Raw genomic sequence first — 72089 nt, 5'->3', positions numbered from 1 at the left:
AAGTTCTTCACCAAATAACACTAACTGTAGCTCTTCAAGTGTTGGAATTTTCCATTGAATGGTTATACTTTGGACTAGATTCTCCAGTAGCAAGCATGGATTCCATATGGTTCTTGATATCACTAGTGACACTCAATAGATGGAATGTGTACCACCTAGATGTCAAGAATGCTTTTCTCAATGGTTACTCAAATAAGGAAGTCTACATGAAACAACCAACAGGTTATGTTGAACCAAGAAAAGAGAATCAGGTTTGCTGTCTCAAGGAAAGTCTCTATGGCTTAAAGCAAGCACCCAGAAGTTAGTACAGTAGAATCGACAAGTATTTTGCTGATCTGGGATACATGAAGTCCAATGTAGATCATACTCCTCTCTACTATAGAGTTCAAGGGGAAGATGTCCATTACTATTGCACTTTTGTATGTAGATAATCTAATTGTGACCGGAACCAAGGATAGCTTCATAATTAGAAAGCTAAAACAAGACTTGTCTGCAGAGTTTGATATGAAAGATCTTGGACTTATGCAGTATTGTCTTGGTATTCAGTTCTGGAGAGACTCAAACAACACCTTAATGAGCCAGCTAAAATATGTTGATAGTCTCTTGAAAAAGTTTCATATGGCAGATTGCAACATTGCATCCACTCCCATGGAACAGAGTTTGAAACTTACAAAAGATTCAAACTCTAGTTGTGCCCTCTCTCCTCATCTCCACTCTTCTCCTCTCCCCTCTTCATATTTTGTCATGGTATCAGAGCTCCCTTGCCTTCCACTGAGGCATTGCAATCTGCTTGTGAGAGATTGAAAGATTGAGTGTTCTCTTTCCTTGAGAGAACACTCAATCTCTTCCAAGTGGACGGAAATTTCCATCCACTTGGAAGAATTTCTATCATTTATTTCCGTTCTATCATTGAGAGACTGTGGGAGTTCTTGTGAGAAGGAGATAAGAAAGATAGATTTCAGTTTGAGAGAGAACGAGAGAGATTTATTTCCTTGAGAGCTTCAACAGAGAGAGATTTCAAGAGTTTGTAAGGTCTGAGTAAGTTTGCTCTCGGAGTTCTGTGGTTCTTTGTGAGAGGTTCGGGTTCTTGTATGGCATAGCTTCTCCAACAAAGTCTACTAATTCTTCAAGTAGTAGCTGTGACTCTCTACTATAGTAGGGACTTCTTGCCTAAGGCGCCTACATGTCCTAGCAATTGGGTAGCCAGTCATCTCTCCAAAGCAACGGTTCTCTTCCAAACTACTACAACACATGATAGTTTCTTACAAAAGGACCTAGCCTCCAACGCACTATGCAACGACCTCAAGAGCTCTCCATGGCCACCATACTCTACACGGCTGTAGCTCCAACTAAGGCTAAAAAACCATAGCCTTCTTCAAAGGCTGCAATGGCCATGATGCCATCTTCTACTACAATGCCCTCGTCTGCAAGCCTTGATGGTGCTTCAACACATAACCAACTCGAGGCTAAGGGGCAAAACTACAATGTCTCACTACCACAGCAACAAGTGGCTGCTCTTGACCTACAAATGCCAACAGCTGCAGTGCATGACCTACATGCAACGTTGAGCCTAAGGCTCCATCTACCATCATTGCATAAGCTAACGTAAATAGTGCGCTTCCTCTCCAACAAGGTCGCCTCCAACCTCAGCAAAACAAAAAGCCCATGCTTTGCATCAAACCACGACCAACCTCCTTTGCCTCCTACACAAATGCTCCACCACAGCCAACAACAAGCGGCTCACCCCACAAGCCACAGATGGCCTTTGCACACAAACGGCCTCTAGTGCCTTCTCTAATGTGGGCTTCTCACATAGCAAGGCAGCCATGGGGAAGATGACATAATCTTCAAGATTCTGTCGAATAAAAAAGATTTCGGTTGCCCATGCTGTGACACATGGCAAATCACATCTTATCCTCACCCAAGGTCCACCCAACTCTAGACTTGGTCACCAAAGTGCCACGAGGCACCTTATCATGCCACATCAGCATCTGGCACCCTACATGCCATGTCATCATTAACTAAGGACCAGCCATGTCACTAATGATTGACACGCCTACCATGTCAGCAATCTAGTTAGCACTGCGACATTATCTACATGATGGTAGCCACATCATTTGATTTGCCACATCAGCATCCATGTGGCACATGCCACATCACCAACCTACCACCTCATTAGTCTACTTAGTAGTCCAGTCAGCTTTGCCACATCATCACTACCACAGTCCCATGATAGGCACTCTGACTCGCTGCTTGGCACACTTGGCATTTTGCATGTGATCACTCCTACCACCTCAGCATAGGGCTCCACAGGCACAGTCCCTACTAGGCACAATCATTGCATAGGACCCCCTGACTACCACATCATCATTGAGCACATTTGCACTCCTTTTGCCCCTCCACCTAGATCAAGTTGTATCTCTTGATCTAGGAAGAATTTGAGGGCGCTCCAAAAAGCAAAATCGATCAATTTTTTGTGCTCTATATGCTCATCACATCATGCGCACATTTTCGGGCAAGTATCACTAACTTTTGAGCCTCATTGAAAAATCCACTTCCTACATGCACATTAGCCTCTACATCGATGCATCTAACCTAGCACATAAAAGGAACCATAGAAAAGAAATTATTTGCTATTCTTTCATCAATCTATGGTTGGTATAGATCTAGATCAGAGTAGACTAGATGACCATAGAGGGGATGCTTTGAATCTCCCCAAGTTGTCAATCTAAGCCATGCCTGAAATTCCTGACTAGTTCCTTAGTCCCTACACTCACATACGGTTTCACACCATCACATTACCTAAAACCTGACATTCATCAGTTTAGTGAGCAGCCTTTAGAGTGTCCAGAGGCATAAGTGGGTAGATAGCACATGATTTGATTTCACACACATGCCATCATTGTAAAGCCTATTCGGCTATTTCACGGCATTTTGCACATCATTTTAGCCTTGTAAAGCCTCTTGGCTATTCCCGACATCATTTGCCACAAGCTTTGTAATTCAGATCAGATTATCAGATTATATATATTGCAACTCTACCTTCATTGATAGTTCACATTTCACTTGCTACAGTAAGTGTTTTGCAGTTGATTCAGACAGTGATCTTCATGACACTTTGAGTATTTCTTGCACCATGTCTTATGACTAGCAACATCAATCTGGAGGCATTTGCTAAGATAGTAGACAACTCCAATTACGACACATGGAAATAGCGAATGGAGACCATTCTTGTACTTCAGGACAATGGGAGTATGCCGATGGATCTACACCTAGACCATTGGACAATCCAGCCAGTAGTAGCTCTACTCCACCTGTTATCACATCACCAGCAGCGGGATCTGCAGCTACACAAACAGTCTCTATACTTGTAGCAGATCTCGCCATTGCCCAAGCATAGGCAAAATGGGATAAGAAAGATAAGTATGCATATCATCTAATCAAGCAAAATGTGCAAGATGTCATGCTAGGATAGCTCAACACCATTAAGACATCAAAAGAAGCATGGGATATGTTCGCACCTCTCTACAAGTCCAAGAACACTTCTAGGATTCTCACACTGAGAAACCAAATCAACCAAAGTTTCTACAACAACAGTAAAATGCTTATGTATTGAGGATCAAAGACTACAACAATCAACTCACAGTAGCAATAGGAGAGACTATGAATCTAATAGAAATGGTTCAAGTCATCCTGAATGGACTAGGAGAGGGATATGAGAATCTAGTCCAGAGTATTGCCATTCAACGGCAAATACCGACACTGGGAGAACTTCATTTAGTCTTACTTGGTGAAGAACTCATGACTCAAGCCATTCATGCATGCAAAGGTCATTCTAATGATTAGGCATTCACAGCTTCAACAAGAAGCAGAGGCAGAGGCAAAGGTAGATCATTCTAGAGAAGTGGTCATCATTAGTAACAAAGTCATCAGCAAAGTCAGCATCAGCATCATCCTCAGCACAGCAACATCAGGATCAGCAAAGAAGAATTCATTCCAATCGAGGAAGATTCCAAGGACGAGGGAATGCATCCACCGTGTCAAACATTCAGTGCAAAAACTATCATAAGTTTGGACACAATGAAAGAGATTGCTGCAAGAAGTAGTATGACCAAGGTGGTCAATCCAACAGTAAATTGAGGGAATTTCTACGGTAGAGGAAATCATCGTGGTGGACATTCTAGTCACAGTCATTTTGCAAATGAACATGGGAATATGTTCCTTGCAAACAAGGAAATGCAAAAATTTGATACAGTGTATCTAGACACTGATTGCAATCCAAAAGAGGATTTTAGCTATCAAGTCGACCAAGCATAATATGATCCTTGGTATATCGATAGAGGTGCATCATCTAACAGCTGCTCAAATCCATCAAACTCATCATGTGAGCTTACAAACGACAAAAAATAGAAGGGCTCAGGGAAAACCTTTTGTGCACTCTCTAATTCATGGATAACACCCACAAACCTTCTATGCCAAAATCGAGTTCCTTGAGATTCACCATCTGTGTCATTGTAAAAAATGATAGCAATACATACTGTGATGGAGTGGCAACAATCTCCATCAAATCATAGAGCAATTTGTTGAAGGCAACCTTATCCCAACACATGCCTTTGGCAGATCCCTCATGTCAAGCACACACAAGCTAATTGGAAGCCGTCCCTTGGAGTGATGTGTTAGAAAGTTCGCCCCCTCCATCTCCATGTTCACTTGAATAACTCTCCAAGGAAAACAAGAGTACGATGTAGACTTGTTACCCTCTATTGAAGTAATCACCCAATCAACATAGATTGATGTGGTTTCTGGGAAATCAGGTGTGGACTTGCCAACTTGCAGCTTCTCTCTGACCCATGACTCACATGAACCCTTGCTCTGATAAACAATTGAATCAATTTTGAAGTAAGTTGCAAGGGCGTCCCATGTTTGATGTTGGGGAGAAGGGTGTCATGAGTTGAACTCCTGGATGAGCATTTCTTTTAGGTCCCTATCATGCTTAATCTCCATTGCTTGTTGAGACATTTCAATGGAGTCTCTATCTTTGCTTGACTTGACCAAGACAATTTCTTGAAACTCAATCTCTTCTTGGAGTGCACGTACATCATCGTCTTCCAATCCTAGTAGACACCTCATATATGTTATTGTGGGATTTCGACCCTCAAGATCACCCTGCTTCACCAATTTCAAAATCCGAATCCATTGTTCATAGATGTCATCATTGTATGTGACCATGTGTGTGTCCTTGGTAGTAGCAAAGCTCGCGCCCATCGACACGCTTGCGATTCCTACAAAATTCTAAAAAAAAACCAAAATCATCTTAGACATTCTTCTAATCCAAATCATGTAATAGAGGTAAGAATGACACTAGCACCATTATCCCATTACCATGTCAAAAGCATGACTTGGTAACAAGAAAAATGACACTGGTGTCATTCTCACATCAAGGAATTGACACTACTATCAATTCTTTTACAAAGCCATAAACATTCTTGAAATAAATAATGCATAGAAAACAAAGTTTATCACTCACATCCAACTTTGTCGATCTTTATGCCCTTTGAAAAGGCCTTGGGTTGGTTTCTTTGGTCGTCCAAATGCAACCCACTATGCCCTTAGGTGTTGCAAGATATCAATATATGGCTGATTTTTCAAAATGGTATGTGCCTCCATGTTGGCCATTGATGATATCTTACAACTTGCTTCAACTGGCACATTGACAACAATTCTCGCCTTCCTCCGTGTATCGAAACCTTTTTGTTGATTGAAGGCTTCTCCATGTGCTTTAGTTATAAACATCCTTGTAGCATTTATCGAATGTTGCCCTGTGAGAATCCAAGAATTTTACTCCTTTAACACATTACATGCATGTGCAAATGCTTGGTTTTTGAAACTCTATTCACTCTTGGAAAAAAACCCATGTTTTTTTGTTTGCCCAAAAATCCTCCCTAATGAATCACTCTTTCATCCCACTAATCCAACAAAATCTAAAGAGTAAGTACATCCCTTTCTTTAAAATGAGTCAAATTCCAAAACAAATCAATCTTTGCTTATAGAAATCATTGGTAGAAGCCAAAATAGACAACATATTGACATGGTCCCTATTAGTAGTAAACTTTCCTTAAGAAATCAGCTAATTGTTTATTAAATTCACATGTTGATGCATGAAGTTTTACTAAATGGTGCAAAAGGTCATGATTATCATCTAAATCATGCCTTGCCATTTGATTTAATATGTAACATAACCCCATTTGGATTTGTAAATCTAAAGATACAAGATGTTGAAATTCTCATCTTTTGGCCAAAAGAGCGAGCGCGTTAACAAGCTGCCTGTTTTGGCCCAAAAGATGAGAATTTAGATGCCAAAATTCTCATCTTTTGGGCCAAAACAGGCAGCGCATTAATGCGCTCCCTCTTTTGGCCCAAAAGATGGAAATTTTGACATCTTGTATCTTTTGATTTACAAATCCAAATGGGGTCATGTTACATATCAAAATGAATGGCAAGGCATGATTTAGATGATTATCATGACCTTTCCACCCTTTAGTAAAACATCATGCATCAAAAATATGAATTTAATGGAATTTTTGCCAGTTTCTTGCACTAGATTCAGAGCAAGGCCGCTCGTAATAGGAGCATATTAGAACTCTATTTATATATTGGTACAAAAAAATCAAATGTTTACTATGAAAGTTCTTCTAATGAAAATATATAGAATAATTTTATTAAGGTAGAATTTCAATAACATGTTATGATCATGTTCGATGTTGAAGTTTTTATTGAATGATACACTTCAACTATATTTTACATGTTGGTAGCTAAAGCATTTCTATGCAAGCTCATCTTGTGAGAATAAATAACACTATCACTAATGTATACTTGCAAGCTTATGTTATAATCATCTTCAAAATTATGGTGATACTATAAAGCTTTATTAATGATCAGTACATACATATCGTGAGGTCATGTTTTTCTCAAGTGATGCAGTTCAACTATATAGTACCTGTTGTTGGTAGCCAAAGTATTTCTATTGAATCTAATATAGAACACTATTACTAATGTGCACTTGCAATATTATGTTATAATCATGTTCAATGTTGAGAAAGCACTATAAATCTTTATTAATGATTACATACATACAATGAGATTATGTGTTGGTAGCCCAACCATTTCTCCTTTGCTCACTTTTATGTGCTCGCTTATTTAGTCTTGCTTGCTTGACATCGCTCACTTGATCAACTGCCTCATGGTGGTGGGAACCCAGTAGTACCGGGAAAGTCTTTATCCCAAGGGTTGGGATTCCTTGTTGATAGAATAGCATCAACAAGGCACTCTCAATCCTAAGAGTTAGGATGAGTTTCATGTAAGAAAACAATACAACGTCTGTGCTCAATAGATAATAGGATCTCGCATGCAAGAAAGAAAAGCAGATAGTATGGAGAATCAAAAATTTTATTATTGTAAAACTGATACAATAGATGGCGCTGCCTCCCAGCCGTGCGCTCCTGTGTGAGAAGCTTCGATGGCGTGCTGGAAACAATAGAAGATGGAGGCTGGATGCTAAGGAATCAGGGTTGCTATAGCCAGTGATGATAATGGGCTTTAGGGGCTTGCTCTTATATAGCCACCAGTCGTAGTCGATTAGACCCAATTGGGAGACCGACTCCATCGGCCCAAAATGGTCGACTGGAGGTCGGTCTAGAAATAGGCCACCGACCACACGTTAGAACTGTGGCACAGAATAGAGCAACTATCCTACGGTCTCTGTTCGGCCCAAGACATCCGGGATCATCTGGGGCTCCAAACGGGCCCCGCATCCCGAGAGTGGGCTACCCCAGGAAATGCTCCATCTACCCTCAGTGCGGTCAGTCATGGGATGCCTTTTTGCACTTGCATGTAGCCTAGTTTGCAATGTGCCAACTCTATCTGAAGTCATCCAGCCATTAGGCCACGCATGGCCCCCATCTAGTGTCCAATGTGCCTTTAAGGAAGAACAACTAGTGAGCATACTATCCAATGCCCATCAATACATGACAATACTCAAACCGCTGACTAGGTAGACTCTTCGTCAACATATCTGCAGGGTTATCATCTGTATGAACCTTAACAAGCTCTATGCGCTTGTCCTCAAGTACCTCCCTGATGAAATGGTACCTGACCTCGATGTGTTTGGTCTTTGCATGAAACACCAGATTCTGTGCTAGCTGAATAGCACTCATGGAATCACTATGCAATGTCGGTACACCTGTATGAATCCCCAAATCTCCCACTAGCCGATCAAGCCATATAGCCTCCTTGCAACCCTCTGTGGCAGCAACATACTCAGCCTTTATCTCATCCAAGAGAGCATAGCACTATCAGTGCATCACCTGCAATGTGTCAAAGCTGTCCCTCAGCATAAAATAGCATCTGTGTGCAAAGCGTCCATAAAAATAGCATCCCACAAGGCAATTTGGGCTATCAGTGCATCTAATAAGGACTGCAATGCATCTGAATGGCCTATAAATCATCCATTGCAACCCAATACACACCACGAATGAGTGCACACTGCTCAAATTGCAACCAGAGTGATCTGCATAAGGTATGCTCAAGAAATCATAGTCCCACGGTAATGACCGCTACTGAAAATAGAACATTTGATGCCTCAAAACATGGGCACCATTGCATAATAGGACTTAGTAAGAAAATCTACAAATATCTCTCTTCTGTCGGAACTCCAAAATCCCAACCGATGAGTGAGAAATGGGAGTCAACACTTATCCACTACCATGTGGCATAAATCTAAGGTTTCAAAACATTAGAATGAAAAATGCATAACAGAGAGATGAAATCGAATACATAGAGATCTATAACTCTGAAAATCCTCCACCGAATTGCACAAGAACTAATAGGTAGGGGTTTTTGGGCATCCGAAACACAATGGGACAGACGGTTTTGGAAGCCGTGGTCTCAATCACTGGGTCCGACACACGGATTGAAAAACGTTTTTGGAAACAGAGCTGTTTGTAAACTCCACCGGAGTGTGAATGATGAGCAACATAGAAGTTTTAGGACCTTCTAAGTCCATCGGAATTGACAGATCTGCAAATGGTTGCTCCAAACTTAAGTTCCAACACCCGGGTAGAAAAACGCAGAAACTAACATAGTGAGTCAGAAATCCAATGAAGTGATCCCAGATTCAAGAATGCTGGTGTTTCCAAGCTCCTAAAGTGAAGTGGACACCAAAAGCAAGAAATAGTTGCCTCTATAAGCCAATACGGAGTCTCTGTCATCGAACGGAACAGGGAAAAGCTAAAAAAACGATTTTTTCTTTGAAAACACTTAACAAGCTCTCAAAACCACTTCGCAAAACCAAAGTGACTTTTCCAAAGGTTCCTCCAAGGTCTTTGCACACTCAGATGCAAGTAAAGTCACCCACAAAGCTTCCCACAGAGCTTCTCTTTCCTCCCATAGAGCTACTGAGCTTCTAGGCATTCATGCACGCTCAGCTAGATCACCCGGGCTCTGATACCAGTTGAGAGTGCTCTCAATAGAAGCAAGAACAGAAGAGGGAGAGAGAGAAACAGAGAGCCACACAAGTTTTGGTGGTTGCAAAACCACCCTAATCTTCTTTTTCATTCATTTATATATGTGTTTGAGTATTGTACATAATCGGGGTAAAGGCACAGTGACCTTTAACCCCCACACACTTCCCATTAGCTTAATCCATTTCTTTACCCATTCCTTATTACAAGGCCCTTTTGAGACTCCATTTCTCCTCTAATGATATCCCCATTCATTGAAGCCCTTTGTAAATGTAAAAATGGCTCTTATAGTGGTATAGAATCCCCAACAATCTCTTACTACTCTCAACCTCTTCGTTCTCCATATAGATCCCCTCAAACCTTTTACACTTCTCAATCTCTTTCCATTTTGGGGCCGTGACGTGATGCATTGGTGGGTGAGATTTTGAATTTTGCACGGACTTGCACTCTCACCGAAAGCTTTTTTAGCATCCTGATTGCCACATTGGAGTTATAATGAGATACAATCTTATCATTGTCAACAATTCAAAGCTCAACACATGGCACTACAAGCATTTACTCATGAGCATAGAGACTATTACTTTGCCCTCCTTCGCACAGCATAGTCTCTGACTACATCACACAACTTTTGCCTTGCCACCTATCATTGTGTAGCTTCGCCATCTATCACTATGCAACACAATCTTTTAATCCTTGGATGTAATCAGATCCAAATATCCAATGAATCACCTCCCACTTGGCTTTTGTGCTCTCATAAGGAGATTTTGTAGGACTCTCAAGAGTGGTCCATGCTTGATTTTTTAATAGAAGAATACAGGAACGTCTCCAAACTCATGCTCTAAAAACACCTATGGTGTCATCTACAAGGTATTGAAACCATAAACACAACTACTATGATAGTTCTCTAGAGGCTTCATCAACAACTAAAGCTGAGTTGAACTATCAACAAGAGACTACACAAACATGCAACGAGGATAAATGGAGAAGCTAGCAAGAGAAAACTATGAGTAGCCTGTGGAGAGAGTGTGAAGAGGGTCTAGAAGCCCTAGAGAGGATGGAATGATACCTTGGACAGCAAATCAAGCAGCCTTGGAGAATGGAGTAGCCTTGAGGAGAACTCATGAAAAGATGAGCAATTTGTTGATCGGGGGTCAACCAAGGTGAAGCATCCCACTAAAAATCAAGGAAGATAGGAGATAGGGATGAAATACCGGTTAGAATAGGACATGTGACTCGAGAAGTAAAGATGATGGGGAAGGAATAGAGCTGAATAGAGGGGATAGGGGAGGGGCTGTGGAGTAGGAAAGAGATATGGAAAAGGGGATAGAAAGGGGATATGTATGATGAATATAGGGAGGGCCCCCCCTATAGATGGAGATGGAGAGAGGTAGATTGCACCTCTTCTCCCTTACTATAATAGCTGCTCAAGGATTGTAAGGGTCCTCCTGGTGGGTTGTAGGATGCTTCCAAAGATTGGCTCTACTGTTGGTGATCTTGGATGTCAAAGAATGAAGAGAGGGCTACCTTTAATAGGATGCAACCCTACCCTAGACCTCGGATAGCTATCTGACCAAATTGGTAAAATAGTAGTCTTCTAAATTGCAATGAAGAGATGTACTTGAAGAAAGGGAGTTGTCAAGGGTAATATATCCATTACCATTGAGACTGAAGGAAGAGGTAGAGCTGGCCTAATATAAACATCAATATAATGATCATCAATGCGATCCAAACATCCCATCTTCTTCTTCACTATGTTTGCTTGTTAAACTGACATGATCTTGTCAAGCATTCTTATTTAGTGTTGAGCAGATCGTGACTTCACCTCATCTTCAGTTGTTTAGGTAACCCCATGACATAGTATGAAGATTTCAACATTTTGATTTTCTTTTGCTAGCCTTTTGTCTTTACACCTTAGAACCTCAAGCACATTGGTTGTAATAATGCAAGTACGTGCATTTGCTAGACCTATTTCTAATTTTTCTACAACCATCTGGAACCACTTGACTTTTGGACAAAAGGATGAGGATGAGAATTGGAGAATTCAAAAGTTTCAGAGATATTAAACGGACTCAATTTTATTGTTCCAATAACTTAACTACAATGGCCTACCAAAAAACATCCTATTGCATAAGTAAGTTGATTTGTCTACTTTCCCTGGTGCATTTGTAGAAACCTTTCTTCTCTTAAATTCAAAGGTCGGGATGGGATTGTGTTCTTGAAACTACACTTGGCTTGAAACTCCATTGTTGGAAAGCCTGGACCAGTTAAGCTACCCTATGTATATGAGGAATTGTATGCTTGTTCCTATAAATCTAGGAATTTCCTCTATCTCTAGATCCCTCAATTATCATGAAGATATTACAGGTCATTTGCAGCTTCATATTTAGTGAAAAGCAGGTCCTGTATTTCCTCGTTAGCACGAAGGCAAAATCTACTTTACTAATTCTCCTAAAGCTGAGAGATCCAAAAGGAGGAAAACTATCCAATGAAAGCCCAAGAGCTTGGAGCTACCATCATCTCTCACACACAGAATAATCTACAAGCCAACAAAGAAAATGCCTTTTTGAGGCCAATTGACATTGTTCAAACCACCTACATTTATTAATGTTTCAAGATCTCTCGTTCTAACCTTGGATAACTTGAATGAGCTCCATGAAAAGGGATGCCATATCTTTTACTCTTTTTATTAAAAACATCATGAGGTGCTAGAAATTTTTGTAATGGCACCATCACCTCATCATGAATTGAACTTAAACCAATCGAATGAGTTCTCTTGGAAGGGACAAATTTTATTTTCATCAAGGGCATCATGCTTGACACACACCCCTCACACACCTAGAACTTATTTTTCTACATTGTGTAATGACTGGAACCACAATACATTAGCAATGCCTACAAAGATGTCATCTTGAGAGGGAGAGACAAAGAGATTGAGTCATTATCCTCCCTCAAATATGCAGTCAGATCTAGCCAATCCAATTGCAAGACTTCCATGTTTGACCATTTACTATGTTCATGTCTAGCCCTGGTAGACTTTCTTACTGTGCATTCTGCCTACAGATCAGCTTAAATGATATATGTAGTTGAGAGAACAAAATAGCTCAAAGATGCACATAAGTTTGTAAATCTCACACAAAAATGTATAGCATGATGTGCAAATAGAGGACGAGCAAAAGCCAAAAGAATCCTTCCACAATCAATACTATAAGAGCCTCCTCATCTCGGACCTGTGCTATACCTGGGCTGCCAACTCAATATGTAATATGTTACTACCCTCGTCCAAAATCTAGGGTATGGGGGAACAAGGTCCATATATAATATGCATGGATTTCCTTTAAAAAATCAAATATGCAAGGCAAAAATATGAAAATTTCATGTTCCCTCTCCCACAAAATATAAGGTATGTACCTTGAAAAGTATGCAAGCTTTTAATATTTGTACATTTTTTTCATAATATGTGAGGCCCAATGGGGGGGTCTTTTGGATGATGGGGGGTAGAACAAAAATAACACTAAAATATGAAAACCCTTCTCCTTTCAAATTAATGTAACTTTTTCATGTGTTACCCAAACTTCAAGACTTGGAGAAATGAGGGAATTATGTATCGGCTCCTAGCATTTTACTGGAACATAAGCCCTTCTAGTCCATCCAGTAAAGAAGTGCAGCCTGTTAGGTTGCTTCTTCCCTAGAGGATCTGATCAATTGTTATATGCTCCCTATCCTTCTCACCCCTCCAACAAAGTACATGCATAAAAAGAGAGGCTATGGAGCAAAGTATGGTGAGCAAAGGAAAGGGGAGTTACAACTAACAATACACAAATTTTGCACAAACTTCAAAATTTTGGCAAAACAAAATGATCAAACGGTACCTTATCCTTCCATATTGCTAGAAGCACTGGTAGCTTTACATGGATGACATCAATCCCATTTTAATAAATTTACAAAGCTTGTGGAGTTCAACCTTTTGTGCACTAGAGCTGACATTGAAGGCTCCCTCTAAAAATGTAGATAATTTTTGGAGACTTTACGATTGGAGGAATACCATAGGAGCATGAAAACAACCATATCTAGAGACGTTCGATCTTTTCTTAGAAGATAAATGGAGAGGAAAGGCTTCAAGAAAGAAGAACGACTTTGCATACCCATGATAGCGGGCTACCTCCATCCAAGTGCCGGTACCCTAGACTCAATGTTGTGGGCTTTTGGTACCCTTGAGATCGTTAGCAGTCTTCCAAGTGACCATTTCATGAGAACAAAGCTAGGGTTCTACAAGAGGAAGCAGGACCATACTCTTTTATAGTCTTCTAAGCACTAGAGTACTTCTATAAGATTTGGGCGGCGATTAGGAGGTGGGAAGAAAGGACAAGTTGTACATTTTTTTAAAAAAAGTCTTAAGTTCATAAAAGGAAGGCCCAAAAGCATAGGTTGATAAAAGCTCAGCTCACATGAAACAAGGTGAATGATATCTAAAATTCAAGAGGCCCACCCTATAACATTACAAGACATAGGCTTCTTTCCAACATCGATACCGACGCTAAATATGAAGAAGTTTTTTAAAAACAAGTGGAAAGTGTCAAAAACTCCATCAGTGTGGACATTGCAAAGAAACCATCGGTGCGGGCATTAGTGTCACCATCATTAAAATATGCCCGATAGTGTCGATATGGGCATTAGTGTAGGCATCAATATATATCGACATTATGGTGTCAGTATAGGCATTGGTATATACCGACATTTTACAGAAGCTAAAATAAATTATGTGGGGCAAGAATGGGCTTGTTTCAGTCCCATCCTACCCCACATAATTTTTTTTCCATTTAAATCATTATTAAATGTTACAAATGTGGGTGTACATTACAATGCTTTATTGAATGTGATCGTTATATCGCCACGTGGGGAGGCCTGCCACACGTCAATTGATGCATCACATGTAAAGACGTCAGGGACATATATGGCTGGTGTATTATCAAAGTCTATAAGAGAGTTAGACCTTGAAAGGTTGTTCAGGTTGTCATGGATAATGCCAAGAGTTGTAAAAAGGCAGGTAGAATATTGCAAAGGGAGTGTACCAATCTATATGCATCTACTTGTTGTACACATACTTTAAATCTTGCATTGAAAGATTGGATGCACTTTTTGAGTATTAAGCAAGCTCTTATTGCGAGGAATCCCCCTACTCGCCCAAACCAAGAGAATGAGAGAAGACTATCTAATGCTACAAAATGCAAGGAATTGTGGCAATTGTTTAGGCTATGATGGGAGCAACCTCACAATCCATTGCATAGCATTGGGTACCTTTTAGACCCTGAGTGGTGGAATATGTCAAGCTCAAAGAGATCCCAATTGTTATGCATGACTTTCATAAGGTGGTGCGACAATATTATCCCCACAACCATGAGTTTGCAAAGTGTTGTAGCGAGTTAGCCAAGTATCGATGCAAAGAGGGGTTGTTCTCATTGAGCGATGTTCAAGCATTAGCAGAAACTACATCTGCTTGAAAATGGTGGATGATGAATGGCAGCACATGTGAGCTTCTACACTCGATTGCAATGAGAGTTCTTTCTCAAACATGCTCAAACTCGGGCTCAGAAAGAAACTGGAGTCACTACAAGTACATTTATAGTACTTTACGAAATAGACTTCTAGAGGATCGGGCTGAGAAGTTAGTGCACATCTATGCCAATCATAGAATCCTGGAAACATTATGAGATGTGGGATCTGAGGAGAAAGTTCCAAAATGGACCTACAATATCCCCCTTGATTATAACCTGAAGCAGTCCCATCGTTGTAGATTCCAGAACCCCAAGAAGAGGATGAAACTGGGACTGATGGTGCAACATCCAAGGAGGATAGCGACGATGAGGAGGATGAATCTGATGAAGATGAAGGAATTAATATTTGCCTTCCACATGGGTCTGAATATGAGGACATTGATGATGAACATGATGAGGATAGTGACTTGTGAATTGTGGCAATGATGGCAATAGGGTTTTGAATGTCTCATTGTATTCTAAATGTGTTCTTGTTTTTGGATTGCATGTTGCGGTTGAGGTTTGGATAAGAATTTTGCACTATATGGTATGTCTCGTCACATGCTATCGATGGGTGGCAATATGATATTGTCTCGTTGTTCATTGTAAATATCTTGTGTTTAGGGTCTGGGCTTTGAAGACTTGATTCTTCTGTGTTGCCATACATAGGCCTCTGGGTGCTAATGTCAATTGTTGTACTCTTGACCAAGTTCAATTGATCAAGAGCACGGCAACTGGCATACCACTCTATCTGATATGCAATAGAAGCCTATGTGAGGACGTGTGGAAGAAGCATGTGCAAAGTGATATTTCTTGTCTTGTTGGCTCTTTCCTACTACTTTCGTAGGAAGAGCTAGGTTCTCTCAGTATGCAGGGTTCCGAGGCTTTTGTCACCTATAGATATGTTGGGGTTGTCATTATAGTATACATAGCTTAGGATCTCGAGTTGTGCTTTGGTGAGAGACGTAGGCTTAAGTGTGGTAAGCAAACAAAGTGCATGCATGTGTAAAAGGAACGTGTATCATCATGATTAAGGTAATGAAGGCTTTCACCTTCATTGGGGGTTGTAGGGTTTAGGAGGAGTTTAAGGCTTAGAAGGAGGTTCCAAGGTTAGAAGGAGGTTCCAGGGTTCAGAAGGAGGTACCAGGGTTCAGAAGGAGTTCCAAGGTTTAGAAGGAGGTTCCAAGGTTTAGAAGGAGTCCAGGGTTAGAAGGAGGATTTAAGGTTCAGAAGGGGGTTCCAGGGTTAGAAGGAGGTTCCAAGGTTTAGAAGGAGTTCCAAGGTTTAGAAGGAGGTTCCAGGGTTTAGAAGGAGTCTAGGGCTAGAAGGAGGTTCCAAGGTTCAAGGTAGAGTACGTGGTGGAGAACTCATCTCCCTCGTAGATCATGGAGTTTTAAGGGATGAGGAATAAAGGGTTTAGGGGGAGCATAGGAGTGGGAGAGGAAGAAGGTGTAAGAGCATGGGGAAGAGAGGAGGGAGGAGGAGGAGGGAGGAGGAGAGGGAGAGGGTGGGCTGCAAGGTTGGAGGAGAGGGGAGGAGAAGTTGCAAGGTTAGGACATGCTTTTGGACGTGGAGTGCAAGAAAGCATGGACACTTGAGACAAATTCTTGGAATACCAAAGTAGACTCAACACAATGCCCTAAAGAGTGTGGGCTTCATTCCATTATGGGATATTCATAGAAGTTGGAGAGCTTCTCTCTCTGCATGTAGGAATTGTAACACAAAGTTGTATCACATTCTCTTTCTACATAAGTTCATGTTGGCACAGAGTCAACATATGTAGAAAGAGAATGTGATACAACTTTGTGATACAAATATGTTGACTCTATGCCAACATGAACTTATGCAAAAAGAGAATGTGATACAACTTTGTGTTACAACTTCTACATACTTGCATCCTTGATCTTATCACTCTGATAGTCAAATACTGAATATTCCTTTGTTGATGTCATCCTTGCTTTTGATACATTCGTCAAACCATTTGTAACATTAACTATTTCACAATCAAAGTCAAATACCGAATAGTCGTTTGTTGATCTCATCCCTACTTTTGATACAATCGTAGAACCACTTGTCACAATGGCATTAGAGTGTCCAGAATGATCTTCAAACTCATCTATTCCTGAGAGAACATCACTCATTGATGCACTTTCTATGGATTTCATAACTCCATAGTCAGTGGTGATAGAGTCTCCAGGATGATCTTCAAACTCATCTATTCCTGAGAGAACATCACTCATTGATGCACTTTCTATGGATTTCATAACTCCATAGTCTTGAAACTCCTCTACTCTAGAGAGAACATCACTCATTATACTATTGTGCATGATTTCCATAATTCCATAGTTACTTGGTTTGACTCCAAGAACTTGATCAGTATCCATGAAGCCATCCATGCTTGAAAATATATCACTTTTGACATCTTTGCCCAAGTTCTCAATGTGCATGAATCATCCACCCCCGATAAGGCATCACTTGTGAAATCTTTTTCTTTCTCGGTACCAATGAACTCATCAACTTCTGATAAGACGTTACTGCTATAGTTGAGTGCATTAGAATCATCCATCTCTGAAGGAATAGAGCTTGGTACATTGGCATATTCTTTCAATTCTTTGATGTTGTAGTCTACATTATGTTTATCACTAAAAACCACATGCCGAGTCTTTCCAATCTTTAAAAATTGCATGCTCCATCTCAAATCCTTACCTACCTCATAGTACGGACCATCCAATGAGATTGAGTTATCATCCATACCATCATTAGTAACTTTTTGAATTCTCATCTGCGCAAATGTCCAGTGTTCCACTTGTTCAAATCCCAAGACTTGACCTTTTGCTACATTCTTATTTGCAAATGATAACATTTGTAAAATATCTCCCACTCTAAAATCCAAAGATATGTACTTTGTATTCTTGATGACATGTGTTGGATAAGTCTCATCTCTGTCCCATGCAATAAATGCTTTGTTGGAAGTATTATAGGGCATAACATCTCCAAGGATTTCCATACCCCCACACTTATGCTTTAGCTCAACATGTGCACTAAGAATCCTTGATATGATAACCGCCACCTTATCTTCGCCAAGTCTTCTAAAGTGACAAATAGAATTTAGATCACTTTCATGGATTGTAGCAAATGCAACTACTCTTTTGCAACATAGAATCACCTCCATCCTCGAAATAAATTTTGTAGCCATCTCCTTTGTGAGTTTCCGTTGCAAACAAGCTGTCACAACCATTATAAAGAACATTAGTCTCTTCTCAATAATCTACTTTATTAATTATTTAAAAATCTAGATCTTGTTTAAAAAATTAATCAAACCCTAAACCCTAAATCCTAACCCCTAATCCCCAAACCCTAAACCTTAATTCAAACCCTTGAAACCATAAACCCCCTAATTCCTAAACCCTAAACCCTAAATCTTAAACCCTAACCCCTAATTTATAAACCCTAAATTCTATACCTTAATCCCTAATTCCTAAACCCTTAAACCCTAAGCCCTAAATCATAAACCCTAATTCCTAAACCTAAATCCTAAACCCCTAAATCCTAATCTGTAAACCCTAACCCCTAATCCCTAATCCCAAAATCCTAATCCCAAAACTCTAATTCCTAAGCCCTAACCCTTAAACCCTAAACCCTAATACCTAAACTTAAAATCTAAATCCCTAAATCCTAAGTTGTAAACCCGAAATCCTAATCCCTAATCTCAAACCCTAAACCTAAACCCTAGCCCCTAGTTCTTATCTAATCCCTAAACCCTAAACCCTAAACTCAAAACCCTAAACCCTAATTCGTAATCCTTGACCTCTAACCCCTAACCTTAAACCCTAAACCCTAAATCCTACATTGTAAACCTTAACCTATAAATAGTAATTTCCAAACCCTATCTCATAAACCCTAATCCCTAAAACCTAACCCCTAATCCCTAAACAGTAAATGTTAATCTTGACTCTCTAAACCCTCAACCCTAACCAATAAAAACTAATGCCTAGTCTCTAAACCATAAACCCTAACTCCTAAGCCCTAAACCCTAACCCCCAAACCCTAAACTGGAAACCCTAAACCCTAACCTCAAAACCCTAAACCCTACCCCCAAACCCTAAACCCTAAATCCTAACCCCTAAACCCTAACCCCCAAACCATGAACCTTAAACCCTAACCCCCAAACCCTAAACCCTACCCCCCAAACCTTAAATCCAAACCACCAAACCCTAAACCCTAACTCACAAACCCTAAACCCTAACCCAAGCTCACAAACCCTAAACCCTAACTCACAAACCCTAAACCTTAACTCACAAACCCTAACTCACAAACCCTAAACCCTAAACCCTAACTCACCAAACCCCAAACCCTAAACCCAAACCACCAAACCCTAAACCTTAAATCCTATGAGTGTTTTCAGTAATATCATTTATTTAAGTAATAGTTTCAATTAGAATTCATAATATATGGGCCAAGTCAAAGATTGTTACGATACTTGGCAATAAAAGATCTTCGCTTAAGAGGCAGGCACTAGCGGAGCTTGCCAGGCTCGAGGGAGGTCAACCATCAAGGGGCCTGCCCGACACCGCTCACAAGCGTGAGTGAGAAAGCAATGAAGTCAGCGAGGGAGGGCCCCAAATTATAGCACGTGGAGGCACGAAGGATCCAAATGGAGCAATATGGAAGCGTGCATTTTGGAGCAAGGTGTGTTGAATCATGGGAGGCCCAATTTGTAAGTATCGATCTCAAATTAAATTGCTTATGTAGTTTATTAGGAGGTTGTTTCTTTGTACTAACCCCTCTGCAAATTGTGTCATCTTGCAACTTGATATCGTGGGCAGATACCCTACTCCTGTCGAGATAGCCTACCACTGCCACCATTGTAGGGGAGATGCATGGAAGCACTTCTATCATGATGTGTTGATTACTGAGGAGCAGTATATCCAGGCTACTGGAGCAGCCCCCGAGGTATTTGAAAGTAATTAAATAATGTCAATATTATAAGTAAAGATTTGATTTTTCATACATTGATATATGTTGTCCCTTGTTTACAGGCCCTTGCACAAGAAGATGAGGAAGAAAATGAGGAAGGAGGCGGAGAAGGGAGCATAGAAGGGAGTGTGGAAGGGAGCGAGGATGTGGAGAACTTAGATTAGTCGTAGAAGTAGTGCTAGCTACTCTTTTTTATACTTAAAGCCATTGGCTTGGCTTCGCGCCTCTTATATATACACTCCTCTTATTTTTTGTACTTGAAGCCACATGACATGGCTTAGCTTCGTGCTATATGTACATACAAGCACTTTTTGAGCTTTTAATTTTCTTGTGCAACGTTCTATCAAGTAATGCCTTGTGAACTAAACGTTTTGGCATTGTAATGTTTTATTTGGAATTGTAATTGTCCGCTATAGATGTGCTTGCAAGAGTGCTAATTAAAATGCAGTTGGTTGTAAGAATTAAATTATATAATGTGGAAATGGGATTCCTGTAACTACATAGCATACAAAATAGCATACAAAACATACACAACATTCTGTAAATTTAAAAAATATTATGTAGCACGTCTATAAACGCGTCTGTCTATTCGGGTAGCGTCTATTTGCGCATCTGTAAGACCGTCTATAAATGTGTCTATACACGTGTTTAATGATGCGTCTGTCTATTTTTTAAATTTTTTAGCAGAGCGTCTATTTATGCATCTATATGCACGTCTATACGCACGTCTGTTTGCTATATAGATGCGCCGTTAGACGCGGGTCTCTAGACGTGCAAGTAGATGTGCAAATAGATGCACTCGTAAGTTTTTTTTTTAGTTCAGTAAACGTCCTTTTTGTAAGATATCCATGCCTGTTCTCCTAAAAAATTTGATGCGTAATTAGATGCATCTATAGACGCGCTCCGACAGACGCTTTTCAAGAAAAGGTGAAAAGGACATGCACCCGACCCCAGAAGTACAATAGTACCAAAAACATCCTTTCCCTGCATATGAAAAATGACGAATCCAAAGAGAACAACTTCCAGAGAAGACCAACCACCAAGAGATTTACCTTGGATAGAGGTATGGAAGCTTCTTGTCTATTTTCAGAGCTGCTTCTCCTTCTTCTCTTCCTTCTTCACCCTCTTCTCTTGTATGCTTGGGGATGAGTGTGTATGCCTAGAGATGATTGTGGGTACTTGGATCAAATGAGTGTGGATGCCTGGCACTATCTATGTTAAAAGAAAAGCAAGCAGCGCTAAAAGTATCGAAAGCAAAGCAAGCGTACTAAAAGTAGGTTTAAAAACTAGCTCGCAGTCTATGCATCTATCAGCGCATCTACACTGTGTTTTAAACAGGCCTATATATGCGTTCCATAGTACAGATGCGCTTATAGATGCGCTATAGAGTTTTCTCATTAAATACTCAAGGAAGAATACATTTTTTTGGTTGTTTATCTGTAGGATGTCTTCATCTTCAACAATTAGCTCTAGTCAGGATGAATCCCTCCATATCCACCATCGCAAAATGTGGTAGGAGCAAAAAATCAAATGTATGTGTGATCGATGTTGACGAAACATGTATCATGCATGTAGAATGACACTCAATCACATCTCAAAAGATGGAGAATGGGATGCAACTGTATCACGGGTAAGTGTTAAAGCATTGAGGTTGATTGAGATACCTATGGGTGTTCATGTGTTTGATATATGATCCTTTTTTAATTTGATACAGGATGCAGTGCCACACCCACATATGTTGCCCTATGCTCGTCGTGAGGAGGCGAAGCATCAACGATATGAGATGGGATATTTAGGAGGGACCGTTACCGATGCATGATGTAATGGTGATAGTAGCCTTCCACCATTACTTGATGAGGCAGTGGAGGAGGAGGTGTTTGATGATATGGTGCAGGATTTATTTGTTTAACAGTCCTCAAGTAGGGATGATAGCATGGAGCACGACGATCTTTTTACTACAGCATCGACACCACTGTTTGAAGGGTGCACATTCTCTGTTCTACATGCCTCCCTTGACTTACTAAACTTGCAGACCATCTATAGATGGAGTAATGAAAGTTTAAATGCATCACTCAAGTAAGGTCTAAAGTCTATTTTGCAAACATGGTGAATTATGCTAGTGGCTCAATTGCTGGAATACGTTTTCTCATTTATGGTCTTCACGTGTAGACTATTGTGTAAAATTCTTCCAAGGGAGAATAAATTACCGACCTCAAGAGACATGGCAAGGCAACATGTGACCTCTCTTGGAGGATTGGATTGCAAGCACATCCATGCATGTGTTAATAATTGCACGTTCTATTTCGTGAATAAAATCAGTGTCCCTATGGAGAGGCAAGATATAGAGCAGATCTCAAAACTTTGGATGTACCTCGTAAGGTTCTGCAACATTTCCCAATAATCCCTCGCATCCAACATATGTTCAACTAAAAATCCATTGCAGAGCTCATGTCATGGCATTCCTCCCATTTTAATTATGATTAGGCAATTGGCATTAAGGCATCCTAAACCCACCTTACTTACGCAATTGCATCTATTGTTTAGGTCTCACTACATCGGGTTACCATGCATGTCCTGTTTGTGGTTCTTCGCTAGTTGCTTCATGGGCAAACACATTGAATAAGGTCATCTATGAGAATCACCATTAATTTCTTCCACCTGATCATCCTAGCTATGTCGGCCCTTGGAATGAAGTCCCCCCATAGTCACTCATTGGAGGAGATTGGATGAGAATTTGTGACAATTCCATGACTCTTGCCACTTGGCATGAGGTGGTAAGGGTTTGTAACCATTGTGTGCTATATTGAATGGAAATAAAGATTGCACGCTAACACCATCTTTTGTTTAGAATCGACTCCCATAGTGGTCCCACCTCAAGATCAATCACTTGCTTGATCCCATGCATATCTTCAAGAATGTGGCATCTACCATTTGGAAACATTTCAATGGGACATGAGATTCCACAAGCATAAGGAAGGATCTACGCACCACAGGGAGGATACGTGAAGCTTGGCCACAAGAGAGGCCAAATGGACGTGTATTTTCACCTCGTGCACCATGGAGGTTATCAAAGCTAGAGATGGTGGCGGTGAAGTGAGCTATCACTACAATTCGTACTCCCACTAGATGCATGAGGTGTTGGAAGGGGACCTTTACAAAGAGCAAGAAAAGAGGTGTAGAGCAATTATATGGCTTGAAATCTCATGATTGGCACACGATGCTCCAAGTAAGTATGACTTAGCATAATCTCTTTCTCCTTCCAAATTTGTGAGTGTAGAAGTAACTACTTAACCATGGCTCGTGTGTTCAGTTCATACTACCTACTAGCATTTCTCATAGTGCATCGAAGGACATGAAGGATTGTATTTATAAGATGGGTGATCTTGTGAGGTACTTTACAGGATACAAAATTGGAAGCGTATCAATGCTCCATGCAAGGTTTTCATATTGCTAATATGGTGTTTTTTCTTTCTAAGTATGTGAGCTCAAAGGAAATAGATCCCACTACGCTTGAGGATGCTCGATTTATGTCAGTAGAGGTGGTTTGTTTAGTGGAGGAGACCTTTCCATGTTCTATTCTCACAAGCCAACTACATCTCATAGTGCATTTGGTGGATGTGTTGCTATATGCGACATTGTACATGCACGATGGTTGTTCTTCCTCGAGTGCTTCATGAAGACCTTGAAGGGTTTTATGAGGCAAAATATAAGGCCCGAAGGTGGCATGGCCAACGGTTGGTTGGTACAAGAGTCACTTGTATATATTTCTGAGTTTCTTGTTGATGTTGGTAGTTCTCTCCCATGACTATAAAGAGATGATGAAGACCTAAGGATGACCTCTATTGTGCCTCAAGGGAAAGGACGGAGCAAATAATGGACATGGGGTTGCTTAATACTATCAACCTCTATTGCATGCTTAATAGTAATGTGATGAAAAGATGGGTGACAAGATACAAGGATGCAAAGGCAAGAAGACAAGGAGAAAGGGCCCTCTTTCATACACACCATAGATCTCCTGTTGCATACCCTCAGCATCTAAAAGCACTTCCTAAGGATATTCATGTGGATTGGCAACTTGATAAAATGCACAGAGCAGAGAGAGACGAGGGGATGCATATCACAATGGAAGAATGGATGCATATCACAATAGGTTTTCTAGATGGTTACCTAGATGCATGGAGAAGAATTTTGTTGAATCATGTGGTGACATGCAAAGACTTCTTAACACAGTTGCCTAGTAGGATAAATCTCAGCATTAGAAGATGAAGATCTTGTTAAATGATGAATTTTATGCAGGTCTAACATCCAAAAATTTACAATGGGGTCCATGAGTCATTGTGGCCACAAAAGCTCCTATCACAAGGGTAATTTTTTCGATCTAAGGGTCTAAATCGATTCAGTCTTTGTTGCTACTAGTCCTTGCATAACATAACCCACTTAGAATCCCTTGTCTTCATGTTGGACCGATTGACATCTACAAATGCCTATGAACTAACTCTGTGTGTGTGTGTGAGAGAGATAGAGAGAGCCCGCTCCGATCAACGTTATCATTCAAATCAGCCTAGTGTTGAAAGAAACGAGGAATTATATACACAAGGAACTTTGAGACATTCTCTGTATAGGAAAAGAAGAGGATTCTCTATATCATTTACTAGTTTGAAATGAACATAACTAGTAAGTGTGCAAACTAAGTGTGCAAACTAGAGAAAATGGAACACTTCCTGGTTACCTTATCTAGGGAATCAATCAAAAAATTCCCTATGCAAGTCAATGTAGGGAAGCATTAGACAATTTCACCATATAGCAAAATTTTCCTAGATAGTGAAATTCATTAGTAATTCCCTACATAGTCTAACTAGGAAATGTTCCATTTTCCCTAGTTTGCACACTTCCTAGTTATAGTCTAGTAAATGATATAGAGAATCCTCTTTTTCTTTGTAAGACAAACTAGGAAATGCCCCATTTTTCATAGTTTGCAATCTTCCTGGTTATGAACTAGTAAACAATATTGAGAATCTTCTATTTCCATATATAGGGAGAATGCGAAATAAGTGATTTTGTCTAAGTTATATCATTTAAGAAATGAAGCACTCATGTTTCACATTTTTATATGTAGCAATTCGAAATTTTAAAGTACCTAGAGCAATAAGCAATTGTTACTATAATTACCTTAACTCACATTATCTACACTAAGGTTCAACAAAACCATTAAATACATTATGGAGTTCTCTTTAATAATTCTACAAATAATAAGAAGGTAAAAAGTCCATTCGTTATTACAATATTCAAAAGAAAAAGCAAAAAACTTCTACTATAAAAAATATAAGAGAACCAAAGAGAGCTAAAAGAGCTCTACATAACATCTTTGAAGACTTATTTGAATCAAGCTAAATGTCATATCAAAATCTCTATATCTTCTAAACTAAGCACATCATATTTTTCCATGAATCTAACTTTTTGACTTTCAATAAGCCAATGCACAATGTCCCTTATCATAATGTTACTCGCTAGTTTCTTGATGTCTGTAGAGTATTGTTTGAAGCTACTCTCCATCTTTTTAAGCTTCACATATGTACTTTTTAAGGAAAAGTACATATCATGAATTGTGTGGACTCCCATGTATTTCAAAAGTATCATCTCCATATTTTCTTCTGAAATGTCATCCACCTAAGAACATAATAACAAAACAAGTGACAATATATTAACAAATCCAAAGCAAATGATTTAAATAATCAAGCCTAATGTAAAAGGCTATTACATACTCTTTTATACTTGCTTGAAATCGTAGTCACCTCCATGTCTGTATCTTGAATATCTTTTAAGTTCTAATTCGAATAAAAAATTGAGATTAAAATCAAGGTCTAAAGACTTCAAATCATAGAAAATAAATTCTAAATATAAGAATACCTTGCATCTCTTTCCTTGGGATTTATCACTTCTTTGCACAGTCTTCTGTTCTAAGTGATCTCTCATTTTTTCACTCACCTATGAATGATAAACAACAAGTAGTGTTAATACCATTGGAAAGAATTATGTAAAGAATACAAGCATACAAAGTACTTGCTTTACTTTTAAAGGGTATTGCATAAACGAAAACTTTTACCTTCTCTTTCGTTCACTTTTTCTAGACATTTCATTCGTAGAATCAATCACATTTGATATTGGATCCTAAAAATATGACAAAATTAAATTAAAACTTGTCTAAAAAGAAGATGCTGATCACAATTGAATCAAAGAAAATAGCTTCAATCATAAGCATATCTAAAAGATAAAGGCAATTCATACCTTATCTTCATTTGTAGTGATGTCACCATTCATATTAGCATGCGCTTCACCATAAGAATCCTGATATAAAATATTCAAGATAGATGAATTTCGAATAACTGAATGGTTAATAATACTTTTTCAACATAGAAGACAACTCATGATTGAAACTTGCACACTTGATAAGAGTGATAATACTCAAACCCTTCGAATCTCTTTGCCATGAACTTATCTTTCTACACAAAAGAACATATGATTTTATTAAAGAAAACATTTTATATTCTTTATAAAATTAAAAACATATCTTTTATTGGAAATGTTTTAACAATCTCAGATGTTGGACATCCTTGTCCATAAAATTCTCCTCCAATAGAAACTGAATTTCGAATAGACTACCACTGAATTAAATAATCCAAGTAATATGTCACATAAATTACACGAAAAAGTATAATTTTTTACTAAAAGTAGAGAACCATTCAAGGTATTAATATAAGCATACCTTCTCTGAAATTGGATTATGTGGAGACTCGTCAATACAAGGAGTAGTTGCTTGAGGCTCCATATATCTCTAGAAAGTTTAAAATAGACATACAAAATTTTATTAAACTCATATACCATTTTGAAATCCAAAGGGATGAGAACTTAGTTCAATTGGTATACGATATTCTTAATTTTTCTTGAAAAAACATATCTTTCAAATGTGTCAACAACCTGAGATGTTGAATATCCTTGTTCATGAAATTTCCCTCTAATAGAAATAGAATCTCCAATAGACTGCTAAAGAGTTAAATAATCCAAGTAAGAAGTGGCACAAATTATGCAAATAAATACAAATTTTTACTTCATGCTAGAGAACCATTAAATGTATTGAACAAACCTTCTTTGAAATTGAATTATGTGGAGACTTGTCAATACAAGGACTAGTTGCTTCAAGCTCCAGATTTCTTTGAACTTTGCTCATTTCGTCCTTTGAAACACAATAGAATACATTGACTAGATCATATCTATATTACAAATATACAGTTTTATAAAATATCACATAATTGAAAGTCCAACTCACATTATTTACAAGGGTCCTCTTCTTTGAGTATTTCCTGCTAGACTGCTTTAAGGAGATCCACCACTTGTATATATCTTCCTCTCTCTAGCTATATTCAAGTCCACTAAACTTTAGAGGCACTATCTCATGATGACGCTCATGGATGATGCCTTTAATATGCTGTTGTTCTTCCTTTTTATGCCGTAGATCTATAACAGTCTCTATTCCCTCGAACCACCTTCGTACACGATGGTAGTTTTCTAACCATAGAGAATGCTAGTCTCTAAAGCACTTTTCTAGGAGCTCTTTCCCATATAGCTTGTTCTTATCCCTACTATTCATTTTGGGTGGTTTAAACACCTCATCATATGTAGGTGTAAAACTTGCCCCTGAGATCGGAGGAGCAGAAACTTGAGATTTACCTTGCAAAGAGAGACGCTCCTTGTTCTCTTTGAAGGACACATCCTTTGATGCATCTCCCATAGGCATTTTCCCTATATAAAAAACATACATGCCATATATTCAGCCCCCTCTCTCATATCTAAATGCAAAAACATACATGCCATAAATTCAGCCCCCCCTCTTACATCCAAATGCAAAAACATAAATGCCAGAAATTTAGCCACCTTCTTTCTCTAAGTGCTATCTTTAAAAGCTCTATGACGAAAAGTAGCTATAGGTTTATCTCTACGGCAAAAAGCTAGGCCATCATCTTTAAAATCTCCAATCTTACATTGAGCTGGATGGTCACCAATCACCATCATAAGCATAGCACGTGCTTTGAAGGTTTGGGAAAAAGAGCTATCACGCCCAAAAATTAAAGGCATTGGATAATTGAAATCTATATCAATTCCATCTATGAACAAACTTTCTAATTCATCTATCAAAGGTTTCATAAAAACATGAAAGAGTTTGCTTGAGCTTCCTATAATTTTTTTGCAACTAAATGGAATGAACAAGATTGTATTGCTCCAATTATGCACTTCTTTCCACAATTGAGAACCTTTATCTCGACGACGCCACAATTCTTTTGGGTTGTTCTTGATGTCTGGAACCCATCCTAGTGCAATAAGAGAGCAAACTTGCATGGATCTCCCTATATATGTAAACAAAGACACATTCAGAGTAAAACATTACGTAGAATCCTTGAACATAAATCAATTAGAGACCACACATAGTATATATTAGGAAAATTTACCTTACAGAGTCTTTGGGGACCTTGTATCAGAGCTCGACAAGCCTTGTAAACAAATTTGTAAATTTTCTCACGTTCTTTCCAACCCTCCAAAAGTGCTTCCGATTTAAGTGAAGATGGCCATGCTGTATAAGCTTGTTTGCAATACCCCTTCTCACATACCAATGGCAACTCAAACTCCGATTCTAGATCCCGAAACTCTTTAACACTTTTACATTTACTGCCAATATCCCAAAACTCATCAATTCTAATATTTTCATTAGAATTGTTCGATACCAACCATTTGTCTTTATTTCGCCACACTTCAAATAATTCATGGCATAAAGATCTACTTTTAGTAAGTAGTTTCAATTGTTCACCAATCGAAATGTAGTCAAAACATAACATTTCCTTTCTAGGCACTTGACATTTCTCACACTTCTCACAACATGTTAAACAATCACGCTTTAATTTTCTCTTTCCAATGACATTTCTATTGCACTGGCATTCAATAGTGTTACCACTATAAGCATCCTCTTTGCTTGGTAGATAGAGTATTGGAGCATGTATGGAATCCTCTTTTCCTTGACATATTCTATATCTCTTTGATTAACCATTCCAAGCCTTGTCAACATAGTAGTTAATTGCTCCCAACATGTGGGAATAGTTATTCCATTTAGATTTCCATCCCATTTTTCTGGAAGTTGGACCAATAGTTTACTCAGACTCGATCTTTTTGCACCTTCATGTGTTGTAGACCTAGGACCACCCATATCTCCAAATAGAATTTTAAGCATACTATCTTGAAACTCCACTGAAGGTTGATGTCCATCCCAAAGAGCTTGTAACTCAATCAATCTTTGTATGATTTCATTAGCGAGAGATAAATGGCTATCCTCTCCTAAAGCATCCATGTTATCCTCTTCATCCCCGGGGGATTTACTCTTCATTAAAGGGGGACGTCACGTGCGTGCATGAACTTCAAGAAAATCCCCTATTTAAGATCCACGTAGGATGATAAAACACCCCTATTTAAGCTTAAATAAGATACCACCAAAATTCTATTATGTGCCCCCCTTTCCTTAAATCTACGTTCTTTCTCAAGAATTTATATGACACAATAAGAAAATTTAGATTACTTTCCCTATGACTATTTAAAACCAAACTTGTTGGGACTAGCTACCCAAAATAGCCTATACTATGTCCCCCCCTCTTAAATGTGGCATGACCCCCTAACTTAAATTCAATATTGGGAAAACATAAAAAGGGACCCTACCCCTAATGTATAAGCTTATGCCTCATTTCAAAAAACCCCCCTATTTTACACTCACGTGATATCGTAAGTTTCCCCCTATGAATCCCACGGGTCTTCATCATCCAACCTATCCTGTTCATGCATATTAGTAAATTCATCGTTCCCTTCCATCTGATGCATAGGCTCATTGTTCTCCTCTTCTTCACGTCCAGAAAAGCTAAAGTGTGGAGCATGCAAACCAATATTTTTTGCAATAGTTTCAAATCGCTCATCAACTTGCATATGCCTTGCATAAGTTGATGGAGCGACCAAGCGGCCACCATGGCAATAAGTTTCACATCTACACCATACCCGCCTCCGTTAATTAGATGATTCAATGAGTTCTTCATTCACTATAGTGTCATTGTTAGTAGAGTTCTCCTCATTCACATTCCTCAAAATTGATGCGTGTAAGTTTCCAATGGAGTCTTGTTGCAAATGCACATAATATGTCCTCCAACTCACATCTTGATAGCCAAGAGGGGAATGCCTACACCTATAATTTCATCTACATCTCCATAGGCTATCATCTATTACCATATGGTCTCATTGTTAGTAGAGTTCTCCTCATTCACATTCCTCAAAATTGATGCGTGTAAGTTTCCAATGGAGTCTTGTTGTAAATGCACATAATACATCCTCCGACTCACATCTTGATAGCCAAGAGGTGAATGCCTACACCTATAATTGCATCTACATCTCCGTAGGCTATCATCTATTGCCATATGGAATAAGGCACATGAAATCATAAATAAAACACCCTAGAGAACAAACACTTACATAAGCTCAACAAAGTCCATCACAAGCATAGAGACATAGCATTTATAAACATGTATAAACACATTTAAAATAAAAACACATAGAAGCATAAATAAAAGCATAAATATTTTAACATGAGCTTTATATTATACATTTAAAAACAAAAGCATTCTAACAATCGTAGAATTAAACACGAGCTTTATATTTATATACATTTTAAAACTAAATTTGTTCCAATTTACTGTTCTGATCGTAGCATACATGCCTATTTTAAAATTACTTTAAAATTAAGGAAAAGTAAAGGCACGCATGTAAGTGCAAAGGTTTACTTTAGCATGATAGGCATAGAAGCATAGGCATGCCTACACATAAGCATAATTTCCAGACAAGCATAGGCATATAGGCATTCACATTGGCATATAGACATATAGAAGCATCGACACATGCATACATAAACATAGATGCATAGACATATATAAACTTAAATCATAGGCATTAAGCATAAAGAAGGCATCCATAAACATTTAAACAATAGATCCATAAAGCATAAAGCATAAAATAGGCATACAAAAACATAGATGCATAGACATAGACATTCACATAAAGCATTCATTAAATAGGCATAGAAGCATAGACTAAAGAAGCATAGGCAAATAGACATTCACATAAAGCATAAACTTAATAGGCATTCACATAAAGCATGTAGAGACATAAGCAAGCATAGACATATAGAAACATAGGCATATAGAAACATAGACATATAGAAACACCACAAGAAACATAGGCATAGACTATAGCATAAATAGCAAAGAAGCATATAGAAACATAGGCAAGCATAAACATAGGCATTCATCGATGGCAAAGAAGCATAATTTCCATAGAAGCATAGACTAAAGAAGCATAGGCATTTAGAAACATAGGCATAAATTTAGTATAAACATAGACCCAATGAAACAATATGAGCTACATCTAAAACCTAATGGTAACAATGGCGTTCGCCTAGGTATATAGACTAGAGAAGCATAGACATATAGAAACACAAACTAAAGAAACATAGGCATATATGGAAGCATATAGATATGGATATAGATATGGAAGCATATAGATCTATATAGATCATAAAGCATAAATAGCATAGAAGCATAAAGATATAGAACCATATAGAAACATGCGCAAACATAAACATATTATCTATATGCCTCAATTGCTTCAAGAGACAAATGAACTATTTCCAAATGAAACATAGAAGCATAAACAATGGCATCTAGCATAGGCATATTGAAACATAGAAGCATTTGTTGAACTATTAATTGACATAGGCATATAGAAGGATAGGCATTCAAATAGGTATATGGAAACATAGAAGCATAAAGAAACATAGAGGCATAAATCATAAAGACATAAACTTAAAGAATAGGCATAAAGTGTAAAGAAGACGTTCATAAACATTTAAAGAATAGATCCATAAAGCATAAAGCATATAGAATAAGCATAATTTCCATAGAAGCGTAGGCATATAGGCATCCACATAGGCATATAGATATATGCAAGCATGGACATAGGCTTACATAAACATAGATGCATAGACATAGGCATTCACTTTGACATACGCATTCACATAAGGCATAAAGCATAGACATAGGCAAGTGTAGAAGTATAGGCATAGGCATGTACACATAGAAGCATAAGGCATAAACATCAAGCATAATGCATACAGAAACATAGACAGAGCATAACGCATAGAGAAACATAGACAGAGCATATAAATACATACATGAGAGAGAGATAGAGACAGAGTATAATGCATAGAGAGAGAAAAACGAGCATAATGCAAAGTGCATCGACATCTGTGGCATCATTGGCATGGGAGGCACAACATCATGATTCGTGGGCACCTTAAGGATTGCTCGTTGATTATAGAAACTATAGTTTCTAATGCTGGAACATTGGATTGATGATGAATACCTCGATATATATTCTGAAATTACTACCTTGCACTAGATTACCGCGTCGCAATCATATTGGGAGCTGGCCTCCACCGTATTGTAATTAACCTTGTACTGCTACGCTGCTGCTTTGCTCATGGGCATGCACTGGTGCTCTGCTCATAAAAACTTCTAGTGTTGCACTGTTGCTCTGCTCACGGGCCACGGAATTACTGACGGAAGCTAAGCTTCTGGTGCTACTAATTATTGCACACAATATGTACACTAGCTATAGGGGAACCATTCAAGGAGCTAGTTGCCTATAGGTCGAACAGGATAGTCCTGGAGGTTAGGCACAGTGATATATGAGAGCTGCTCGTTACTGCACACGAGCACCAATGCAAATATTTTGTAGTTTTGCAGATGTATAAGAACTTAGAAGAAGCAAGCTGATCAGTACAACATCGACTCAATGAGTCACCACCAGTAGGGAAGTTGGTATATTGTAGGCCAGGGCATGCTGCGTGCACAATTGATAGTAGGGAAAGTACAAAGCAGGGCTAAGGGCATAGAAAGCATAGGCAAGTGCACCGTTGAGGAGACGTTTGAAGGTAGACCATAGCAGAGGAGACATTTGGGGGGATTTTTTTCATTTTGGCACCTTCCCCTTTTAACCCTTCCCCTTCAACCCAAGTACCATCAAACAAACCCTTCCAATGCTCTTTACCCTTTTAACCCTTCCCCTTCAACTCAAGTACCATTAAACAAACCTTTCGAAGGTCATACTCAATGGTATACCAGATCATTGGAAGGACAACTAACATCTCTAATTATATTAGACATTTCAATGCTACAATTAAGCGATATTCCAAAAGCTCCCTTTATTTAATCTTGGGCGTATCATATCTGTTGATGACATCCATATTAATAAGAAAAAAGTACAAGCCATTAGAAAGTACTTGATTCTAAACGGCCTGCCATGCGAAGTGGTATTTGGGAATTGCCGATGAAAAGTTCTTCAAAGATATGCCAGTTTAGTAACTTTCAAAATGGGGTGAAAAGCAAGAAAGGCACATGCCATGCGAAGTGGTGTTTGGGATTTGCCGATGAAAAGTTCATCAAAGATAAATGGCTATCACTCAAATCTGCACACCGATTATATGATGCTAGATGCATTGTATACATGGACCAACATTCATTAAATATACATGGACCAACTCCCTAACCATAATATTTTCATCCAAAAACCTACTGATATATATTCTTACCATAGCCAATACAAACATTGATCGCATCATTCAAAATAGCTACTAGTATAGACAATCCTAGAGCATTTCAAAAGCTTGCCAAATGTTGGCATCAATGCTAATTTCAATGTTACTATTTAATGCAAGTATCCTTCCCAGAAGTTAGCCGAAGACCTTGGGATTCAATTCCATTAGATCAGGAGTTATAAGCAACCATTTCAGAGGGGTCAGAAACCCATTTCAATGAAATGCCTAAAACCATTTCAGTTTCACCAAGTGAAACCTCTATTTCAGGCCCTTAAAGGTTGACATGGGGGAGAGATATTTTGAATTGAGAAAGGCTGTTTTGTTATTAAGTAGTGAAAATTTTATAGTTTCTCACTAGAGTGAGTTATGTTCTAACTTCTTGATATAAGGTGTGTACCTTACTCTAAGAAGAAGTTGAAACTTGGATATGCATGGCTTAAACTTTATCACGTCAGGATGGACAAATCTTTTTACAAACCACCTGAAATCACATTGAACATTGAGAGACCATGCTTCATTAAATAGGCATAAAGCATAAAGCAAGCATTCCCATAAGCATATATACATATAAAAGCATTTATTCAAATTTGATATTCTCTCCTTTCAAAGTTATTTTATTTTATGAAGATTACCACCAACAAATGGTGAACAATGCATTTAGATGATGAAGTCAATAAACAAACAGAAAACCAAAACAACATACAAAGTAGCAATAGCTTTTATTGTATTGCAGCTTACTTGCATGCATCCACCTTAGTGGGATCATTTGATAAGTTCACCCCTTCATGTCACTGATACATACACCCAAGATTTCCCATAGACCCACCCTAAATGTTGAATCATTTGATAAGTTCATGTATCCCTTCCATGCATGCATCCACCATAGTGGGATCATTTAATAAGTTCATGGATCCCTTCCTTGCATGCATCCACCATAGTGTGATCATTTAATAAGTTCATGCCAAACTTATCTTCATTTCACAGATCCATACACCCCGACTTCCCTTGCATAGACCCACCAAAATATAGGATCATTCAATAAGTTCATGTCTCGCAACTTTCATGCATTCACCATAGTATGATCATAAGCTCTTTTGATAAGTTCTTGCACCCACCATAGTAGAATCATTTGTTGAGTTTCATGTATTCCTTCCTTGCATGCATACACCCATCAAAATAGGGGATCATTCATTTATCATCTTAATGTGCACTTGCCCGAGTTGCAGCTACAGCCCTACAAGAGTATGAACAATGGGTTCAACTGCTCGATGGCACATATCCTCATCATGTGGTCTTCAGAGCAATCATCATCTTCTGACACATCCCCAGCTACAATAAGCATATTGTGCAAAAATGCAACATGTCACTATACTCCTTGTGACCAACTTGGGCTTCGGGTTTATGAAGTTGTTATTGAGTATTGCCATGTCACCAATCCAGACACCCAGATTTCACTTGCATAGACCCACAACAATGTGGGATCATTTGATAAGTTCATGTATCCCTTCCATGCATGCATCCACCATAGTGGGATCATTTGATAAGTTCACCAATCGCCCTTTCATTGCATGCATCCACCATGATGGGATCATTTGATAAGCTCTTTTGATAAGTTGATGCATCCACAATAGTGGAATCATTTGTCAAGTTGCATGTATTCCTTATTCTTTGGCTTGATAACTTTCCACATCTCGTTGACGCACACAAAACCACCAATCCTTCCATTTAAACAGTTCATTCGATGAGTTCTATTTAATTTGTTTCATTGGATAACATATTGTGTAATTTATGCAACATGCCACTATACTCCTTGTGACCAACTTGGGCATCAGATTTAGGAAGTTCTACTGCCATTGGCCATTCAATCGATCAATTGCACACTGCCTAAGGTAGAGGATAGATAGAACTTGAACTTGTGTTGTAGGTCTCTGCTAGGGGTCTCACATGGAGTGATGAACCATGGTCTAAGTGCATATACACCATCTCCAAAGATGTACTCCCGAATGCAAAAAGCACCATCAATAAAATTAGACTATCTAGCAACATGTCTCATGCAATAGCCAAGCAAAGGAAGGAGTTCTTAAAAATTCAGATGTCGATGTTAGAGCCAAGCCACCATGCAAGAACATCCAAATACCTCATCTCACTAACGACAATGGACTACAAGCACATGGAGAACCACTCGTTATGATCATACCAATCTGGACCAGTCTCCCCACCAGAACACTCAATGTGTATATGTGTGACATCCACTCCAATACAACAACTTGGAAAACCCAGTTGCTATTGGAACCCTTGCATATCTGGAGCCCAAGCATTTAAAGCCATTGGCCTACAATGAGGTGGAGAGATGTGAAAGAAGTGCAGTGACAAACTTATGGGTGCGCTTGGTAATGACTAGCAAGATGTAGCAATCCCACATCCACTTGCTTCTTTATGGATATCACTTCTGGACGCAACAGGGGAAGGGATGTCACCTTGCTGTAGGTCATCATACAACAGAGCGCACAAATCCTGGAACAAAGAAATGTGCAAATGGAAATCTCATGGAACCTAGCCTCGTCTCCACGTGTGAATTGAATATAGTGGTTCTACAATTTCCAAGCTCCATGGCTTGATGTAGAAATCAGAGATAGTTTGCAAAGGCTCGTGCTTGATGATGAGGTCCATTAGTGGCAACTTCATGTGGTCGTGGATGAAAGAGAGTAACAGAGGAATGGGGAAGGAGAGGTCGCAGGTGGGTGTCGACGACAAGCTGCAGATTTTTTGGAAGAGGCTGCACGCTCTATGTTGCTCAAGGATGCCATGCCGTGGCTCCTTTTTTGAAGGTCAATAAGTATGGCCAATACTAGAGTGGCCACACCCGCCGATTTGGAAGTTTGCACCATATGGAGTAGATGTCTATCGGAATAGAGGCCATATTCTAGTCTGTGCCATAGCATGTGTCTATTGTTGCATGTCCTTGCAATGCATGCCCTTCCACTGGTGTGAGACATCTGCATGGCCCTCTTATTCCTAACAAAATTACTATGGTGTAAAGTATGTGTGGCTGCATGTACTCCAAGCACAACAATAAACTATCTGCCAATCCAGCTCGTCCGCTAAAACCTGGTTCATCAAACTAGCCAATAGGCATGAGTATGCTCTTAGGAATGCATCATATCACATACATGTGCATGGTCATGGTAACATTCTTCATGAATCATAGAAACAATGAAAGACTACATGCCAAAATTGGGCCATTTGGAAAAAATATCACATCCCTCCATCTTAGCCACAAAGAGAGACTTACAAGTTTTGGTCCCAATCACATCATGCATGTTGCCATTAACAAGATTATATTTACTTCAATCCAGAATGTAGGGCCTACGTGCCAAAATTGGGCAGTTCAATCCTTTCAAAATATTGTTACATCAGTATGTGGCTTCAATACTTGCACATGACTATATCTCATTCACAGAGAGAAGCTTGTAAATTTTGGCATAAATACTTATTTCTGCTTGGTGATAGTAATATCCTTATATCTTAGGTTGACCTCAAGTAAGTCATCTTTTATTAAGTCCATGCATTTTGGCTCCATTTCATGTGTACTAAAGCAATCAACCTAAATTTTGGAAATCCCTCAATGATGTTTTCCAATAAGAAAGCCATCTTTTATATTTGTGTTATCTTTTATATGTCAAATTTAATATTGACATTAAAAAAAAGCTTTTATTTATAAGAAATCTGTGTTTGGTTATTTATTGAGTGGCCATTTGTTTTCCTAGATTGACAAGAAGCTTTTCCTATATAGTAAATGTGATGGAACTTGCTAATAGCCCTTTAATTTCTTGATGAAAGAACTTTCCCTATGTAAGGAATGGAATTAAACATTCTATCTTCTAATTTCCTAGGTGACCACCTCTTTTCCTAGATAGGGGTATAAGTTTTTATCTAGAGAATTAGATTTCCTAGGTACCACACTTCCTAGATGACCACCTCTTTTCCTAAATAGAGGTTGCATTTTATATAGAGAATGAGATTGCCTAGATAGAGAATTAGATTACCTAGGTACCACACTCATCTAATTTCTGAGATGACCACCTCTTTTCCTAGATAGAGGTTGCATTTTATGTAGAGAATGAGATTGCCTAGATAGACATACCAGAATGCATACTTCTATCTAGGAAATTTCTCAATTTTACCTAGTTTGAGAGGTTTCTCAATTTTACCTAGTTTGAGAGGTTTTCCCTATTTTCCCTATATGTGAAACAGTTACAAGTCCCTTGTGAATTAGACTATGAACTGACTACGTCACGGAGGGTTGTTCTCGTATGAAAGCATCCAATTGTGCCCATTGATCATATTTACTACAACGGTCCATATTCCTCCAATGGTCAGAACCGTTTTCTCTCCTTAATAGATTAATGAAGAGGCTGTTCGAGACTCGAGTGAGCTTATATCTATCTTTCGATTTGGGGAACCATAACTTATGGGCCATGAGCTCAGGTACTGTCTTCATGAGTACAACGTGCGACGATCTTTGAGCAGATTTTACTCGTAATTCTAGTTCCACCGATTGTCATGCCAACGGTGATGGAATTTGCAGAATGCAAACTAGAGAATTATGAAATATGTAAATACGGATCATACAGACAAACCCCTTTATTCTACTCACCCGGTGATTTTTGTTGGGTGGCAAAAACTTGAAGCCTCAAAGAAGCTACTAGCCAGACATCAATTCCTACACTCCCCTATAAAATTGAGTCCGGAGGACCTGCTCAAAAAGACATGCCTCAAGCGCATTTTAAGATGCGCTGCAACATGTTGCTAACCGTCCAAAGTTTGTGAGAGCATACAGAGAACCTGATGAGAGGCAGGCACCTCAAGAAACTGGTGAAGGAATCAACTGAGTCCGGTAACAGACTCGCAGCCGATGAAAGAGCTCAGTTATACAGCACACAACCTGATTAACGTGGTCAGCTGCACGTACGATGAAATTCCCCCCAGAAGTTGTGCATGTGATATCAGTTTCTGTAACATCAAGTACTTTTGTTAGTACCAAAATCATTTGCAATCTCCAGGTATTTATCAAGTCCTTCCAGCATTCAAACTGACGTTAAACAAGGGAGCACTTACCAACTCAAACAAGATCGTCCTTGGTAAAATAGTCGGCTGTGTTGTAGATCGGTTCGTTTAACGGCCTTAACATCTGCAATCCTTGAAATTTTGAATCTTGCAAGTTGAGATCACCATCCGAGCTCTCAATCAAACTCATGCTGGACGGAAGATGTGATTGTAGGAAACCCAAAGCAGCACGAGCAGACTCGCGACCTTCGTTTTTAGCCACTCCTTCAAGTAGGCTTAACACTGTTTTGGCCTCAGACTTCCCTTGCATAGCCAGACTGACTTTATCCATCAGCCTATGACCTCCTTCTGAATCGCCTTCTAAGGTCCATTCCGACTTCCCGATCTGGTCTCTCGTGCTGCACTTTGGCAACAGATTTTGAACGCTGTCAGACGAAATTCGCCCATGCTCAGTGAACTTTCCATTCATGCTGCTGCTATGTTTCGCTGCATTGCTATTACCAGTGACTGATGTTTCAATCAGGTTCATACTTGAACCCACAGCTCTCAACCATGGTACTGAAAGATCGACTACTCCGAAATTTTGGGGAGACGATTGATTCTGGTTTCCTCCTCCAAGCGTAGACAAAGAAAGGCTCGGCCCAGTACGGCATCCATGCAGAAAAGATTGGTGTACCTCCTTCTCATCGTTCTCAGAGGTCAAAGGTGACGTTTGCTTCTTGCCATTTTGTAGCGTAAGCGTCACTGAGGGTGCCAAAGACATGGCCGAAAGTAGCGACTGCCCCTGATCAGAACTAGCAACCCCTTCCTTTTGACTAACTGCATTACCACACACACATTAATGTGAGCGACACGTAAACTTGCGAAGATGTTCCTCTTCTCAAACGCCTTTCTTGGGAAACCCATTTGCATTTCACGCATAATGAATATTGCCATTAGTTCTGTGAACAGAACTTGTATCTGAAGCCGGATAACTCTAGTGAATGGAGACACGCCAGGGAACGCTACTTGTACAAGGACGTTGCAACTAACGGAATTCAACATGTGCACTAGAAAACAGAAAACCGGCTTTCGGGTTCCGCGTTCACTGCATGGCCAGTTAGAATCAGCTTTGAGAGGGATTCGAGTTTCACCGTGGTTCTGATTCGGCACAGATGTTGGATGTCCGTCTTCATCGTTTCCTTTAATCGTTGAGTCCCCTGTGGAGCTAGTAGCGGTAGTCGTACAAGAATTGGGTAGCGGCTTTCTCCTTCTCCTATTATGGTCTGCCAGCCGCTTTCTGCAACTTCGTTTCCCCTCGTCAAACTCGGAAAGAGCGTGGAATCTGAGAAAGCAGGGTACAATAGACCACGTCAATCCAGATTCTCACTCGCTAAGCTATCGAACAGACATTCGGAGTTGACAACCAAAATCGATCACGGAGTCACGGATTACACAGTCATCAGACCAAATACGTCACCTTCATACCCTTGATACGACGTGATTTTGAGCAGTGATTTGAATGCAAGCTATGTCCTGGTTGTTGCAAATCAAGATGCGAAGTTTCTGAAAATGTAATACGCCAACTTTACAAAAAGCTAGGCTAGCGCCTTTAACCTTTCTGGTGAGATTAGGTTTAAAGGCAGCACGCAGAGAGCCTCTTGAACACTACTCGCAACCTTGGAAAACTTAGATCACTCGTATCGCACCAAAAGAGGAAATTACGCGTCGAACAAAAGCTGGAACAATTCTTTGGCGGTAGGATTCCTATTTCCGTAGGCAAATCGATGCAAACACAAACCCAAGTGGCTGCCCCCGGCCTCCTTATTTTTCATACAATGGCGTTGCAGCTTTTGTTTCTGCAGGCCCCCTCCTCAATTCCTAGACAATTGTGTTTGTGACGGGTGCAAAGATTTTGTATCATTTGACCTCGGGATGTGAACAAAGATTAAGGTTGAGATGAAGAACCTGCTACATTGTTGGCAGAAGCGCTGCGTCTGCCCGGTAATCATTACAGTAGCTGCCTTGGAATGGTATTCGCAAACCTTATGCCGTCGGTGGTAATGCTTGGCTAAGCTGAGATCTGCCTTGCAGCCTTCCGCTTGACAAAGAGGTACATGAGCTCCGGGGGAATTGGGCCTGAAACGTTTGCCAAACCTCGACAAGGCACTATCCTCGGCAGAGAAATACGTTCGTCCGCCAAGATTTAACCCTATTCTTGTATTGAAATCAGGGTTGCTGTAGAGGCCGCGTTTGAGGATATCGTGGATCCTGCGATGATCCAAATTTGCTAACCCTAGCAAATGCCGCTGTTCTAGTGTGGCTCTCGTCTCTCCAAGGTAATTGCTTACACTGGTTCCGTATCCGGTCCATCCTCCTGAGTTGGCTAGGCCTCCATAGACAGAAGACGAAGAAACTGGGAAATAATTCGAGGAAGAGCTTTCCATTCCACCGTTGTGACGCAAGGTAGCAGCATTCAGCAGACCCCAGGAACTGTGAGAGGGTATGGCCGGAATAGCCGTCGGAAGAACTCCCTCATAGGGACGGAGTCCAGCGCCTCCTAGAGCGTCGAGATGCAGGAGGCTCGGCTTGCAGTCGACATCTTGATCTCCTGCAGAGTACTGAGAAGCTAGGATCATTTGATTCTGATCGCCCCAGTCCCACTCCTGCCTGCTGGGGTGAAAGTGTCGACCACCCAGCGCCCCTGAACAAATGGTCGCAACTGAACTAGGGTCCCAACTCTCGGATGCCCAGGTCGGGTCTGCCTGCTCTTCAATTGGGTTTGCGAGCGAATTCATCCCATCTGCAAATCAGCATCTGGAAACCGTTAACAACGGGAGCACAAGGAGCAAAAATGCCGCGTGAGAAACGTCGGATGCATAACAAAGCGAAATAGATTGTAGGAAAACGAGAAAAAGCAGGATTGGGGATCGAGCGAAGCGTAAGAAACTGAGGTACCGTTCTGCGAACGTGAGTTTGAAAAACGGTGTAAGAATTAGTAGTAGAGCTTGCAGGATGCATGCAAGAGAAAATTAGAAAACGGCAAGAAAAAGAAGCGCTAGGTAAGCAAACTGTAAGAAAGAGTAGGAGCGAAGAGAGAGGAGGACAGGAGGGAGGTGAGGGAAGCGAAGGGAGCTAAACAAAGTTTGGTGAAGCTAGTGAGAAGAGCAAGGGGGGGGGGGTGAGAGCATACATGAGATGGGAGCAAGATGGAGAGGACGAAGCTGGGAGGTGGTTGATGGAGGAGCTAGAAGGGAATGGAGGAGATGCTGAATTGAGCAAGGAATCATGAGGAGGCTATAGTTCAATGGAGCAAAGAAGGAGCTGGTCCCTGGAGATCAGTATTCCTTCTTGTTGCTGCCATGAACGACGACAACAACACACACTAGAAAAACAAGTCCCAGTAGTAGAAGAAGAGGGAACCATCAGACATTATATTATATCCCTTTTCAGAATCTAATCAACACTTAAATATATTGGCTGCACCATGCCAGGAAACAAGCGTTTTGCCACTCCCCACCCTAGGCGCCTTCTCCTACGTGGCCGACTTTTGGCTCCTCCACCTCCCTCCACGCCCCTGTGCATATCCTCGCTCGTGCGGGGCCGTAGGGCCACGTGAGGCGTACGAAAGATGCCACCTCCAAGCGGCGGGGACCACAGGGAGCAATAGGGAGTGGCCACGTAGGCGAACGCCGCTGGGACGGAGAGACAGTGGGGGGAGTGGTCCCGCGGCCTTTTTGCTAAGCGAGCGGGGGGTCGCTATCGAGGCCAGCGCGCCCGCCTGTGTGACCTATCTACTTAACTAAAATCGCACACCTGCCCCGTTTGGCCTCCTCCCGCCCTTGCTCTTCATCATTGCCTCCTTTACCATCCACTACTACAACTTCCAATTGCCCATTCCAGCTTTCAAAATCTCTCTCTCTCTCTCTCTCTCTTTGTCGCTCTCCAGTGTCCACTGTAGCCCGTGCTGCACTTGCCCTTCCCCCCCCTCCCTCCACAGACTTCTGCACATCGCCCCCCTTCGTACTCGTACTCGGTTTCCTGCTCACCTGGCCCTTCGCCATGGGGCTTTGTCAGTTGCTTGGAACCGTGGCTGTTGGCTTTGTCGTCGTCGGTACCACTCGTTGGTGGTTCGACAGCAACTGGCATTCGCTTTGGCTACAACTAGAGTGAGAGAGACGCGGAGAGATAGATAGTTAGAAGTTTTCACTCTGACCAGCCATGTTCTCCTTCAACGGGGTAGGCATCGCTGCGCAGTAGCCCGGACGAGAGAGGGCGTCTCGCATCGTGGGCATGTCGCCGTCCTGAGGAGCAGGAGGCGGGTCGGGAGCCGCCGACTCGGGACATGGGAACTGGATGTATACCTAGATGGATAAATACGGGGTGGCTAGTTGTCTGCATACTCCATAGGTACGTAAAATCGACTGATGAGAGTTCTGTGCGTGTAGGTGACTATGCATATAGCTTGTATTGGACGTATATTGTCGGGTCGCCCAATTTCAGCCTATCATCCAAGGGAGGGAGTGAAAGCCTTGCAATTCAGGTGGAGAAAATAATCGGGTGCTTGGCCGCCGTAGACGGACCGATAAAAAGCATGGCGAGCAAAAGCTGTATCCAAACAAGGGAAATGGAGAGAGCGATGACGACGACGCGACGATCGTGGAGGTCCTGGCGATGGAGTTTGAAGCCAGCTAGCAAATCATGGAGAGGGCGTAGGTAGGCAACCAAGCAAAAGAGGTGTGAGAGAGCAGCAGCTCGACGGAGGTCCAAATCCAAGACACTGCTGGGCATGGTGATTGGTCATGTGCGTGTGGTGAAACTGATGTGCATTTTCATCCCACCATACAGGCTAGTACGGAGTCCTCAGCGAGCTAAATAAGGCTGCAAGAATAGCGACTAGGCCCTGGCGGTTTCATTGTCGGCCGGACTGCTGTGTCGCCTATGAGGAAAGAAGGCACCAGCCGCGTCAACAAAGGTTGAAAACTACACTTTGAGCGGCTCGCACCAGGAATGCAAAGGCCGCATCGCCCCTGTGGATCATGTGAATTTGGCTGGAGCTTTTTATTATCCACCTGCTTTTGCCTTCTCTTGGTTTCCCATGTGCATGTAGCTGCCCCTTTCCCAGCTGCATTTGGGCGCGATCCAGCGCAAAAGTGACCATTCAAGCTTGATTCTTCAAGCCCCTCTAGCACTCCTTGCACTTTCGGTGCTACATTCTTGATCTCAATCGCCTACGAATTCAGTCTCGTGCCATTCTGTCGTTCAAAACAGCATCAACTCAAGCGCTTTTTAAAATCGCAGCAAGCTACGCTAGCCCCCTGAAATCCAACAGCAATCAAAGTTTCTGTGCACCTGTCCACCGATTTACGCTTCAACATGATTCGCCAACCACAGACGGGGCATTGTGCATACGGAGGTGAACACCGAGAGTCTCGGCTTAATATAAGTTGACATTGCTTGACAACCTCGTCACAGCAGGATTACAGCCTACAAACTGCTCAAGTTCCGATTCGCGAACCTTTCTGAAATATCAAAAAAGCTTATCTGGATTCTGCACCTGATTTCCCACGGCTCTCTATGGGTTCTGGACCCTGCCCATTTGCATTGGTGCCGCCTTCTCCATGGAGGAGCCAAAGCCAATGCGTTTGACAGCGCAGGAGCCGGGGTTGCGTACCGTCCCCGACACATTCAATGACCTCCTCCCGTCATCTGCCACCCTCACCAGTCCCCTCTTGAGAGTCAAGTTTTGAGAATCACGAGTCGCGGCGGGAAGCAGAAAAACAAAGCGCAGACTACTCATGACTCATGACTGAAGTGGACTTATTATTATCGATGCGGAAACGAAGCATTGCCGATCCGCTCAAGCGCTGGCCGATTCTCATCTTGATCCGATGGTGACGTTTGAACTCTCTCATCACCTCCTCTCCTGACTCCTCCTGTATCTGATATCTCCTCCAGACCATCAGAACAGGCACATACTTTCACATGGTTTTGTTCGTCAAGCCGCTGTAGCAGCCTTGTACAACAGAGTTGTCCCAAGTTCCGTCTCTTCTGTGTATCAAATCATACAACAGCACCCTGTCTGAGTTGCATATAGTAGTTGCCCTCCTTTTAGACTCGCCTGTACGCTGCTATTTTAGTCTCATGTGCAACTCAAAACGCGATTCCATATTCTTTCTCCCAGTACATTCATTCACATATGAATGCCGTAATTATAACCTGCTGCGTTTCTATTCATGGAATTGGTTCAAAGTCTACTGCGATTCATCACCTTGAGCCGTGGCTTTCTTTCTCCTCGTGTCTCTCTCTGTGATTTTTGTCTTGTACTATCTTGTCCGTTGTTTCCGAAACTCTCCAAATTTGGGCTTGCTGTGAGGCCGCCTGATTGAGAGATCAAGTAATAGCAGACTCCATTGCGCTTGTTCGCTTCTTAACATGACTTCTTCCTACTTTTTGTATTGTTTCTCTTATTTGCTTAGGCTACCTTGAACGTAGCTACTAAGCGGTAACCAAAATCAAGACTTGAGAGGACCGAAGAATGGGCTACAGGCTACGCGGATGCAAGCACTACCTTCATAATATCTTCTTCTAGCTGTCACACAAGGTCGGTGGAAAAACATGCATTCTCGCTGGTCCCCGGGGATCAGGTTGTGTAACGTCAATCTTTTCTCCATGGGATCATCACGCAAACGTGAATCTTGCAATTTGATTAGTACTTTTAAATGGATTTAAAAGAGAGATAAAACTCTAAATTCTAATTGCGTAAGGAATGATAATTGGAGGACAGCTTAGGTCCAAAAAAAAAGTCACATACACCTTTGGAGAAGGGAAATGCGCTCAAATCAATGTTCAATCTTTTTGAAAAATAAAAGAGTGTGCTCACTTCCCAAAAGCTCATAAGTACACCTAGTTCGTCTTTGACACTCAAGCATGTACTAAATCACGTTCATTGTAGCACAAGTTGCTTAATGAGGAGTGTTCCAATACCCTTACATATCTTGTATTGTTGTTGATGCGTGTAACTTTGTATCATCTAAATCTTTCTCTTAGTTAAACCGGAGTGTATTTCCATGTGCGATGAGCATTACACTCCATGTCGTATTGCTCAAGGTGCATGGAGATGCATTTTATGTTTCTTCCCCATTGCTTATCAGGTGAACCTTTCCCTTCATTCCGTATTCGGTGATTGTAATAGCATCATTTATTTCATCTCTATGACTCCTAATTCAAACAATCGCATCATTGCTTTCTCAAATTATAATTGGAAACTCTTAAATAAAGGAGTCATTGTCATTCAACAGCTACAACTTCATTCTAGAAAGGCTCTTTACTCAAAGCTCCTATATGTAATAAAAAAGAAAATAAATGTTCACCTATATTATAACTATGCATATTGTATTAATGCTTTGGAATCAGGGAACTTTGTATCCTCACCTCCCACCAGTTATGTGGATAGCAATATGGCTTGAAAAGAAGAGGCCTCTAGTCCCCTATCTCCTTTTTGCCTCTTCTTTCCACTTCCCTTATAAATGATTTTATTTTTGAGTTTGTTTTGGATTCTAGTTGTTGCATATGTTTAAGGAGTTTCACCAAAAGAAAACTTGCAAAATTAAATGGCTTCTCCACCATGTCTCTATTTATAACCAAAATTCATAGAAGTACAAATAGTTTTCTCTTTTGTTTTATCTAGTACTTTTCTAATGCTTTGCAACTTTATAGGACTTATTCTTTGAGTTTATTTGTGTACATGCGCATACCCTCAGGGTGCAGTACTAGAAAAACTTGCATACAACGTATCTCATAGGTCCTACATTCCTTTTATGTTTTATCATTAATATGAATTAAAAACACCTATAGATTCATCACACACACACGTATGTATTTAGTATGTATGTATTAGATTAAAGGACCCTTATATTGAACCCATGTCGTATGGATACATATTTCCAAGTGCATCCCAGGAAGCATATATAGCATAACATAATGATGCATCACACGTATTGTCATATTAAGTACTACCCATGGGCACATTTCAAACATTTCCTTGCTATGGTTTGCCCATAATTAGAACTCTTTTGGCTACAAATGATGGAGTGCACATAATTTAGTCAACTATCAGAAAAGTGTAGTTGGAGATTCCTATTAATAATGCCATCAATTCTTTAAGCCAACACCTAATGTCATTTTGTGCCAGTAAAATAAATGATAGTAAATTTTACACTGTCTACTACCAATGTTTATACTATCGTATATTTGGCTATCCATGTGAATGAATACATCCAATGGTCTCTTTTACCACTAGCAATAAAAAAAGTTACAAAAAATGTTTTACAAAACCACCTAAAATAATAATGCATATGCGTTGAATTTTAAATCATTTGACTAATTAAAATATTGAGGGCATCCCACATGAAGTTTAAGGTTAAATTATCCTTCTATATTAATGAGAAAATTGGCATATGAAATATCACAACAACATAAAGCAACTATAAATGCACTTGATAAACACGCAAAATAGCGGGCGCGTCTATAAGCATTGCTTGAATAGAGAAATTACGAACGTGTCTAATAGCACGTCTAACAGCTCGTCTATTTGCGCGTGTATTGACATGTCTATTAACATGTCTACATTGAGAAAATGCGGGCCCGTCTAACACTGCGTCTATCAGTGCATCTATTTATGCGTGTATTAGTGCATCTATTAGCGCGTTTACACTGAGAATTAGACGCATATTTAGATGCAAAACAGAGAATATAGAAAGTGAGATTTTGGTGGACATCACTGCTTTCCAAACATTGCCCATGATTACCAAAGCACATAATTTTAACAAAAACATCAATGCTTTTTTGCAAGCCTACATATACGAGAATTAAGTGAGGTGAGGAGAATGAGACAATATATAATATAGTTTTGCCAATATCAATGATGGACTATGGTTCAATCTCATCCTCAATGAGATCAACCCTTGCCAAACTATAAACTTCAAAATCCAAACAAGTGTTTAGATCTACAAATACATTCAACCCACTGCTACTTGTGCTACTCATGTGCTCATCGAAATCAGCATCACCAATGGTAGGCTCATCCTCATGGGTAATGGCCTCAATATCTGTATCTCCTATCTCATGATCATCCTCCTCTCTCGTTCACGGTCATCATCACCTCCATGGCCATCACAATAAGACAAAGCATCCACAGACGCGCACACAGACACGTTTACTGAACTAAAAAAAAAACTTACGAGTGCATCTATTTGTACATCTACTTGCACGTCCAGAGACCCGCATCTAACGGCGCATCTATATAGCAGATAGACGTGCGTATAGACGTGCATATAGATGCATAAATAGACGCTCTGCTAAAAAATTTAAAAAATAGACAAACGCATCATTAAACACATGTATAGACACATTTATAGATAGTCTTATAGACGCACAAATAGATGCTACCCGAACAGACAAACGCATTTATAGACGCGCTACATAATATTTTTTAAATTTACAGAATGTTGTGTATGTTTTGTATGCTATGTAGTTACAGGAATCCCATTTCCACATTATGTACTTCAATTCTTATAGCCAACTGCATTTTAATTAGCACTCTTGCAAGCACGTCTATAGTGGACAATTACAATTCCAAATAAAACATTACAATGCCAAAACGTTTAGTTCACAAGACATTACTTGATAGAACGTTGCACAAGAAAATTAAAAGCTCAAAAAGTGCTTGTATGTACATATAGCACGAAGCTAAGCCACGTCATGTGGCTTCAAGTACAAAAAATAAGAGGAGTGTATATATAAGAGGCGCGAAGCCAAGCCAGTGGCTTTAAGTACAAAAAAGAGTAGCTAACACTACTTCTACGACTAATCTAGGTTCTCCACATCCTCGCTCCATTCCACGCTCCCTTCTGTGCTCCCTTCTCTGCCTCCTTCCTCGTTTTCTTCCTCATCTTCTTGTGCAGGGGCCTGTAAACAAGGGACAACATATATCAATGTATGAAAAATCAAATCTTTACTTATAATATTGACATTATTTAATTACTTTCAAATACCTCGGGGGCTGCTCCAGTAGCCTAGATATACTGCTCCTCAGTAATCAACCCGTCATGATAGAAGTGCTTCCATGCATCTCCCCTATGATGGTGGCAGTGGTAGGCTATCTCGACAGGAGTACGGTATCTGCCCACGATATCAAGTTGCAAGATGACATAATTTGCGGAGGGGTTAGTACAAAGAAACAACCTCCTAATAAACTAAATAAGCAATTTAATTTGAGATCGATACTTACAAATTGGGCCTCCCATGATTCAACACACCCTGCTCCAAAATGCACGCTTCCATATTGCTCCATTTGGATCCTTCGTGCCTCCACGTGCTACAGACTGGGGTCCTCCCTCGCTGACTTCATTGCTTTCTCACTCACGCTTGTGAGCAGGCTGGGGTAGGCCCCTTGATGGTTGACCTTCCTCGAGCTTGGCAAGCTCCACTAGTGCCTGCCTCTTAAGCGAAGATCTTTTATTGCCAAGTATCGTAACAATCTTTGACGGCCCATTTATCTGTGAACTGACGATTGGAGGGGTTAGGATACCTAGAGCGAACAGCAGCGAGGTCTCATCAGCTAACCTCTTTGGCTGGTTTTTGTAGTGGATAAAGCAATCTTTGTAATTGTTAGCAATTACAGAGCGCATGAAGGCCATGATGTCCTTCCCTTGTGCATCCATCAAGATGCCTTCTATTTGAGTGATGTCATAGAAGATCGTACCATCACCCAAAGACACGTCTAAATCATCTGAATCATCATCGTCCCCACCACCACCCCTCCCAAAGCACTGTGCCATGCTTCCCCCACCGCTCTCCCTGCTACTACACCTGCTGCCGTGTCGTGTCGAGCTAGTACGTTGGCCACTCGTAGCTGGAGACTGCACGAGACTACGTGGACCACTTGTAGCTAGAGAACCGAGTCTCGACTGCACAGGAGTACGCCGACAGCTTTGCGAGACAGAAGGACCTCCTGATGGCATGGGGAAGGGGCATAAGATGGCATGGGGGAAGGGGCATAAGACGGCATGGGTGAAGGGCCTCGGTTGTGTAGCTAGCTAGGCTATGCTGACTCCACTGGGGTAATCTCATCTGGTGTGGGATTGGGGTGGTTTGGAGTCTGTAGTGCCGACTCCTGGGGAGTGTTTAGAGTACCCATCATGTAGCCGTATAACTCCGCAGGACTGGTAGGGTGCCCTAAAAGGTTATATAACTCCCTAAAAATAGACTCCCGAAGATCAGCTGAGCCTGAAGAGCTTCCTGGCCACATGATCAACTGGAAAAAAGAAAAGCTGAGAAGAGAAAAAGAAGAGAAAAAGAGAGAGAAAAGGGAAGGGAAGAGAAGAGAAGGGAAGGGAAGCGTCTAAAACTGTCAGAGCGCATCTATAGATGCGTCTATTTTCGCGTATAACAGTGCATCTATAGTCGCGGTTGTCTGTGTCTGTAAATAGGTTAGACATCGACGCACCTGTAGACACTGTTTTAGATGCGCTTTGAGACGCGTCTATAGACGCGCTCTAACAGACGGACTATTCTAAAAAGTGAAAAAGGACATGCGTCCGACATAAAAGCATAATACTGATACCAAAATCATTCATTTCTTGGATACGACAAAGGACAAATCCAAAGAGAGCAACTTCCAAAGAAGATCAACCGTAAAAGCGCATCTATAAGCGCATGTAATTCTGCATCTAAATACACAAAGCAGACGCGGTTTTAGATGCACCTATAGACGCGTACCACAGAACAGACAGATGCGGTTTTAGACGTGCCTTTAGACGCAGCACAGAGTTTTAAAATTAAATATTTGAAGAAAAGCAAATATTTTTGGGTGGTTTGTTTGTAGGATGTCTTCATCTTCAACAACTAGCTCCAGTGAGGATGAATCCTTCCATATCCACCATTGCGAAATGTGGTTGGAGCAAAAAATCGAATGTATGTGTGATCAATGTGGAGGAAACATGTATCATGCATGCAGGATTACACTCAATCACATCTCAAAGTATGGAGAATGGGATGCGACCATAAACATGGTAAGTGTTAAAGAGTTAAGGTTGATTGAGATACCTATGGGTGTGCATATGTTTGAGTTATGATCCCGTTTTAATTTGATACACGATGCAGTGCCACACCCGCATATGTTGCCCTATGCTCGCCGTGAGGAGACGAAGCATCGGTGATATGAGGTGGGATCTTCAGGAGGGACCGTTACAGATGCATGGAGTGATGGTGATAGTAGCCCTCCGCCATTACCTCATGAAGGCATGGAGGAGGAGGTGTTTGATGATATAGTGCAAGATTTATATGTCCATCAATCCGAAGGGAGGGGTGATAGCATGAAGCAGGACGATCTTTTTACCCTAGCATCGACTCCACTGTTTGAGGGGTGCACATTCTTTGTTCTACATGCCTCCCTTGAGTTACTAAACTTGCAAACCATCTATGGATGGAGCAATGCAAGTTTGAATGCATTACTCAAGTAAGCTTTAAAGTCTATTTTGCAAACATGGTGAATTATGGTAGTGGGTCAATTACTCGAATGCTTTTCCTCATATATGGTCTTCACGTGTAGCCAATTGTGTAAAATGCTTCCAAGGGAGAATAAATTACCGACCTCAAGAGATATGGTAAGGCATGTGACCTCTCTTGGAGGATTAGATTACAAGCGCATCCATGCATGCGTCAATGATTCCGTTTTGTTTCCTGGACTACATAAGGATGCAATAGAGTTCCCTACTTGTGGAGAGGCAAGATATAGAGCAGATCTCAAACCTTTGGACGTGCCTCGTAAGGTTCTGCAACATTTTCCCATAATCCCTCACATCCAACATATGTTCAAGTGCAAATCCACTGTAGAGCTCATGTCATGGCATTCCTCCCATCGATCAACCGATGGCAAGTGGAGAACTCCCGCAGACTCTCCTCCGTGGAAGCATATTGAAGACACATGGCCAAGCTTCAAGGAAGAACCTAGGAGCTTGAGACTTGAATTGGGTATGGACGGTGTGAACCCATTTGGTCTCAAAAGCACCCCTTACAGTGTATGGCCAACCAGTGATATTGGTGAATTATAATCTTCCACCCTCTATGGATATTAAGAAAGGACATGCTATGCTGTCCCTTCTAATTCCAGGGAAACATAAAGTCAAAAATCATGATGTTTATTTGGAGCCTTTGATTGATGAGCTAGAGATACTTTGGAGAGGTATCGAGGTGCATGATGTGAGCCGGCCTTCCTCGTCACGAGACTTCAACTATAAAGCAGTCTTGATGTGGATGATGCATGACTTCCCAGGCTATGGTGAGTGTTGAGGTGAGCATTGCACTTCTAATTATGAATAGGCAAAGGATGTGGCACCCTAAACCCACCTTCAACTCTCAATTGCATCTATTGTTCAGGTCTCACTACATCGGGTTACCATGCATGTCCTGTTTATGGTCCTTCGCTAGTTGCCTCATGGGCAGACGCATTGAATAAGGTCATCTATGAGAATTACCATCGATTTCTCCCACCTGATCATCCTAGATATGTTGCTCCTTGGAATGAAGTCCTCCCACAATCACTCACTACGGGAGATTGGATGAGAATTTGGGACTATTCCATGACTCCTCCACCACTTGGCATGAGCCGGTAAGGGTTTGTAACTATTGTGTGCTATATTGGCTAGAAATAAAGATTGCCCGCTAACACACTACAAGGCATAGGCCATTTTCCGACGGAAATACCGACGCTTTTTACATTAAAATTTTTTTTTTTTCACGGGCGCAAAGGTCGCTATAAACGTCGTTAAAATCGTCGGAAAAGGAGCGTCGCTATAAACCATCGCTATATAGCGACGCTGTTAATCGTCGCTATATAGCAACGATGCAAACGTCGCTATATAGCGACGATAAAAATGTCGCTATATAGTGACTCTGTTAATCGTCGCTATATAGCGACACTGGTAAACGTCGCTATATAGCGACGATTAACAGAAGTAAAAAAAAAGGGTTAGTGGGGCTAAATAGGGCTTCCTTTTGGCCCTGTTTAGCCCCACTAATCCTTTTTTTTTTTTTGTAATTACAAAAGAAAGTTTTTTATAACAAAATTTCCCTTGCTTGCAGGGTGAAACAAAATTGTTCTTGTGAACGATGAGGAAGAAATGCATATACATATACAACTGTGTTTGTAACAAAATTACCCTGTGAAAGGGCGATACAAAATTGCTCTAACGAGCGGATATACAAAATGCTACTACCACTACTAATCCGAATCCGAATCCGAATCGTCTTGTTGGGCTGTTCCCTGGTCCTCGGCACCTGCATCCTCTCCCTCGTCCCCGACACCTGCGTCTTCTCCCTCGTCCTCGGCACCTGCGTCCGATCCTTGCCCCTGTTGATCGCTCGTCTCTGATGATGGGACGCTTGAGCTTTGACCCTAAGAGTGAACCATATAAATCGAAAATTAGATTGGAACTTAAATTAAAAAGTGAGATTACAAGTAGGAGTAAACTTATACCGTGCGAGCAGCCACCTCAGCCCAATTGACTGTCGCTCCCATTGCCTCTTGCTCAATGAACCACGGCTTGGTTCCTATCCGAAATGCGCACCGCGTCTCTGCATCCGTAGGAAGACGACCCATCACAGCTTGCTGTGGATCCAATTTACAAGAGTTAGAGTTAGCTAAAGTGCATGTAATATGTAAGTAAAACAAATAGAACAATACATTAAATGGAAAGAAGTAAACTTACTACGGTTGCCTCGAACGCATACCGTCCGCCTGCACCAAAGTGCGAAGTACCTACGACGTCCAGCCGTCTCTTTGCAGCCCTCCTCTGACCCTCGAACATTTCGGGATGGTCCCTATGTTGCTTCTTGAAGTACTTCCAATCAGCTTTGTCTGCCCAGCTGGGTTTAGCCAACCCCTTTGTAATGGAAGTACGCATGGTTGATCTGCGATGCTTTAGGACCCAACCCATGCACTCGAGCATATAATTGTTATTAAACTCCACATTTGGCGGATTAGGATATCTTTGTTTTAACTCATCGATCACCGCCTGCTTCTTTTGGGCATCTTGATACCGCCAATCGATATTTATGCCGCTCTTGAAGTGATGACTCATCAACCGAGCCATCACTGCTTTGCCCTTTTTGTCTTCTATGATCTCTCCGGCAGATGTGATTTGATAGGAGAGATCCCCTGATGAGTAAGGGGGACTGACGGTAGCAGAGTCTGAAGGAGTGGAAGCTGCGCGACCGCTTCCGGATCGAGGAGTAGCTGTGGGAGTACGAGAGGGAAAGGGACCTGATTGATACTGTGTCTCCGGACCAAGTGGAGACCTAAAGGAGCGTGAGTGTGCTGACTCGTCTACATCTCCTGAGTCAGCACAACATGAGCCGCCCATCCTACTCTTCCTTCCCTTGCGGGAGGCATGCGAAGGTGATGATCCCGAGTCGAAGGGGCGCGAGGGGATGGCTGGCCAGTACGTCCACCCGTCGGTGTAGGGGAAGGAATTGCGGAGGTCCTCTGAGAGAGCAGAGAGAAGAATCTCGCTGCCTCCTCATCGCTCATCTGCGCTACAAACTCGTCGGGAGTCCCAACAAAGCCATGTACGGCTAGCAAAGGAGTCCCCTGAGGGGTAGTCGCAGTGCTACGTGGAAGAGGGGTCGGACTAGGGGTAGTCATAGTGCTAGGACCGAGGGGTAGTCCTCGGGGTAGTCGCCTGAGAGGAATCAAAGTCCTCTGGAGCATATAGATCATGAGCTCTCCTCCTGCGAGGCTGTCCGTACTCGTCCGATGAGCGACGTGATCCCATGTCTAACATAGACACAAACACGAAAACAGAAAACAAAAAACAAACATGAGCATTCTCATAGGCATAGGCATAGGCAAGAAGAAAGAAGAGGGAAAGGAAAGAAGAGGGAAAGGAAAGAGGGAAAGAAGAGGGAAAGATAAGAGGGAAAGAAGAGGGAAAGATAAGAGGGAAAGAAGATGTAAAGGAAAGAAAAGAATGAGAATGAGGAAATAGAGAATGAGAGAAGGGGGAAATAGAGAAGGGGAAAGAGATGAGGGAAAATAGAGAAGGAGAGAAGGGGGAAATGAGAGAAGGGGAAAATAGAGTGGGAAATAGAGAATGAGCTTATGCAGAAATAGAGAATGAGCTTATGCTTCTCTCATTCTCTATTTCCGCATAAGCTCACGCATAAGCATGAGCTTATGCGGAAACTTAAGCATAAGCTCATGCACATGCATGAGCATAAGCATGAGCTTATGCTTAAGCATAGGCATCGGAAATAGAGAAGGAGCTTATGCATAAAATAGAGAATGAGTTTCCGCATGCTTATGCTCATGCGGAAAAAGAGAAGGAGCTTATGCAGAAAAAGAGAAGGAGAGAAGCATAAGCTTCTCTCATTCTCTATTTCCGCATAAGCTCCTTCTCTTTTTCCGCATGAGCTTATGCTTATGCTCATGGGTGAGCATGAGCTTATGCTCATGTTTCCGCATATGCGGAAATAGAGACGTATGCTTCTCTCCTTCTCTTTTTCTGCATAAGCTCCTTCTCTTTTTCCGCATGAGCTTATGCTTATGCTCATGGGTGAGCATGAGCTTATGCTCATGTTTCCGCATATGCGGAAATAGAGACGGAGAGAAGCATAAGCTTCTCTCATTCTCTATTTCCGCATATGCTCACGCAAAAGAGAAAGAGAAAGAGCTTATGCGGAAAAAGAGAAAGAGCTTATGCGGAAACTCATGAACTATTTCCGCATAAGCTCCTTCTCTTTTTCCACATGAGCTTATGCTTATGCTCATGGGTGAGCATGAGCTTATGCTCATGTTTCCGCATATGCTCATGCAAAAGAGAAAGAGAAAGAGCTTATGCGGAAAAAGAGAAAGAGCTTATGCGGAAACTCATGAACTATTTCCGCATAAGCTCCTTCTCTTTTTCCGCATGAGCTTATGCTTATGCTCATGGGTGAGCATGAGCTTATGCTCGTGTTTCCGCATATGCGGAAATAGAGAAGGAGAGAAGCATAAGCTTCTCTCATTCTCTATTTCCGCATATGCTCACGCAAAAGAGAAAGAGAATGAGCTTATGCGGAAAAAGAGAAAGAGCTTATGCGGAAACTCATTCTCTATTTCCGCATAAGCTCCTTCTCTTTTTCTGCATGAGCTTATGCTTATGCTCATGGGTGAGCATAAGCTTATGCTCATGTTTCGGCATATGCGAAAATAGAGAATGAGAGAAGCATAAGCTTCTCTCATTCTCTATTTCCGCATATGCTCACGCATAAGCGGAAACTTACGCATAAGCTCATGCTCATGCGTGAGCATAAGCATGAGCTTATGCTTATGCTTATGCTTAAGCATAAGCATAAGCATAAGCATAAGCTCATGCTTATGCTCATGCGGATATGGAGAAGGAGCTTATGCGGAAACTTGCGCATAAGCATATGCTTATGCTTAAGCTTAAGCATAAGCATAAGCATAAGCTCATGCTTATGCTCATGCGGATATGGAGAAAGAGCTTATGCGGAAACTTGCGCATAAGCATAAGCATAAGCTCATGCTTATGCTCATGCGGAAATAGAGAAGGAGCTTATGCGAAAAGAGAGAAGGAGCTTATGCGGAAAGAGAGAAGGAGCTCATGCGGAAAGAGAGAAGGAGCTTATGCTCATGCGGAAATAGAGAAGGAGCTTATGCGGAAACTTACGCATAAGCTCATGCTCATGCATGAGCATAAGCATGAGCTTATGCTTATGCTTATGCATAAGCATAAGCATAAGCTCATGCTTATGCGGATGCGTAAATAGAGAAGGAGCTTATGCGGAAAGAGAGAAGGAGCTTATGCGGAAAAAAAGAATGAGAGAAGCATAAGCTTCTCTCATTCTCTATTTCCGCATAAGCTTATGCGGAAACTTGCGCATAAGCTCATGCTCATGCATGAGCATAAGCATGAGCTTATGCTTATGCTTATGCATAAGCATAAGCATAAGCTCATGCTTATGCTCATGCGGAAAAAGCGCATGAGCTTATGCGGAAAGAGAGAAGGAGCTTATGCGGAAAAAGAGAATGAGAGAAGCATAAGCTTCTCTCATTCTCTATTTTCGCATAAGCTTATGCGGAAACTTGCGCATAAGCTCATGCTCATGCATGAGCATAAGCATGAGCTTATGCTTATGCTTATGCATAAGCATAAGCTCATGCTTATGCTCATGCGGAAAAAGCGCATGAGCTTATGCGGAAAGAGAGAAGAAGCTTATGCGGAAACTTACGCATAAGCTCATGCTCATGCATGAGCACAAGCATGAGTTTATGCTTATGCTTATGCTTAAGAATAAGCATAAGCATAAGCATAAGCTCATGCTTATGCTCATGCGGAAAGAGAGAAGGAGCTCATGCGGAAAGAGAGAAGGAGCTTATGCGGAAAGAGAGAAGGAGCTTATGCGGAAAAAGAGAAGCTTATGCGGAAACTTGCGCATAAGCTTATGCGGAAACTTGCGCATAAGCTTAAGCGGAAACTTGCGCATAAGCTCTCATTCTCTATTTCCGCATAAGCTTATGCGGAAACTTGCGCATAAGCTCATGCTCATGCATGAGCATAAGCATGAGCTTATGCTTATGCTTATGCTTAAGCATAAGCATAAGCATAAGCTCATGCTTATGCTCATGTGGAAAAAGAGAAGGAGCTTATGCGAAAACTTGCGCATAAGCTCATGCTCATGCATGAGCATAAGCATGAGCTTATGCTTATGCTTATGCATAAGCATAAGCATAAGCTCATGCTTATGCTCATGCGGAAAAAGCATATGAGCTTATGCGGAAAGAGAGAAGGAGCTTATGCGGAAAAAGAGAATGAGAGAAGCATAAGCTTCTCTCATTCTCTATTTCCACATAAGCTTATGCGGAAACTTACGCATAAGCTCATGCTCATGCATGAGCATAAGCATGAGTTTATGCTCATGCTTATGCTTAAGCATAAGCATAAGCATAAGCATAAGCTCATGCTTATGCTCATGCGGAAAGAGAGAAGGAGCTTATGCTCATGCAGAAAAAGAGCTTATGCGAATGAGAGAAGGGGGAAATAGAGAAGGGGGAATGAGAGAAGCATAAGCATAAGAGAATAAGAGGGAAAGGAAATAGAGAATAAGGGGGAAAGGAAAGAGAGAAGGGAAAAGAGAGAGGGGGAAAGAGAGAAGGGGGAAAGAGAGAATAAGAGAAGAGGGAAAAAAGAGAAGGGGGAAAAATGAGAAAAAGAGAAGGGGGAAGAGAGGGTTCCTACGCCCATCACTGCAGCTAGCGCTTAAGGCGCTAGCTGCAGGCCAATGCAAATAACAAAAAGCTTAAATGGAAAGAAGAGAAAGCACTTACCTGTAAAAGTATGTCCCGCTCGGTGTAGTGGACTGGGCCCACAAAAGAGAGAGTATGTCCCGCTCGGTGTAGTGGACTGGCCCTACAAAAGAGAGAAAACAACCCATTTTTTCAAATAAGATGTTAGTGGAAAGAGGAGATCACAAAAGCAACTTTTTGAAAGGAGATAAGGAAAGAGAAGATTGAGGAGACGAGGAAAGGAGGAGATTGAGGAGAAGAGAAGGAAGAGAAGGAAGAGAAGGAAGAGAAATACAGGAAGAAGAGGTGAGTTTCTTTCTTTCTTTCTTGAAATTTCGTTTTTTGTTTGAATCCTTTCTAATCAAGCATGAAAACTAGTTTAAAACTTTAGCAATACAAGTAAAAACACTCACAAAACCAAAGCTAACAAACAAACAACCTACATTGTTGAAAGAAACTCACCTTTTGAAGAACTTTCTTTCTGGAAACCAAAGAGGGAAAAAGGAGAGAGAGGGTGTACAAGAGATAGGAGAAGGGTGAGGAGTGGGAAATAGAGTAGGAGGTTGCTTGGAATAGATGGGAGGTCAGTGAAAATAGGTGGGAGGAGATTTTGGGTTGCTTACTTGAGAGATTAGGAAAGCTTTGAGCAAAACGCCACGCGTTTCAGCGTTTCGGGTTTTAACCCACAGCGTCGCTATTTATTCGTCGCTATATAGCGACGATTTTAATTTAAAGCGTCGCTATATAGCGACGTTTTAAATTAAAAACGTCGCTATATAGCGACGGAACAGAGCGTCGCTATATAGCGATGCTTACTGTTTATTTTTTGGTGTGGCCTCTTGTGAAGCTCAAACATGCTATGCCTATAATTGTCAATATCTCCTCTTACTACATAGCCTTACTATATAGGATTTTTTGTTCCAATCCTTACTATATAGCAATGTCATTATTTTTATATAGCCTCAAGAGAAGCTCAAATTAAACATGCTATGCTCATAATTGTGTACATCTCCTCTTCATGCTTATGTTTTGGTTTTACAAGTGTAGATGGAAGGGACGAGTGGAAGCTCATCCGATGATGCGCCAACGCCTGGGAGCACGAAGTGGCTTACGGAGAGGTTATATTGTCATTGCACTCATTGCAAGCGAGAAGTATGACATCAACGTCGTATTATCATGCGCCACTTGCGGATGTATGGGGAGGAGCCGGAGCCAGTACCCCCCGTTGGTGTTGCACATGTTGATGGATCATCGGTAAGTCAAAGCTATTTAAGTTCGCAATCTTATTGTATACCCGGAATTAGAAGATCTTCTATTTACACGAATGAGCTTATGACAGGATGACGAGGGTGACGAGGGTACACATATACCTTCTCACTTTCAACAAGACTATAGTCTCCCGGATGACGATGAGGGTATGGTCGACATGATGGATTCCATTTTTAGGGGCACTACATCCCACGCACACGTGATGTCAGAGTCTGAGGTGAAAATGCGAGAGTTGCAATCAACACAATTGTACGAGGGTGCCAGGATGTCTAAACTACATGCTTGTCTCTCAATCTTGAATCTACAAGTACAGTATGGGTGGTCGGATACAAGTGTCTCGGCCTTAATGAGGTTAGCCCTTGCATTAATTTGATTGACTCATTATTTCGATATTGTTTGTTTTGAGAATCATCATTTGGATAGTGTCTTTGTCATAGGTTTCTCCAAAAGATGTTGCCTGCACCAAATACCATGCCCGCATCAAGAGATGAAGCGAAAAAGATGCTAACAATGGTGGGTATGGATTATGATACCATCCATGCTTGCCGTAATGATTGTATTCTCTTTCGTCGTGAGCATGGAGATTTGGCTAGTTGTCCAAAGTGTGGGGAACAACGATATAGAGATGACTTGCAGGGTGAGAGGATACCGGTAAAGGTCTTAAGACACTTTCCCATCATTGCAAGAATACAACACATGTTTCGATGCAAATCCATAGCGGAGTTGATGACATGGCATGCATCTCATCGGTCCACTGATCACACATTGAGGATTCCCGCAGATTGTGCAGCTTGGAAGAACATAGATAATCAGTGGCCGGACTTTGCGAGAGAGCCACGCAACTTACATCTTGGGCTAGCCATGGACGGCGTGAATCCTTTCGGGTTACGCTCGACATCTTGGTCGACATGGCCCATAGTCGTGGTGAATTACAATATCCCACCATGGCTAACAATAAAAAAGGGACACCTCATGCTTGCACTACTTGTGCCAGGAAAGTACAAGGCAAAAAACATGGACGTGTACATGGCACCTTTGATAGAGGAGTTACAGATATTATGGAGAGGAGTGCAGGTCTTTGATATTTCCAGAGCTCCTAGGCATACCAATGATATTTTAGTCAGGGGTATCTTGATGTGGACCATGCATGACTACCCAGGATATGGAGAGTGCGCAGGTACGTGGTTATGTCTTTACATGTACAATGAGGGATTATGCTTTTTTTACTCTCTTTTGCACGCATGTCTTGTACTAACATATTCATGCACGTGTGCAGGACTTGTTACAAGTGGGTACCATGCTTGTCCTGTTTGTGGACCTGCTCTGAAATTGCTTGCACGCTACTCCAAACACATGAGGAAAAATGTTTATGAAGGTCATGCTCGATACCTTCCGCTCGACCATCTCGCACGTGGAGGTCAGCTTGATCCACCACCATCATATTTGAAAGCAAGTGATTGGATTCAAGCTTGGAGGGAGAATGGAGAGGAACCTCCTCCTGGTATGAAGAGGCTATCGATCTTTCACGAGCTTCCTTATTGGGGTCAGTTACAAATCAATCATCTCTTGGATCCCATGCATATCTTTAAGAATGTGGGGGCTACCATTTGGGCACACTTGGTTGGTTCCAAGGACTCGAGAGGAGTGCGAGAAGACTTGCGTGCTATGAATAGGATGTCTCGTTTGTGGCCCCAAGTGCATGCTTCAAGAAAAGTTGTCCTCCCGAAAGCAACGTGGATCCTCTCTACGAGGGAGGAGGCAGCGATCAAGGCAGACATTGCCTCTTTTCAAACACCGACAGGGTACATGCGAGGAGCATTTTCAAAGGACAATAAGCTTAGTGGCCTCAAGTCCCATGATTGGCACAAGGTCTTACAGGTATTCTAAGTAGAATTAGTGTACCGATAATAGTGATGCATTAGCGTAATTATTATTATGTTATATTGTTGACATGATTTCATTGTTGCTTTGATAGTTCATCCTTCCAATTACAATAAAAGGGTGCTTGTAAGAAGATGTTAGAAATGCTATATTCAAGATCTGTGGTATTGTGAGGCATGCTTACTATCAATTCGCATTATGTATTTTCTTCATGGACATGTGAAATAGGTGGATATCTCAAATATCTTACATATGCATGGACATGTGAAATAGGTGGATATCTCAAAAAGAGATCTCTATATCGAGCATCGAGAAGGCTAGGGTGGAATCCATCGAAGCCGTATGCTTGCTTGAGAAGCACTTTCCCTCAAGCATTATGACAACTCAAGTCCACTTGCTTGTACACATAATTGATGAGGTGGCTATAGCAGGTACCGTTCATAATCGATGGATGTTTTTTCTCGAGCGGTTTATGAAAACTTTAAAGGTGTTTGTAAGACAAAGAGCAAGACCAGAAGCAAGCATGGCAGAGGGATGGCTTGTGCAAGAGTCATTAGTATATATCATAGAGTTTCTTGCATCCACGGATCCTGATATGCCGCAAGCTTGGCACAACAAGGATGATGATCGCATCATTGGCGAGGTCCCCCAAGGAAAAGGGATTGAAAGAAAGATGAGCGAAGAGCAAATGGAGAAATTCAATAAGTTTTGTATCCTCAATAGCCCTGAGATGCAGAAGTGGATTGAGAGATATGAAGTGGCCAAAGCAGAAAGAATAAATGCAAGGACGAGATTCAGAGTAATGTACAGGCGATCACAACCATATCCACGAGATCTGGCTCTTCTCCCTACTCACATGTCACTTGATTGGCTACAACTAGCTATACGTAAAGCCGAACGTGATGGAGAGACAATAAACGAGCGCGAGCGGGAGTTATCATCTGGATGTATGCTGCATGTAAGTTTCTTATCTCTTGATGTAATTAAGTAATTATTTGTGGCAATATATGCTATAAAATAGGTGCATCTTCATTGTTTTAATGATGCTCTTTTACAGTACAAAAAGTACAATGCATTATGGTCATATGGACGACATTTTCGCGTAGAACGCATCGATTCAAAGAGAGTCACGTATGATTGTGGAGTCATGGCTAACTTCACACAAGATAGCCGAGCAAGTGCTTTGGATACCAATCTTCTCTCCTCACAGTTGGATTATTGTGGAACCATACGCGACATCTATGAAATTGATTTCAGACGATTTACTATTTTCATTCTTGATGTAAAATGGTTTAGAACTACTTACAACGGTCCCCATGCGACTGTGAGAAAAGATGGTAGCGGTCTCTTTGCAATAGACTCCACCAATGAAAGTGATACTTTTGTTCTTCCCGAGCACTGTGAGCAGGTGCATACTAATGATTTAATTAGTCGAAGCTTTCGTTTTTTAAGTCCATTGATATATATATAATTGACGACATTTGGCACGTGATTTTTCATCTTCAATATAGGTGGTTTTTCATCCGGATCGTTCTGATCCAAGATGGTGGTACGTGATCCAAGTTGCACCACGAAGTAAGCAGATTTTTGAAGATCGAGATGTGGATATGGAGATGCCACTACCAATGCCGGATCCAATTGATGAATCTAGCGAAGAAGATGTAGATCACCATATGAGGCAAGAGGAAGATGCGCATAATGACATCGCACGGGAGGAGGATGGAGATCACGATATTGACGAGGAAGACAACAATCGTCAAGATCAATCACCACACTTAAGCTTAATTGAAGAATATGATCAAATACTTTTAGGTGAACGTACGATGCTAGAGTACGATGATGATATAGGAGATCAACTCGGTATAGAGTTGGAGATAGACTTGCTTGGCGCCTTAGACTTGGCTCAAGATGAAACAGTTGATGTAAATGCTCTTATTTAATTTGATTTTTCTCATCTCAAACTTGGACATGAATATATGAGCTTCAAAGGCTTGATGTACATGCTCTCATTTTTTAATTCTCTATGAGCTCAAACATGTATGAAAATTTAAAAAATTTTATCATTGGAAGAAAATAAATTTTAAGGCTTAAAAAAAAAAAAAAACCTCTCTGTAAAACGTCGCTATAATATATTGTCTCAGTGTCGCTATATAGCGACCTTTAAAAGTCGCTATATAGCGACTTTTACTAACGTCGCTATATAGCGACGCTTAGTAAAAGTCGCTATATAGCGACGATTTACGACACCCGATTTTTATACCGACGATTAATGCTAAGCGGGCGCTAATCGTCGGTACGTAAACGTCGTAATAGGATGCGTGTATAGTAGTGACACCAGCTTTTGTTTAGATACTCCATCTTTTATTGTTTACCATATTGGTCCCACCTCAAGATCAATCACCTGCTTGATCCCATGCATATCTTCAAGAATGTGGCATCTACCATTTGGGAGCATTTGAATGGGACACAAGATTCCATAGGCATAAGGGAGGATCTACGTACCATAGGGAGGATGCGTGAAGCTTGGCCACAAGAGAGACCAAATGGGCGTGTTTTTTTACCTCATGCACCATGGAGGTTATAAAAGCTAGAGATGGTGGCGATGAAGTGCACTATTACTACAATTCGTACTCCCACTGGATGCATGAGGTGTTTGAAGGGAGCCTTTACAAAGAGCAAGAAAAGAGGTGTAGAGCAATTATATGGCTTGAAGTCTCATGATTGGCACAAGATGCTCCAAGTAAGTATTTTATGTGCATAATATCTTTTTCCTTTCAAATTTGTGAGTGAATAATTATAAGCAACTAATCAACCACCTCCTCGTAAGTTCAGTTCATACTACCCGAAGGTAGCATGGCCGAGGGTTGGTTGGTACAAGAGTCACTTGTATATATTTCTAAGTTTCTTGTTGATGTGGATAGCTCTCTCCCACGACTATGGACAGATGATGAAGACCTAAGGATGACCTCTATTGTGCCTCAAGGGAAAGGACGCAACAAAGTAATAGACATAGAGTTGCATAATGGTATCAACCTCTATTGCATGCTTAATAGTGATGTGATGAAAAGATGGGTGACAAGAGACGAGGATGCAAAGGCAAGAAGACAAGAAGAAAGGGCCCTCTTTTGTACACACCATGAATCTCGTGTGCCATACCCTCAGTATCTAAGAGCACTTCTAAAGGATATTCATGTGGATTGGCTACTTGATGAAATGGAGAAAGCAGAGAAAGATGAGGGGATGCATATCACAATGGAAGGATGTGAGTATGCTAGGGGATGCATGAGCAAGGTCGGTATATAGAATGTTATGCATAAGTTAGGAGCTGTCAATAATTTAGATTGCTTAATTAATTAATTTTTTCTTGGTGTAGTGTACTATGTTCAATGCTATATGGTGTGAGGGCAAGCATTTTCGAACACAACATAAGAGAAACACACAAGATTGCAGTGTCATTGCTAGCTTTGAGGGAGCCAATGGAGCCATGGATGATTATTGTGGCATAATCCAAGATATTATTAAGCTTGACTTTCGACGCTTCTTTGTGTATGTTTTGGATGTAAAGTGGTTTAAGGACATGGTGGAAAGAGGCCCTAATGCAACAATCAAACGCCATGCAAGTGGCTTTGTAACTATTGACTCCATAAAGTTTTGGCAAACTAGGAAGGACACACTAGTACTACCACAACAATGTGAACAGGTACTGTGCACACATATAAAAATACTCGCTTTTAAATATTTGATACCTTCGATGCAAGGAAAATAACATGATTGTATTTGTGTTTGAATTAGGTTGTCTATCAACCAATGGTGGATAATAATAGATGGTGGCATGTCATACCTATTATGTCACGTTCCAAACACTACAAGGCATAGGCCATTTTTCGACGAAAATACCGACGCTTTTTACATGAATTTTTTTTTTTCACGGGCACAAACGTCGCTATAAGAGTCGCTAAAAGCGTCAGAAAAGAACTGTTGCTATAAAGTGTCGCTATATAGTGATGATGACAAACATCACTATATAGCGACGCTGTTAATCGTTGCTATATAGCGACACTGGTAAACGTCGCTATATAGCGATGATTAACAAAACTAAAAAAAAAGGGTTAGTGGGGCTAAACAGGGCTTGCTATGGCCCTGTTTAGCCCCACTAATCCTTTTTTTTTTTGTAATTACAAAACAAAGTTTTTTTATAACAAAATTTCCCTTGCGAAAAGGGTGATACAGAATCGCTCAAATGAAATGATCGAGCAACAAAAGCATATACATCTCGGACATATACAACATTGTTTGTAACAAAATTACCCTTTCGAAAGGGTGATACAAAATTGCTCAGACGAGCGGATATACAAAATGACATACAGGGTGAAGAAAATGCTACTACCACTACTACTACTACTACTCATTCGAATCCGAATCATCCTCGTCTTGTTAGCTTGTTCCTTGGTCCTCGTCAGCTGCGTCTTCTCCCCCATCCTCGTCACGTGCGTCTGATCCCTGGCCCTGTTGATCGCTCACCTCCGCCGATGATGGGATGCTTGAGCTTTGACCCTAAGAGTGAACCATATAAATCGAAAATTAGATTGGAACTTAAAGAATAAAACAAATTAAAAAGTGAGATTATAAGTAGGAGTAAACTTATACTGTGCGAGAAGCCACCTCAACCCAATCGATCATCGCTCCCATTGCCTCTTGCTCAATAAACCACGGCTTTGTTCCTATTCAAAATGCGCATCGCGTCTTTACATCTATAGGAAGATGACCCATCGTAGCCCGCTGTGGATCCAATTTGCGAGAGTTAGAGTTAGCTAAAGTGTATGTAATATGTAGTAAAACAAATAGAACAATACATTAAATGAGAAGAAGTAGACTTACCACGGTTGCCTCGAACGCCAACTGTCTGCCTACACCAAAGTGCGAAGTACCTACGACGTCCAGCCGTCTCTTCATAGCCCTCCTCTGACCCTCGAACAATTCGGGATGGTCCCTATTTTGCTTCTTGAAGAACTTCCAATCAGCTTTGTCTGCCCAGCTGGGTTTAGCCAACCTCTTTGTGATGGAAGTACGTAAGGTTGATCTACGATGCTTCAAGACCAAACCCATGGGATCTCGCATATAATCCTCATTAAACTCCCAATTTAGCGGGTTAGGGTATTTTTGTTTTAACTCATCGATGACCGCCTGCTTCTTTTGGCCATCTTGATACCGCCAATCGGTAGCAATGCCGCTCTGGAAGTGATGGCTCATCAACCTCCTCATGGTGGCCATCACTGATTTGCCCTTTCTATCTTCTATTATATCTCCGGCAGCTGTGATTTGATAGGAGAGATCCTGTGATAAGTAAGGAGGACTGACGGTAGCCGAGTCAGAAGGAATGGAAGCTGCGCGAGTGCTTCTGGAGCGAGGAGTAGTAGTGGGAGTAGGAGAGGGAAAGGGACCTGACTGATACTGTGTCTCCGGACCAAGTGGAGACCTGTAGGAACATCAGTGTGCTGACTCGTCTACATCTCTTGAGTCAGCACAACATAAGCTGCCCTTCCTACTCTTCCTTCCCTTACGAGAGGCATGTGCAGTGATGACCCCTCGGTCGAAGGGGCACGAGGGGACGGCTAGGCAATACGTCCACCCATCGGTGTAGGGGAGGGAATTGCTGAGGTCCTCTGAGATAGCAGAGAGAAGAATCTCGTTGCCTCCTCATTGCTCATCTGCGCTACAAACTCATCGGGACTCCCGACAAAGCCATGCGTGGCTAGCAAAGGAGTTCCCCGAGGGGTAGTCGCAATGCTATGTGGAAGAGGAGTTGAACCAGGGGTAGTCGTAGTGCTAGGTCCGAGAGGAGTCGGACCGGGGGTAGTCCTCGAGATAGTCGCCTAAGAGGAATCAAAGTCCTTTGGAGCATAAAGATCATGAGCTCTTCTCCTGTGAGGCTGTCCGTACTCATCGAATCAGCGACGTGATCCCATGTCTAACATAGACACAAACACGAAAACAAAAAACAAAAAAACAAACATAAGCATAGGCATAGGCATAGGCATAGGCAAAGAGGGAAAGAAGAGGAAGAAGAGGAAGAGGAAGAGGAAGAAGAGGAAGAGGAATCTAAAGAAGAGGGAGAGAGAAGAGGGAGAGAAGAGGGAAAAGAGAAGGGGGAGGAGAAGAGGAAGAAGAGGGAAAGGAAAGAGGGAAAGAAGAGGAGAGAAGAGGGAAAGGAAGAGGAAGAAGAGGAAGAAGAGGGAGAGAAGAGGAACAAGAGAGAAAGAAGAGAGAAAGAAGAGGGAAAGGAGAGGGGAAGAGAGGAGAAGAGAGAAGAGCATAAGAGAAGAGGAATCTCTTATGCTCATGCATAAGCATAAGCATTCTTATGCTCATGCTTATGTTTATGCATGAGCATAAGAGGGGGGAAGAGAGAAGAAGAGGAAGAGAAGAAGAGGAAGAGAGAAGGGGAAATAGAGAAGAGCATAAGAGAAGAGGAATCTCTTATGCTCATGCATAAGCATAAGCATTCTTATGCTCATGCTTATGTTTATGCATGAGCATAAGAGAAGGGGGAAAGATAGAAGAAGAGGAAGAGAAGAGGAATCTGAAGAAGAGGGAAGAGAAGCGGGAAATGAGAGAAGAGCATAAGAGAAGAGGAATCAATTATGCTCATGCATAAGCATAAGCATTCTTATGCTCATGCTTATGTTTATGCATGAGCATAAGAGAAGGGGGAAAGAGAGAAGAAGAGGAAGAGAAGAGGAATCTGAAGAAGAGGGAAGAGAAGAGGGAAATGAGAGAAGAGCATAAGAGAAGAGGAATCTCTTATGCTCATGCATAAGAATAAGCATTCTTATGCTCATGCTTATGTTTATGCATGAGCATAAGAGAAGGGGGAAAGAGAGAAGAAGAGGAAGAGAGCATAAGGGCAGAGGGAAATGAGAGAAGAGCATAAGAGGAAGAGAAGGGGGAAAAAAGAGCAAAACAGAAGAGGGAAATGAGAGAAGAGCATACAAGAAGGGGGGAATAGTGAATAAGAGGGAAAGGAAAGAGAGAAGAGGGAAAGAGAGAATAAGAGAAGAGGGAAAACAGAGACATATGCTCATGCTTACGCATAAGCATATGTCTACTTCGCTAATGCTCATGCATAAGAACAAGCATGAGCATATGTCTCATTTTCTTATGCTCATGCTTATGCTTAAGCATAAGCATAAGCATAAGCTCATGCTTATGCTTATGCATGAGCATAAGAGAAGGGGAAAATAGAGAATAAGAGGGAAAGGAAAGAGGGAAAGGAAAGAGAGAAGGGGGAAAGAGAGAATAAGAGAAGGGGGAAAAAAGAGACATATGCTCATGCTTATGCATGAGCATTAAGCATGAGCATATGTCTACTTCGCTTACGCTCATGCATAAGCATAAGCATGAGCATATGTCTCATTTTCTTATGCTCATGCTTATGCTTAAGCATAAGCATAAGCTCATGCTTATGCTAAGCATAAGCATAACCTCATGCTTATGCTTATGCATGAGCATAAGCATGAGCTCATGCTTATGCTTAAGCATAAGCATAAGCATAAGCTCATGCTTATGCTAAGCATAAGAGAAGGGGGAAATAGAGAATAAGAGGAAAAGGAAAGGGGAAAGGAAAGCGAGAAGGGGGAAAGAGAGAATAAGAGAAGGGGGAAAAAAGAGACATATGCTCATGCTTATGCATGAGCATATGTCTACTTCTCTTATGCTCATGCACAAGCATAAGCATGAGCATATGTCTCATTTTCTTATGCTCATGCTTATGCTTAAGCATAAGCATAAGCATAAGCATACATGAGCATAAGAGAAGGGGGAAATAGAGAATAAGAGGGAAAGGAAAGAGGGAAAGGAAAGAGAGAAGGGGGAAAGAGAGAATAAGAGAAGGGGGAAAAAAAAGACATATGCTCATGCTTATGCATAAGCATATGTCTACTTCTCTTATGCTCATGCATAAGCATAATGCTTATGCTTACGTATGAGCATAAGAAAATGGACATATGCTCATGCTTATGCTTATGCATGAGCATAAGAGAAGGGGGAAATAGAGAATAAGAGGGAAAGGAAAGGGGAAAGGAAAGCGAGAAGGGGGAAAGAGAGAATAAGAGAAGGGGTAAAAAAGAGACATATGCTCATGCTTATGCTTATGCATGAGTATAAGAGAAGGGAGAAATAGAGAATAAGAGGGAAAGGAAATAGGGGGAAAGGAAAGAGAGAAGGGGGGAAGAGAGAATAAGAGAAGGGGGAAAAAAGAGACATATCCTCATGCTTATGCATGAGCATATGTCTACTTCACTTATGAATAAGGAAAGAGGGAAAAAGAGGAAAAGAAAGAGAGAAGAAGAGGAAAAGAAAAGAGGGAAAAAGAGAACGAAATAGATTGAAGGAGGGAAGAAGGAAAGAGTTTGAGGGGAAGAGAGGGTTCCTACACCCATCACTGCAGCTAGCGCTTAAGGTGCTAGCTGCAGGCCAATGCAAATACCAAAAATAATAAATGGAAAAAAGAGGAAGCACTTACTTGAAATAGTACATCCCGCTCGGTGTTGTGGATTGGCCCTACAAAAGAGAGGAAACAACCCATTTTTTCAAATAAGATGTTAGAGGAAGGAGGAGATTGAGGAGAGAAGGAGAAAGAAAAGGAAGAGAAATACAAACAAAAGAGGTGAGCCTTTTTTCTTTCTTGAAATTTCGTTTTTTGTTTCAATCCTTTGAAAATAAGCATGAAAACTAGTTTACAGGTTTAGCAATACAAGGAGAAGCACTCACAAAACTAAAGCTAACAAACAAACAACCTACATTGTTGAAACAAACTCACCTCTTGAAGAACTTCCTTTCAAGAAATAAAAGAGGGAAAAGGGTAGATAGGGAGTACAAGAGCTAAGAGTGGAGAATAGAGTGGGAGGTTGTCAGAAATAGGTGGGAGGTTGTCGAAAATAGGTGGGAGGAGAGATTGGCTTGCTTACTTGAGAGATTAGAGAAGAGGATAAAGAAAGCGCCATGCAACGGGAGTCTCACGTTTTAACCCACAGCGTTGCTATATAGCGATGCTTATCCGTCACTATATAGCAACATTTTTAATTAAAAACGTCGCTATATAGCGACGGAACAGAGCAAAAAGGTCACTATATAGTGACGCTTACAGTCACTTTTTTGTTGTAGCATGAAAAAAAGCTCATAGATGCTATTTTATAACTGTTAATATCTCTTCTTCATGCTTATGTTGTGAGTTTATAAGTGTAGATGTAAGGGACGAGTGGAAGCTCATCCGATGATGCGCTGACGCTCGGGAGCACGAAGTGGCTTACGGAGAGGTTATACTATCATTGCACTCATTGCAAGCGAGAAGTATGACATCAACGTCATATTATCATGTGCCACTTGCGATGTATGGGGAGGAGCCGGAACCAATACCCACTGTTGGTGTTGCACGTGTTGATGGACCATCAGTAAGTCAAAGCTATTTAAGTTCACAGTCTTATTGTATACCAGGAAATACAAGATCTTATATTTACACGAAATCTTAAAACAGGATGAGGAGGGTGACGAGGGTACGCATATACCTTCTCACTTTCAGCAAGACTATAGTCTCCCAGATGATGACGAGGGTATGGTCGACATGATGGATTCCATTTTTAGGGGTACTACATCCCATGTACATGTGATGTCAAAGTCTGAGGTCAAAATGTGAAAGTTGCAATCAATACAATTGTAGGAGGGTGTTACGATGTCTAAACTATGTGCTTGTCTCTCGATCTTGAATCTACAAGTAAAGTATGGGTGGTTGGATACAAGTGTCTCGGCCTTAATGAGGTTAGCTCTTGCATTAATTTGACTCATTATTTGGATATTGTTTGTATTGGGAATCATCATTTGGATAGTGTATACCGAATCATCATTGTTTGAAGCCTATGTATGTTTTGAATTGTCATACTAGGTTGCTCCAGAAGATGTTGCCTGCACCAAATACCATGCCTGCATCAAGAGATGAAGCGAAAAAGATGCTAACAATGGTGGGTATGGATTATGATACCATGCTTGCCATAATGATTGTATTCTCTTTCGTCGTGAGCATGGAGATTTGGCTAGTTGTCCAAAGTGTGGGGAACAACGATATAGAGATGACTTGTAGGGTGAGCAGATACCGGTGAATGTCTTGAGACACTTTCCCATCATTGCAAGAATACAACACATGTTCTGATGCAAATCCATAGCGGAGTTGATGGCATGGCATGCATCTCATTGGTCCACTGATGACACATTGAGGATTTCCACAGATTGTGCATCTTGGAAGCACATATATAATTAGTGGCCGGACTTTGCAAGGGAGCCATGCAACTTACATCTTGGGCTAGCCATGGATGGCATGAATCCTTTCGGGTTACGCTCGACATCTTGGTCGACATGGCCCATAGTTGTGGTGAATTACAATATCCCACCATGGCTAACAATAAAAAAGGGACACCTCATGCTTGCACTTGTGCCAAGAAAGTACAAGGCAAAAAATATGGACGTGTACATGGCACCTTTGATAGAGGTGTTACAGATATTATGGAGAGGAGTGCAGGTCTTTGATATTTCCAGAGCTCCTAGACATACCAATGATATTTTGGTCAGGGGTATCTTGATGTGGACCATGCATGACTTCCCAGGATATGGAGAGTGCGCAGGTACGTGGTTGTGTCTTTACATGTACATACAATGAGGGATTATGCTTTTTTGACTCTCTTTCGCATGCTGTCTTGTACTAACACATTCATGCACGCGTGCAGGACTTGTTACAAGTGGAT

At 41.1% G+C, this 72089-nt stretch overlaps 1 protein-coding gene and 1 pseudogene across 1 annotated transcript; both read right to left on the bottom strand.

The window, feature by feature from the left end:
• Window positions 1-29112: 29112 nt before the first annotated feature.
• LOC147896552 (uncharacterized) lies at window positions 29113-30522 on the bottom strand (annotated as a pseudogene).
• Window positions 30523-38384: 7862 nt separating this feature from the next.
• On the bottom strand, window positions 38385-42189 carry LOC147896551 (uncharacterized). The gene is made up of 5 exons (XM_087381592.1): window positions 41995-42189; window positions 40770-41604; window positions 39956-40146; window positions 38874-39641; window positions 38385-38768 (listed from the first exon to the last, which is right to left on the bottom strand). The coding sequence occupies exons 1-4, from the start codon at window positions 42089-42091 to the stop codon at window positions 38878-38880; spliced, it is 1887 nt and encodes a 628-aa protein (XP_087237718.1). The 5' UTR covers window positions 42092-42189; the 3' UTR covers window positions 38385-38768; window positions 38874-38877.
• Between the last annotated feature and the right edge of the window lie 29900 nt (window positions 42190-72089).

This window comes from Dipteris shenzhenensis, chromosome 11 (assembly GCF_047967505.1).
Source record: "Dipteris shenzhenensis isolate YYH24624 ecotype China chromosome 11, Dip_SZ_1.0, whole genome shotgun sequence".
Lineage (NCBI taxonomy): Eukaryota > Viridiplantae > Streptophyta > Polypodiopsida > Gleicheniales > Dipteridaceae > Dipteris > Dipteris shenzhenensis.
Note: the sequence above shows the minus strand (reverse complement) of the source record. Positions and strands in the feature narration are given on the sequence as shown.

Excerpts from the sequence above, each read along its gene's own strand:
- LOC147896551 (XM_087381592.1), bottom strand. The coding sequence starts at position 42,091 with ATGATTCCTTGCTCAATTCAGCATCTCCTCCATTCCCTTCTAGCTCCT. Across the intron at positions 41,605-41,994 it reads CCATCTTGCTCCCATCTCAT|ATGGGATGAATTCGCTCGCA; the intron begins GTATGCTCTCAC and ends GCTGATTTGCAG. Across the intron at positions 40,147-40,769 it reads TTCTGCCAACAATGTAGCAG|ATTCCACGCTCTTTCCGAGT; the intron begins GTTCTTCATCTC and ends CTGCTTTCTCAG.